Here is a 52,277-nt window from a genome sequence, read left to right on the forward strand (position 1 = left end):
GATTCTCATAATGGACTTTCTCTGAAACAATGCAGAAAGAAAAAGTGGGGGGGAGGGGGATATTTTCAGTCAAATGCTACATATGAATTTTAAAAGCAAATAATTATATGGGAAAATTAGGTTCATCCTCCAAACGGGAGAATGAATTTCAACAGAAGGGCAATTCCATGGAAAATGGTCATTTTGCCCCTCGCGTGACGCCTCATATATGCCATTAAAAATAATAATTTAAAATATTATTGAACTAATTTTTCTGCTTAACAAACTACAAACTTATGCATGATATCTTGGGCAGAATATTTCGTTATTACCCTTTGAAATAATTACCTTTTAATGAAATATTAGAAACGTCACATGCAGGACAAAGGACTGACTTTTTCGTAGAATGGCTCAGAATAGAAAACTGGTGCCGACATAGCAAAAATTCAGGGACTTTCGTAATTTTAAATTGTAAAATAAATTATTTCTTTCAAATATCAGGATAACTATGCTCTCTGTATACTTAAAAGTATCAAAAAATCAACACAAGTATAAAACTAAAATGTCTTTATTTTGATGTCAGCAGAGCAACAATAACAGTACATAATTAACAATCATTCAAATGTTCATTGTACAACAATATGGTACAAAAATAAATTTATGTACATAAATGTAATCAATTTCATGCCCCAAAATATAGCAAGTTCTTGAAACAGAACTTATGTGTGAAAATCATATGCATAGTTCCCATACTTACAACTGTAAGCAGAAACAACACATGGAAAATATTAAATCACATCAAGTAATCTCTCACTCTTCATTCAATAATTAAACTTTATAAAAAAAACTTTGGACCATTATTAAATTTCTTAATAAAAAACAATGAATCTAATAAAAATAATTTGGATACCTAAGCATCAGTTTAGTAATACAGGAATGGAGGTAGAGATTCCTTTCTTAAATTAATGACTAAATTTTTTCATAATTTCACTTGACTCACTATTCATAGTATTTTTTTATGCCTAATTTTTATTTAAAGTGCTAAACTATTTGAATTTATTTTCATGAAGTTGGAAAAATGCTAGCAGCAGCAATATATTTTTAATATTCGGTTGTTACACATTTATTTACAGGACAAATTTTTTTGTGAAGTAACATAATGCTAGGAATGTAAAACTTCTCAACAGTGGTCCATTAATTTCCAACATACATTGATTTTTTCCACCTAAAACATAAATTACTGATGATTTTTTTAAAAAATTGCGTGGTACACAATAAATGCCTAACATATCTAACAGTTGCAAAATTTTCTTAACATAAGGAAAGAAAATGGGCAAGTCAATCATTTTAAAATCAAAATTGCACATTACAATTAATTACATACTCTGGATCTGGGGTCAAGCCAAAAAGCATTGCACCTTTAGTCACAAATTTCAGACAAATTATTGTCTATGGTAATCAAACATGAAAAAAATATAGCGTATACAAACTAAAATTATTTCAGGGTTAATTGAAAATACAGTGAAATCCTGTTACAATGAACTTCAAGGGACCACAAATTTATTTGTTGTATCGGGAATTTCGTGGTGTTGGTATTTGTTGCAACAGGATTTTACTGTAAATGTAAAAAATTAATGGTACAGTAAAAATTGCAAAGTGTCTTATAATTCAGATCATGCAAATATACATATTGATGATAACTCTGAAAACAAAATTTATACAAATAATGAGTGAAATGAATATTTATGGAGAAAAAAAAACTCTCTTGTGGAATGGAGATTGAAAATATTTGTAAAATATCAATTACATTTTGTAGCTAAATAACAGTAGTATTTTAAGCATACTAATGAAAAACTCATGTCCAAGAAATTGTCAATTCATCAAGGAGAGAGAAGCCTGTGGCATTTACGATCCAATAATTCTGAAAGGTTCAAAGAAAATTTTTAATTAGATAAACTAACAGAAATTATTGAAACCATAAAAGAAAATTAATTTTAACTTTAGATGAGTTACATGCACAAATAATTCCATTTTTCAATATTGACAGCATTGCTTACATTTTTCTGAATTTGTATATTTTGTTGCAAGTTTTAGGTAGAAAAACTTGTGCAGAATGCATTAAAATTTTTTAAACATTAACTCTTAATCCTTTCGAGGTTTTTTACCCCTTTAAATAATGTTGTCTCAGAGCAACAGTAAGACATCTAATCCCAATTATAACACTTAAAATATCTTACTATTGCTCTGAGCCAACGATATATTGATTGGTTGAATCACCAACGATATATTGATTGGTAGAATCGCGTTCAAAAAACAATTTTAAAAAAGTATTTTAATCACATCACACGAAAAAGAGAAAAATATGTAAGCAGCAGTTTAGGGTGATCAAGATGTTATACCTGGTTAGTTTAAATCCCTATTCATTTTATTTGCAATTCAATCAAGAATATACAGGGTGAGGCAGAGAAACTTGTTGGTTTGAAAAGTCAATAAAAGAAAAAGTACTTCATGTATCAATTTATTTCTTTTTATAAAATATTGCATACATTCTGAATTTTTATTTCAACTAGATTTTAAAACTACATCGAGCAAATAGCTGCCCCCATTAAAGATGCACTAATCTAGATTTGAAGTTTTGTTCCACTCTTTCAAGCATATCGACAGGAATGTTGGCGATGGCTAGCCGGATGTTATCTTCGAGGTGTTGCGGGGTTCGGGGCTTGTCGTTGTAAATGATCGATTTGAGATACCCCATAAAAAAGAGCTGATGTGTGCATCACATGACTTCCTTTTACTCTAATTTAATGTCATTTTCCCATTATTGGCAATTTTAATGTGATTCAATAGTTTACTCTCTAAATATCACCAACAGTGGCCAAATTGGCTGTGGAGACCAAAAGTTGGCCGCCAAATTGTAACGCCACTCGAATTTACACCGAAATTAATGACTTCCCCCCAAAAAGGGGCAAAAGACCCCATTAGAAACACCCGAATACAACCAAAAGAGGAGGTGCACAACTAGACCCCAATAGGAGTCTACGTACCAAAATTCAATTTTCTAGGACTATTCAATTTTCTTCAGTTCTTGAGTTATGTGACATACACATACGCACACACAGAAGTCACGAGAAAACTCGTTGTAATTAACTGGGGAATTGTCAAAATGGATATTTCGTGTGTCTATACCTTCTTAGGCACTTATCCACGTGTGGTCGAGTCGAAAAAAACTCAACATTCATTCCGGGGTGAGCAAAATGGAAATTAAGGTTGATTTTTGAGTGAAATTTTTTTTGTGAATACAATATTTCCTTTTTTGTAAAAGGAAGTAAAAAGTCACAGGGTGCCTGCAGCTTGAACCAGTTTGGAAAGCAAGTTGGGTGGCGACCACCGAATGATTATTAGAAAAGTAAGCCTTGAGGGCTAACACACGTTGTTCCTTTGTCCAACGGATGACGACAACAGGCTTGTGAGGTAACAAAACTTCAGGACCCCCTATTTAAAATGACTCTCCCCAATCCTTTCTGACCATGCCTCACTAATTAGCATCCAATTCAAATCAGCAAGTTTCCCTGCTGCACCTTGTACTATAAAGTACAGTAAACTCCTGATTATCCATGGAATAGGGTGTCACAGTAAACGAAGACAAGCAAAAACTCCGGATAATCCAAATAATAGGTAAAAATTGATACTTAATGCACATAATAGCTAAAAAATATTAACACACACATACATTTAAATTATAGCAAAAAATATTGCTACATTGCACCTACTAACATTAAATATGAAAAATATTTGTAAAATCTAAAGGCAAACAATGCCACAATCGTAAGTTTAAAAAAAAAATTGTGAAAAGACCCACTGATAATCCAACCGCCAATAATCAGAAGTTTACTATAGTTCATTTTATATTTTTTGATCATGGCAAAGATTAGCGATCAAGTAATTAAATTTTAAAGAGAAGGCGTTATATATTGCGTTTTATCAATGTCTGTTTCACATAATCTTAAGAAAATTCTACCTTTACACAAAAGTTTAATAAGGCTTTAACATTTGGAGAATGCTCTTCAGTTTTAATCTCCTTATCTTGAGAAATGTATTTATTAACTTATTGGAAGAGATTCAAAGGAGGTTAACCCTTACATGTATGCTCTGATAGTAAATGAATTTTCAGAATATAGATAATTCCAGGCTTAGAATGATTAATGTGTAGGGTCTGGTGGGAAGAAGCGGTCAATGGAGTAAAATGGTCATATATCAAATAAAAGGCTATATATTTGAAACGAATGAATGAATGAGGTTTTTTTTTATTTTAACAGTTATGAATTAAATTTTGAACTACAAATTTTAATTCTTGCAATACTTTAGTTTGTGAAAAAAGTCCCATGAAACATTTTAAAATCTGAATGCCTCTTTTAACTTCTTTGTAAAATTTTGTTCATTACAATTTTTATCAGATTGGTTATGCAGGCAGCTTCCCTAATGTCTTGAGAACACGTCTGCATAAACAGCTAAGCAGGATTCATTTTGTACACGATTTTAGAACAACTTAAGTAAGATGGGGTAAAGTGGTCATAAGTTAGGCTTAACATGTTTCCCTCATCTAAAATCATTCAATCTTCAATTATCAAGAAGATATCATTTAAATATTAACTTTACTAAACATTTACTGTTTGTAATGTAAAATACTGAGCTTAAATTTGATATAGCACATCAATTGCATTGAAGCAAGATTGTAATCCTATAATATTTGAAAAAAAGAAATCATAGCATTTATCGGCAACCACAGTTTTCAATTTATTCAAGTAGAATAATTTATGTCCACTCCCCAAAAGAAGCTCGGTAAATTTCGGTACAAAGTAGAAGATTGGAACTAGAAGCGTTTTGCAGGCTCTGAATAATTAGATAAAGATTAACTATTATTTCACTTTTGTTTTTTAATAAAATAACATTTTCACGGAACTCTCTTTGGATGCAATATTTTATTATGTAATTGAGGTAATTTAGACATTATTTAAAAGCTATCTTCAATATATTCCTAATTAATAAAACATCAAACTATCACACCTTTCCCGATGATATTGATAAAATCCGGGAGTGAAACAATTAAAATTCTTGATGAACCAACTTCTGATCAAAGTTGACCATCAGCAATTTATAATTTATCTAAACAAAGTTTATTTCTTCAAAAGACTTTGGTGTGCTGGGCATTTAAATAGTTACTCTTACTTAGAATGGTTTTTCATGTAATTTTTCTAACTACTATAACCACTTTACCCCACCTCAGGTCATTGAAATCTATGAAAAAAAAGTGCCATTAAGATATTTAAATTAATTTTTTCTTCCAAAAATTCAGTGGTAATGTATTCTTTATCAATGTAACGTAAAATGACAAAAAAAAAAAACAAGTTTTAAAAGTAATTTTTACATTTATTATTTACTTAAGTTGAAAAAACTGGGTTTTATGACCACTTCACCCCATCAGTCCCTATAGTCTTGAGCAAAGAACAAGAAGAAGGGATATGATCCATCTATTTAAATTTATTGAAATGGAATATATTCATGGGCTAAAATTTTGGACAGATATCAAAAACAAGGATCATTGTAATGAACTTATTGAGTCTCAAGTTAAACCTGAGAACAGGAAAAATTACAACTTCAACAGGTTTGTAGGTATTCAGAATTGTTTACCTAGGGTGCCGACCTAAGGGGGATCATTAACCCCCCTTAGGTCGGCACCCTGGGTAGCCCCGCACTCTGAGCCATTGAAATTTTAGGGAGGGGATGTTCTGAAGGGTATTTTTCCTTCTTTGGGGGGTCTTTGCAACATTTAAGGGGAGTTGCACCCTTGTTTTCAGGGGGATAGGCAACACTGGTTAACAAAAGCAGAGGCTATCTGCAATGGGATGAATAGTTCCAAGAGGACTCTTGATCTTCATTGGGAAAAGATAACTTGACTAGGATCAGTCCAGATGGGTTCATATCCTGTTGCTGTTCATCATTTTTGTATTTGTTTTGAAGTATTTTCCAGCGATAAAAATTAGAGGCTGAGATGGCCTGATCGGTAAAGCGTCAGACTTGTAACCAAAGGGGTTCAATGCCAGTTTATAAGATCCCCCAAGTTCATTAATGGTGACTGGGGGGACGTTTAACATGTGGTCACAAAGTCCTCCAAGTTCTCAATCCAAATCAATGCCTCTAGAGGTTTTGGACCAGGGATTGTTCGGTTTCTGATAGAGATAAAAAAAAAGAGAGCTATATCTTTAGGGCCGCACCCAACTGGTTAAACCACACATAGTGGTAGGTACAAGGGAACCTAGGGTGTAGAGTAGTGTCCAAAACCAAGAAGAGAATTAATGAAATTTTCAAAGAGCATAGGAACTGTATTTAAATTACACCTTCAACTTAGGAAATAAATTTCTGTTAATTATGAATACATCTCTTTCTTTTATTTGGAATCAGACTGACTCTCCCCTTCCCACAAAGAGAGAGATATTTTATTAGAATAAATAAATGAACTTACCGAATTTGAATAGGACGGCACACTTTCATTGTTAATTGTTGCAGATTTAATAGTATCAATTCCAAATATTTTAACTTCATTCAGATCCATAATTGAGATGTACTTGTTCTTCAGGACTTTGGTTGTTGTAACATTCTGAAATGTTTTTTAAAAGATTGTAAAATTTTTCTTTCTGAAGAAATTTAGTTAACAAAATTAGTCAATAACTCATGACTTTAATGTCGAACATCACTGCTTAGATGTTACAGAAAAGGACAAAACCAGATTTGATCAAATTATTTTGTCAATAATTCTAAAATTAGGGAATGAATGTTTGTTTATCAAAACACAGCTTGAATCTTAGCTCCAACTTTACAACACTGATAATAATTTAAATTTTCAAGTAATTGAGAGTTCAATATTCAAAAAACAGTATTTTTGCAGATAGGATTGTTCGACATTAAAAACAACAAATAAATTAAGGACATTTGAAATTAGATTCAATTCCGTTTCTCTTTTTAAAGATGCTCCCATTTTGCCGGTAGGAGAAAATTGGGAGGAATGGGCCAGCGCTGCATTTATGTTGAACTAAAATACGAAACATTATTTCTAGCCCATCCAGTAGCAGCTTTCTTATAGACTCCTGCTCCTACGTCCTACATCTAGAAAGCAAGCAAGAAATAATTTTCCACCCTTTTTTTAAGAAAAAAATAATGTTTTTACCTTGACAGGAATACCTTTCGTACAAATTTTACTCTTGGGTAATAGAATTGGATTTAAAAAGCAAAAAGAGAGATCCACAGATCTACATTTTTAATGATCCGGCACATCACTAGTAAGAACATATCTAAGTTTTGTTTTATCAGGTTTTAGGTTAAAGGGTTTAGCAAAAGTTGATGTTTCATGTGGCAAGTTGGATTTTATAATTAACAATGCAGATGATAAAGTTCAAATATTATGCTATAATTTTGAATAAATATTTTCATAACTTTCAGGCTCTTGAAATAATTAATTGTATCCCACATTTGTGATGAACATCATTTTGTAAGGATTGAAATGAGGACAACACAGTCTTCTAAAGAAGTTCAAAATAATAAAAAATAATTTAGAGTTATTGCTTGAGGTTAAATAGAATCATTAGACATTCTACTAAATTTTGATCATCGGCTCAAATTACAGGAAGGTTTGATTAGAATTTTTATGACTTGCATCAGAAGTAACTGATTTTTTTTAAAGAAAATAATCTACTTTTTAGCACTAGAAACTAAACGTTGATTTTTATGTAGAAACTGCAAAACCTAGCAGAGTTTAAATTATATTTTGGCAGAAGTCATAAAGCTCCAATAATGAATTCTCAAGGAAAACTTTATAAAAAAATGAAAAGGCTATTCAAATGACAGATCTAAAATTAGAATTGTAAATTAACTTTAAAAACACATTCGCTAGCATCTTCTGAAATTTAAAGCTAATCAAAGTCATTTTGTCATTCTAATCTAAAGACTTACTATAATGCAATTATAAATTTCAAAATATATTTCAAGTAACAACAATGGATCAGGTACCTCTAACCCTAAAATGAAAGACTAACTTTCTTTTGCAATACAAAAATTATCATCACAATATTTATCATACAGACCACACTTTTTTATTATCCTCACAGACTTTAATAAAATGAATAGAAATCAAGAATTTGACTAAAAATGAAATTATGATAAATATTCAAGAGAACATAGCTTTTAGAATACATTGGGGGTGAGATGAAATGTTCTAAATTGAAAGTCTCAAGTAGTTAAAAAAATAAACATTTTAGAAATAAATACTACATAAGTTTAATTTTCAAACAGAAATTATATATATATATATATATATATATATATATATATATATATATATATATATCGTCGTCTCAGAGCAACAGTAGGGCATCTTAGTGTTATTTCTGGGATTAGGTGTCTTACCATTGCTCTGAGGCGACGATATTATTGTTTATACACATAAAGCTCTAAAGCTATCAAGTAAAAATAGGAACAGTAGGAGGCTTACATCTTTGGCAGAAAATGAGATCAAGTTGTAGTTTTCGTTTTCATATGTATCTAAAAACAAAAATAAAATATATTAATACAGAATTTCAAATTTGAAACAAACTTATCAAATGCTTTTCTGAGAAATCTGTTGTAAAAGGACCCTCAAATAAATATACATGCTCTGTATAAAAGAGTTTAACAGGTAGGTAGCCAATACATATTAGAGATTCAAAATTGAACGTTTATTAATTTTTATCTACGAAATACATTTAACTACCTGAGCTCATACATATTGTTACATTTACCACACTCTAAGATGTGACGTACATTTGTCACATTTTATCATGCATAGAACCTTTGCAAAGTGTAAAAAATCCAATAAATGGTTGTAAATAGTTTACTCTGGTTCGATAAATCGAGCCTCAAACACCTGTAAAATACCAAGTCTTCCTTCTTCTCCCAGCAGAAGAAATTTGTGACCATCTCACAAATGCTTATGCCTCAAAAATTCAAATAAAGAGATTATTGGCCACTTATGGCAACAGCTCCCATGCATATATTATGTTTCATAAGTGTTCTATTGCGTTTATATTTTAAAAGGTTTGATATCTAAATACTTTCTTCTATAAAGGGATCAAAGAACACTATTCGATTTCTAGTAAAATATCCCGAAAACCAAGATCAGTTAAGAGATAATCGACATTTAAGAAAGTTGAATTCTTAAATTTTAGAAAAAAACAAATTTACAGCACAAAATGAAGTTAATATTAACTGTAAAAAATAGTGAGTATATTATTCTCTAAAACAAAGCTAAAGCCAAATTAAAGCAGAACTTGCATTTTCCATTTTAAATATTTGGAGTAAAATAGTAAAACTGTAGGATAATTAGAAAAAAATAAGACATTTTACGGGTGTTCAAAATTTAGGAATAAAAAGAAAATTAGGAAGCACATTGAATGCTGATGAATATTTATATATATAATAGCCAAAACTTATCGAGTAATGCTCTGACATCACAAACAATGCAAATTATTATCTGCTATGAAATTGTAAAAATAGATTATCAAAAAAAAATAATAAAAAAGAGTGAAGGTTATTTCTCTCGATAAAATATAGTCTGTTTCGTAATCATAGTTATTTGATTATTAATATGGAATGAAAGATTTTTTAAATACAGTAAAACCCCTCTTAACGAACACCCCTCAGATGCAGACACCCTTTATCGCGGACAAGTTTTTGTTCCCCGATTCCAAGGCATATAACATTATTAAACCCCTGTCCAGAGGACACCCCTCAATTGCAGACAAAAAGATTTGTCCCGTTACTGTCTGCATTGGAGGGGTTTTACTGTATATTTTTAGTTTTCATTTTTCTTTTTAAATATCATCTGCTCCCTCTTGCCAGTTTTACTAGCTTTTGTGGAACATGATAGATTGGCAGAATTCTGTTTCGTTGATGTATGTCAGTTCTAAAATTACTTTTAATCTAAGTTTTAAAGTAATTTTCTGAAATTTTCAGAATGAAATTCATTAATACATGCTGTTGTCAACATGGAAAGACCATGCCTGATGCTGGTGTGAATTACAAATTTATCTTCATGCTTGCTGATCATATATATCTCAAATTCCTTTCTATTTTCAGCAAAAAGAGGTAAATTAAATCTGTTGTATATCACACGCAAGCTATTTTTGTTGCAATCGTGACAATACACTTTAACAATACTGGTAATGTTGACGAGCTGCAAACAGATGATTTCGAGAAGGAAATCCTTAGAAAATTTCAAACATTTGACGAGTTGCTAATTTCATGGTTTTATGAACAGAATGGTTATTTAACTTCATATGTAGAATTTTGAAAAGTTTTAAACATTTCGCTCTCATATATATCTACTTTAGAGCCACACCAACAGGTCCAAAAATTGCTATTTTCAGGTTATTACTGCAGTGCACGTAGAAACCTATTTCAGGAGAGATGGAGACCAACTTTTTGAAATAGGAAGTCTTAGAGATTGCAGGAAAAAATGACTTGAATTGCCATTAGGGTTTTTTTTTTTTTTTTTTTTAAATTTCCTTCATCCAAAAAATTACCTGTGCTGATACTATTAAGTCCCCCTCCCCCATGAAATGATATAAGGGGAAGTATGCTAACACATTCCATAGATTTTTGCTGTAGAATATTGCAACAACTACTTTGTCCCTATTCTTTTACAAGAAAAAAGAATGTGTTGACTGCTAGACTATTATTAACTTGCACATTCAAGGGAAAGCCGTAGATTTTAGACACACAAGTTTAGCTTACTGCATATTACATTTACTAACTAATAGTTAAATTCACGCCAATAGAGTGGTGTAGTGGATACGACGCAGGCCTCTCATGCCAAAGGCACAGGGTCAAACCTGGCTCCAGTCGGTGGATTTTCAAGATGCAGAAAATCGACAGCGTCTATGTCGTATGATTGTAAGATATATAAAAGATCTCACGAGTACTCGTTTGGCATGGAGTATCTCTTTGCAAAGTTGAATTCCTAGTGCAGTTTTGCATCGAATAGAGCACAGTTGTCTCCATCTAGTGAGGAAACTGGGCACCAAAATTCTCCTAGCAATGGCATTCGACTCACAACAGTGCTGCATGAAAGAGTGGATGCTATTCCGGGGGATCGCACTAGGTCTGAAAAGGCAGTGCCTCTATAGCAGCCCCATTAGAAAGAAAAAAAAAGGTTAAAATACATTTTAAAAAGAGAGGAAAATATTACCTAAAGAATCACCATCATCCCAATAAAGCTCACCAGTTGCAGCGTTGTTTTCATCTAATGCTATCAGTAAATCAAAAGCATTTGTACGGCTAAAAAAAATTTGACAATCAATCAGTAAATTGCATTTATTCAACTAACAATCATGAGGAATTATGAGAGACATTTTTAATTCTTTAAAATTTAACGAAATAGAGTTTTTATTCCCTTCGATGCAGAAATATGTTAGCATTTCATTAAATTAATTGCAGAATCAATGCTGGATCTACACCCAGGATTTAAAAAAAGGATGAGGGGGGAGGGTATGTTTTTGTCTTGAGTTCTAGTTAAAAAACAGAAAATTATGGTCCAAGTATTGTACAATGCATTTAGATCAGATGAATCACAGTTAATCATTTAATACCGTGGCACCCAACCTTTTCCTGCCTGCAAGCGGGACCTCATATTAAAATCACTCATGGGCCAGAACGCATAAAAAATTACAAACAAATTTTTATTGTAGTATTAGTAACATGGAAAAATATAGAAAAGGAAAGAAAATTAATCAACTACTTGAAACTTATTTTATCAAATGTAGGCTTTTCAGAAACCAATTTCTGAATACCGTCGAATCTCGATAACTCAAAGTTTATAACTTGAATATTCCTTTATCTCTAAGTTTTCATCAGGTTCCAAACTCTTGAGACTGTTGTGGAAACTTCCCATAACTCCAACTACCAATAACTCAAACTACCAATAACTCAAACATTTTAGCGGTCCCTTGGGACTTTGAGTTATCAGGAGTTGACTGTATGTGACTACAAATTTGTGGTATTGTCACTATTTGTGTCTTTCGATTTGTAACATTGAACAAAGCAACGGGCCACACAGATCGGCTTCACGGGTCAGATGTGGCCTCTGGGCCGTAGGTAGGGCACTACTGGTTTAATAAATTCAATTTGTATTAGGATTTTTCTACCTTCCAGTTGACTAACCCTGAAAATTTGTTATTTAATAACTCTTAAAAGAATATACAGATAGCAACCTGAAGCTTTATATAAGCATACATAACTATGGAGGATTACATATTTTAATGTAATTATCTGAATTAGTCAGAGCTGCTTGCTGCTACGAAAAAATCATAGTTTCAAAGAATTACAGCTTTAAACTACGACGCTATGAAAGCGGGTCCAAAAACTATGATTTTCTATTTTTTCCGTTTAATATTTTCTGTATCATATTTGAAATTAGTTAAGTATCTTTGTTTTTGTTCTTTATACTGTTGACAAATCATCAGTGTGTGTTTAAATCTGTGGCAGCAACCCCCCTCCCCCTCCCACTTGCAAAATTCTGCTACGATTTTGGATTTTCAAAATTTGGCAGCTCTGGAATTAGTTCATGAGTAACTTCTTCCAGTATTTCAGACAGTATACGGCTTTAAAGAGTATATTGGGAGGCTAAAAATCCGGCTATCATTATTGCAGTATTAAATACACATCGATAAATGGCGGTATGCTGGTATATCGCCTAGCCCTAATTATTTTATGCATAAAAGATTTTCCTCCCCACATCACTAATCGCAACTATGTAGAAATATTCTTCCCAGAGTTTCATTTTTTACATTCTGAAGAATCTTCCAAGTTTCAAAATTATTATATTAAACCTTGTTGAATTTTAGAAAAAAAAATTTTTGTAGAATTTGGCATTCAAACAAAGATGAAATTCTTAAGCACCATTTTTATGTTCTGTATTCTTTGTCTTGTAAATAAGTTGCAAAAGCAACTTAACCTTAAAATGATGCAGACAATACTATAATAGACTGTTTTCTTTCAGAACAAATGCAATTTAATAAAAAATTACCTTTCCACAGTAGTTTTTCCAGGTAACTGAAGAGGCAAAATTGCACCGCCTCGAACAGCAACATTAATGTGAGTAATGTTTGCTTCCAGAGTAAATTTTTCTCCTTTACTTTTCATTGACTTTCCAGAATAAAAATCATACCAGACACCTTTTGGAAAATATGCATCAACTTTTACAGCATTCTGAAAATGTAAAGTTAAAAATGAGCAATTATAGAAATTAATAAAAGAAAAAAAACTTTTAAAAATTAAATCAATGGTTACTTCATAAAGAATAGGCAGTATCATCAATGATGGACCCCAAAGAAATTCTTCGTCAATACTATAGGTATTAGCATCGTCAGGAAATCTAAATATCAATGAAATAAGTACTTAAATGCAAACACATACATTAGATGCAAATAGATAAAGCATCAATAATAACCATCAATATTCTATGAGTGCATGATTTATATCAAAGCAACTGAATAATAATTCAAATTTATCGGACAAGAATACAATTTGCAATGCCTAATAAAGTAATTAGGATAAGAATAATTGTAGGATTATTATTAGTAGTACTGATAAATTATTAAAGTAACATATTAAGTACAGTAGACGCTTGTTTTACGCGGGGATTACGTTCCCAGAAATGCCGCGTAAATCGAAACTGCGTAAATTGAGCCCTAATACTAATGTTAAAATAGGAGTTTGGTTCCGTAGATAACAAAATACTTCATTCTAGTGATGACTAATTGTATAGTAAGTTTAATGTGTACTTATATCATTTTTTATGGATAACATGCATAAAGAAAACAAACTAATTTCATGTCCTGTTTATAAAGAAGAGCTGGCTATGATAGTTGATTTACTATTTGATGTTGCTTCACCTTAAATCACTCAGGAAACTGAGCCAAGCAGTATGATATGATACTGAGCCTGATATTACTATCCAATCAAAGGGTCTATTTGGACAAGTCTGGCTTCCATTTTACCGAGCACCACTAAGATGAAAGTTAGCTGAGATGACATGATGCTAGATGGAAGCACCATCTATGAACATTTCACTAGATTTGATCCACACTAGGAACTAAACAACACTTGCTCCAGTGCCTAAGAGGCAATTATTTGTGATGAGAACGTGAAGAATTGACCAATACATATTTAGCTGGCATGAGTCATTTTTCACATACATAGAGGGTCTTTGACTCATAAGTATCAAACCTAAAACCCTTTGGTCACAAGCTGGCTGCCTAGACTATCTGGCTTAACCTAGGCCCATTTTAACCCCTTCCTGCTCGCTCCCGTGAAAATGCCGTGCTCATTTATTTGGCCCGGAATACATTTTATTTCTTTCTTTATACACTAGATGGCAGCACCAGTCCATTTTAAATGTAATTGTAGATTTTAAATGTAATTGAAAAGATGAAGAAAGGAAATTTGGTACTAACTTACCAGATTGTGAAATTGGCCTCTGTATCTCAAGTTTTTAAATTTACCACACAAGAAAAATTTACCTATCTTTACTTATGTTACACAAAAGATTAATAAAATTCTTTTTTAATGCTTAAAAGACGTATTTCTTAAATTTTTGCTGCTGGCTTGGGTATGCTTGTTGACTTTTCATAAAATTTTAAATTTTTTAAAAATTTCAATCTAAAAAATATTAAAAATGAAAAATTGAATGCACATGTTGTTCATACACTTATTTTTATATCATTTTCTTAAATAAAAAAAATAGAAACTTTATGACCATTTTCTTGAAAATTATCCTATTGTTAAGGGGTTAATAAGTCTGTAATCAAGTAATTAAGTAACCCATGTAAAATTACTCAGATTAAGAAATGCTTAATATTTACAAGAAAATCTTTTGAGGGAAAAAAGGGATCTCAATATGGAAAAGGGGGAACATTGGTATAAAAAAACAGAAGATTTCAAAAGCACTGACAATGTTTCTTCAACTAAAATGCAAAACAGAAAAAAAAATTTAATAAAATTTTAAACTATTCTTTCAAAGTACCAATCTAAAAAAAACCATATCTAGACATAGAAAAAGGAAATTTTTCAATTCAATCAAAAGGTTCTGTACATACAGGGTGTGGCAGCTATTTGAGGACACATTTTATAATAGCCCCATTTTTCTGTGTTTTATAAAAACCAATATTTTTTCGTTTGAGAGACATGGCAGACCCTATTCTTACTCAGGAAATGAAGAGGCATGCAGTTATTATCTCCTTGGCTTCAGGGCAGACTGATTCAGAAATTGCTAAATTCTTGAAGGTCGCCCAATCATTTGTTTCAAAGTTCGTAGAGAATTTCGAGCTGCAAAGGGGGATGTGGTAGCAGTTTCGCGAAGTAGACGACATTGTCGACATTCTTACAGTGTCAAGACACCAGTATTCATCAGCTGGTTCAAGCTGCTAACGATGAGGGCTCTAGGAAATCGATGAGTGCACTCTCTAATGAGCAGCAGGTTGAAGAGGCTACTATCCATTGTGTGGTTCATGAGGACCTCCGTTTAAAATCATTTGATGCGGAGAGAACAATTCATGTCCTACAGGACCAAGATTAACCACTTGACTAGAGCCAAGAGCCTTCTGAACAATCTCAAACATCCCGAGGATCCAAGACTGCTCTGGTTTTTCTCGGTTGAGAAAAACTTTGTTCAGGACCAAAAGGTGAACAGCAAAAAAAGGTCGTTGGCTGCGTAAAAGCACAGATAAGGTACCAGCTGTTATGCATACAGAATTTCCAGCATCAGGGATGGTTCTTGATGTGGTGAAAGACATGTGATGCCACCTCATTCTTTTTTTTTGTCAAGGTGCCAGAGTTTATGCCGTCGCTTACACTGAGGTATTAGACAGATTTGTCACGCCCTGGATCACTACTGTTGAAACTGGGAGACCGTATATTTTTCAACAAGGCCCCCGCACCTTTCTCTACCACCAGGATTTATCAAGATTGGTTACGCAAAAATGTTCACGATTTTGTCATGCCCCCTATCATTTGACCCCCCAGCTCCCCAGATCTCAATCCAATCGCCTACAATGTGTGGGGAGGTAGTTGAGAGGGACTCCAATTGTCACACTGTTGCAGCTCTCAGAACTGTTATTTTGGAAATAATAACAAAAATTCCGAAGACTCATCTCATTTTTGCCTGCAGTCGGTTTGGATAGGGAATAGAAGCTGTCATTGCCGCTGATGGTGGTTTTTTTAAATGATGTCGTTCTTTATGTATCTGACCATCTGAACGAAAACTCTAATTTGTAATAAATACTCTGTTTCCTCAATTTGTTCCCTTTTTTTCCATTCTCAAATACCTCACGCACCCTGTATATCTGAGAAGCTACAATAAGAGTAATTAAAAGCTCTTTTTCTTTCATATTAGTAACAAAAGCACTAGTAAAAGAAGTTAAAATACAAAACAACAAAACACACATCGTTTGAGAATCAGGATGCAAATTGAGATTGCTGAGATGATAACAATTAAGATGATCAATAAAGAAATTATGTAAACAGGAAGGAGAGGGCAAGAAATTAAAAGGGGGGGGGAGAAAAAAAAAGGAGCATCTCTTGAACAAAAAAAAAAGAGTGCTTCAACCTTTACAAATATAAATGACATACAAAACAATAACTTACTCAAAAAATAATGGACGAATGACAGTTTCACCGAAAATATGACTTTTATAGAAGAGAGTGTAAAGATAAGGAAGTAAATAGTATCGAGTGCGTAAAGAATTTTTCGTGGCATCAATAACATCAGGACCCCATGCAGCAGGATCTTGTTCCTGAAAAAGAAGTTTTTTTTTCACTTTTATTAATGCACTTTTATTTTGTTCCTTTAGTATTTCTTTATTTATTTACCTATTAAATACCACTTTAATAAAATTCAATGAATTAATAACAGAATAAGATTAGTAATTGAAAACAGCAAATAAAATTTTATTTCACCAATTCAGGATCTACATATTTCCTTTTTATTAAATTAGAGAGGAAAAGAAATATTTTATACCTTTCAATTTATCTATAATAAAGGAACAATAAAACCAGCTATTAAGAACCTGAGAATAATCATACTATTCTTTAATGAGGGGAAAACTAAGTTTGTAGGTAAGTGCGTCAGATCCTTTTCTCACCAGAGGGTAAGAAAAGGACAAAAAGAGAATCAAATTTTTAGTTAGGCTAGTTTGAATAATATGAATAAATACAATACATTGATGACCATCAACAGACTCTGGACCCAGCTACGCTAGTCCTAGTCAAATTAATAGTCCCCAGTGAAGATCAAGGGCTCTCTAAGTTATTTACCCCCTTGCTCGTTACAGCCCATTCATGTAAGCTGTTCCAAGTGCCAACAACCTTACTGAAGTAGTTAATTTTTCCAAACTTCCAAGTGAATCCAAGTTGAAAACAATGAGCTCCTGTTCTGCTTTCCATGAAAAAATGTGATTAACATCCTTCATTTTGGTAAATTTAAGCAAGTGATTCAGGTTCCCTCTGATTTGCCTTGATATATCTTTTAGCAAGACCAATTGCTTTTCAATTGATAAAAGGTGCTACAATTTCAGATGGTAAAGCGAAAAAGAAATATAATTTCTTTTTTTTTCCTCCAACCTGAAATAATAATAATAAGCAGCTTTTGTCATGTGAAATTGCTAACTATCAGTGTTAAACCCTTTCTCCCTCTCAAACAATTTGAGCTATTCATAAAGTCGCTATTTGCTAACTGATCCATTGAAGCTTGTGACATCATTATTTTCTCTGTTCTCTAATCTTGTGTTTTTGTTACATGCTATACATTTGCTATATCAGAGAATAAAAACGAAAATTGAAAGCCCACCTTTGTAGCATTTATATTCACAAAAATACCTGAAAATTATTTTAGTTCCCTTAAGCAGCATCAAGCCATATTTAAAGAATCGTTAGAGCTCAGTGAGTTCAGTATATAAGTTATAAACAGTATTCAAGGGCGCCCATATGCAAAATTGTAAGGGGGGGGGGCTCAGATATTTTCCCCATAGTTTAGCAGGATATTTTCCCCATGGAAACTGATTTTAGTGCAGATTAGAGTTATTAAAATTTGATGTTTTTAATAACTTATTCATTAACGACTGGAGAAGAAATGTTTTCACATTTTTGCAAAGAAAAAAGTACTAAAAGCAAGGAAGTTCTAATTTCAAAGGGGGGGGGGGGGCTTGAGCCTCCAACTTGTCCCCCCCCCTATATGGACGCCCTTGACAGTATTCAGATAGGGGCTGTCCATAAATAATATCACACTTTTTTTCAATTTTTTTTGATCTGTTCTCCCCCTCCCCTCTGTCATATGTCATGTTATTTTTATTAACCTATGAAAAAATGCACGATGTCACATTTCTTGTTACCTCCTCCCTACTCCTTGTCACAATTTCATGAGCCCCCTCCCCCCCCCCCCCCCTCCTCAAAGCAAGACATCATTTGCAGACAGCCCTTAAGAAAATTTCAACAATTTAAATAAAATCATTATTACTGAAAAGCATCTTTTCAATTGTACTTCAGCCTCAAGGTGAGTTTCATTTTATCAAGAAAAAAATGCAGTTGAACTGATTTTTTTTTTTTTTTTTTGAGTTCCTTTTTTCCTCTCAAAGATCGTATTTGATAGTGCATTTTTTTGAGGGGGGGGGGACCTAACTTGGCAGCATTGTGAAGGCTACACAGATCCTAATCACAATATTATTATGCTGCCATGATAGATTTTACCCAACTATAGATTAGTTTTTTTTAATTAGTTTTTTGATAAAGCAAAGTGGTCTGGTTTTTGCAGTCATAAATTGTATTTTATCTTATTTATTCCAAATAAATATCATTAACTTCGAATTTTTAGTGTGAGAAAAATAATTGTAGGTCATTTATTTATTTTTCTAAACGTAACCAACGCCTTTTTTTATATTTACCATAACCATGTATTTTCTGATAGTGAGAAATGCATAAAACAGCAATCCTTAAAACACAGGTTGCCTCGATTTTGCTGGGATCACGCTTAAATAAAGTGGAACATAGTAACTTGCTTTTAAAACATAGGAAATTCTTTCTCTGCAAAGTTTCACTAACCAGGGTTCGTACTCAATTTCAGAAATAAAATGAAGGAGTTTTGGAGGAGTTTTGAAGGAGTAAAATGAGATTTTGAAGGAGTACTAACGGGCTATCCTTAAACGATGTCACACTTTTTTTCAACATACTTGACCCCTTCACCCTTGTCACATGTCATTTTTTATAAACATATTGTTATAATAACGGTGTGATGTCAATTTTTGCCACCCTCTCTCTTCCCCTTGTCACAATTTCATGAACATGGCCTCCCCTCAAGGCATGACATCACTTGTGGATGACCCTTTTTACAATACCATAACAACGATTTACTAAACAATTATTTTTTTTAGCACAATCACTTAACATAGTACACCTACTCAAGTATTTTTAAATAGTTAAAATATAATTAGACAAACTGACTTTTGCTGCTGAGAGTATGGTGGAGGAAAAAACAATCATCATAAAACTTGAAAAAATAGCCAAGAACCATTTATGCATGTTTTACTTCACCTATAAAATGTCTTAGTCATCTAATAATGTTTCACTTTCAAATTTTATGACTTCTATGATCAATTTGTAAATCACATCTTTATGAAAAAAAATAAATATACAAAATTACTGCATTGAAATTGCCTTTATTTCTTTGCTCTTGTGGCGAAGCTAAGTTATCGAGCGAAGTATTTTAAGTTACTGTCATAAAGGAAGATTATTTAGCCTTGAACCAAAAAAGAAGGAATTTTGAAGGAGTTAAAACCAAAATGAAGTAGTTTGAAGGGCCCTTCAAAAAAATTTCCTAAATGAAGGAGTATTGGAGGAGTTTTGAAGGAGCGTACGAACCCTGCTAACAATAGGTTGCTATTCAATTTTTTAAAAACTTTGCAATGCATTTCAAGCAGTGAATTTTTATGCATGGCAATTAAATATGCTGTAAAACGTTTTTATTAACTGTACATTTGGTACTAAAAACAACAAAAATAAAAGAAAGTAACAAAAAAAAACTCATAGCTTATTTGTTTTAATTTCAGTAACTTCTGGTTTGTCTGCCAATGTTACGAACAATGAATGTTAAGTAGCCACTAAGAGGGTGATCCTCTTTCAGCAGTTTCTCTGGCATCATGCTTTAGGAGTTAGATGAGTCATATGAAATTTTTGAATTGCACTGTGTAACAAGCTCCCCCCCCCCCCCGCCCCATAACATTTATTATAAACAAAAAAACTTATGAAGAAACATTAAATTGCACAATAAAACATCACTTACAAAAGTATCAAAATCATTATGATTTCTAGAGAAAGGATAAAAAGCACCAAGAGATTGCCATCTTGCACAAAGGTCTTCAGTAACATTCAGCCTAAATCCACAGATATCAGAGCCAATCATTGACATCCCATAAAAATTAAACATAAGCATTGCTAAAAAGAAGCATGCAGGTTCAAGTTAAAATGAAAGATATAGAAATAAATTTTTCAGCAATTTTGAGCAAAGAAAGAAAGCATTTATTTTTATTGTTATCATTTATTGTTACTATAAATTAGTAAATAACTTTTAAGCACATATAAGAACATGCATACTTTACTAAAACACAATCACAAAACTGGTACAGAAATAGTGGTGGCAATAATCATCCAATAACATCTATAGTGAGATACAGTGGATTTGCTCAGGGCTTCCTAAACTTTATAGCCCCTTTAATGGATCAGCGTTCAGTATATAAGTGCAGACTCCTTTTTTGCGCAGACCCCTTGTCATAAGAGCAGGATTGGTATTTTGTCCACTTTATCTTCCACTTTCGTCCATTTCAACATCGGAAGAAATTGGATCAATTTTGGACATACGTTTTCATACTCATCTTCATATATTAATTTAGTAATTAATTAGAAATAAAATTGCTGCCCTCTATGGATGACTTCCTTTTATTTTCATCAACCTTGTATAGTTTCACCCACATATATTTCTTCTCTTGGAACAGCAAAAATTAACAAACATTTAAACAAATTCAGTTAAAATTCTCTAAATGGATTTTTTTATTTATGAATTAGCATTCATTAACTTTAAACTATGGTTTTTAAAAAAGCAATCATATTTGCTAATCCACTTACATGGTATTGTGTATCTCATGTCCTCCCAGTTAGAAGTTATATCACCACTCCAGTGACCACTCCACTGTCCCTGTCCAGAAAAAGTTGCTCTAGAAATTATGAAAGGTCTTTTCTTTCGAACATCTCTTATAGCACTAAAGAAAGAGAAAAGATGATGTGATAGATTCTGTCCAACATGCTAATTACTAATCATTTTCATATGCTTTTTCAATACACAATTAATTACTTAAAACATGAAAAAAAATTTTGGTGCTTAAAACTTCAAGCAACTATAGAAAATAAATTCAATTATATTAAAGAGCTTGCTAGTATTTTTGATAATTTGAGATATGAATTGATCTGAATTGAATTGTTTAGTTTAAAAACCAGTCAAGGGACAAAACTGCTAATTTTAGGAAAACATCTATTTCACCATATTAAATTATTCAATGATAATTGAAACATTGTTTATCGAAAGAAATATACCTAAATAAGTATCCTTTTTAGTTTAAAACATTGTAATCCTAAAAAAAACATTTTAGTACAGAGGTAAAAATGCTTTTTCGAAGTTTAAGATTATTGTTTGACTGGTTTTTGAAATAAATGATTCAGTTGTACAACATGCAAAAATTCACATAAAATTGGAAGAAAAAAACTTTTAAAGCTGATCTCCCAGTCGAAATAAGCCTGGTCATGCTTTCTGTTATTCAAAGAAATACTTTTTTTTTTTTTTTTGAGAAATATACTTAAAAACCTATTTTCTTTCATGCGAGTACTTTATAGAAGGAATTAATTATCAATTCATAAATTCTCAAAAGTTTTTCTATTTCATAATTTGACGCTTCTTTGTTGTTACTATCACTCAATGAAGCAATTTGAAATGAAATGTTTATATTTGCAGTTGAGATCTACACAAGAAATTTCCCTCTGTAAGTACTACACCAGTTATAATTTTTTTGAGAAAAGGAATAAATGTTTTTTGACAAATTTATTCAGAAAACAAAAATATATTTACTTGTATGTAGCATGAGCTTCTCGATAAGCTAAAAGATTGTGTTCATTGTAATGTTCCGTTTTCAGGTGCTTTGCCGTCATGCACAAAGTTAGTGTCCGCAAGGGATATGGCCTGCCAGGTAAATACTGAGGATCTTCCAAGGGAGAATCGGGACATCCTACATCTGAACCATTAAGAAAATTAAGAGGCTCGTTCATATCCTGAATAGAATTTAAAAAATGTCAGAAAATTTTAAAACTTCTTTTCATTGAAAAGTTGTACCATAAGTTAAAAAGAAACTTGAAATAAATGACATACTATCCATATCCCATCATAATGCAATTTTAAATGATAAACATCAAATTGTTTTGCCCAGTAAGGAGGAGTCTTAGGATTACTAAAGTCGGGAAAGACAGTATAATTTGTGTTCCACACCTAAAACAAAAAAAGAATTCCAATTAAACATCATCATTTCGAGTAAATTTTAAGAATTTGGCTGCAACAATAATGGCAACTGTTTGCTAATGAAGTCAAAATAGATCAAGATATAAAACAAGACTCATTCGGGAGATGAAATAAAATTGCATAAAATACATTTACTACAATACAAAAATATTACTCTATAACTACAAGAAGATAATCTTAAAGTTAAAACTTTCTTTTTCAGATTTAAAATATTCAATGACTTAATCATCTTGTCTATGATTAAAGCATTGAATATTTCAAATCTGAAAAAGAAATTTCTTTAACCAATTACACTGCTGGATTGTGATACTTTTATCTTTACCACTGTGGCTATACTTAAAATTTTTGTTGCTGTTGTAATGTTGTATTTCTGATATTGAGTTTTTCTAATTAAATCTGTGTATAAAAACATGCATCTGTTTCTCCAACTTTCATCAAGCAGCCTGACAAAGCAACAGAGTTTACTAAACATGTACAAAGGGTTTTTTAAGTGTGTGTGTGCATGCGTGAAGTGAAGGAGAGGGATATTTAAGTGCAATTCATTTTTAGCAGCATGGACAGAAACTTTCCGAACTCAATATTACTAAAGTTTGGGTAGTACTAAATCCGATTTCCAATAATACAAGTTCCCAGGTCAAAAAGAGTCTGAGATTTTGAATCACAAGCTAGTTCATTTGCAAAATTGAGCGCAACTAAATCTAATAAATAGCAGGCTATGCAGAAAAATATATATAACTTACAGGTATCTTTACTTTTACAGAATGATTCAAAGTTTTAAAAAAATGATTCAGCAGGACATGCAAATTGAGATTTTTGTAACTGACATAACCTCAAACAAATATTCACAATCCAAAAACATTGAAAATTATATAATTTAATGATTGAAATGCAGAATTTTCCCAAGAAAAACAAAATTATGCACCTTCATGCCAGCACAAGAGCAGATTGACAAGCTTCAATCTACCAGTTTCACAATACAGGGAGAAATTTTTTAGACTTGAGAAGATTTTTTCAACAGATTTTTGCTTTTGTTTCTATTTCCAAACTTCCATTCCTTTTTGCGACAAAAGTCAAGTTTATTAATTTTGTAACTTTTTTTCATAATTATAAATATTTTTAACTTTTTGTGGCACTTGAAGATACCTGTATACTTAGGAATTAAAGTATATTTTGAAAGGTACATTTAAAATGGGAATGTTCAAATATACTAGAATCTCTTCGCACAATATAACTGTGCCAGAAAATAAATTGCACTCTGAACTTTTAAAATTATATTTGTGACTTCTAAACTTTAAAACTTCTAACTGAACTTCTAAAATTATACTTTGGACAATCAATGATAGGATGCAGCCAGTACATACTGGTTTACGCCAACCATTTTTGAAAAATTCTCAAAACTCTGAATACTGTTTCTTAAAATTTCTACTCTTTACATAGAGATTAATTACATTGCTGGCACAGTCTTTTTAAGTGGAGAAAATTTAGAAAATTATAGTCACCACACAATTAGTTTTTTTTTTTTTAAACAATACTTGTGACTTTTTATTTATAATCAAATACTGAAAACCAAGAAAAAAAATTTTGTTTTGAAACAAATACCTTTCCATGAATGTATGAACCATTAACATCTTTAACGAAGAGATCCAATTTCTTGCCCTCATCATAAGGAGCATATGTGTTAGGTTCTTCAACATCTGATACTCCAGGCGACTATACGGGGAAGAAAGTGGTTAGTACATTGAAAAACAAATAAATATTTATAGCAGAAATGCACAATGTTAGAGGAAAAAAAGGAAAATGTGTTAGCATGAATATCCGTTTTAGTTTTATAACTAATAGCACAGAGTAAAGACCAAATTTTTTTCTTTGTACTTTGCCTGACAGTCATAACAACAAAAATATGGTAGGTAGTATGTATGATAAATTCTTTTTCTCATTTTTGAAAGTATTTCCGTTCCTGAGGTATATGGAGAACACTTAATCAATTGAGACAGAAAGTCTAAGTTTATAAATAGGTGGTATTATTTACTTTTGTGTTATCCAAAAAACCATTTCATTAAAATAAAAAAAAACCCTAAAAAACAATTCTTTAGTCACAGATACATTCCCTACAAACTACTGCAATTGTTGTTAATGAGATTGTGAGATAAAAACTTCAGCCTTTTTTGCAAGTCTGACACTCAGAAGAGGAAAGTAAAAATTCTAATTCTTAAACAGGTATTCTCTAGTATAGAAATTTAAAAAAAAAATTGATTTTTTTTTCTTTTCATATTTTCAAAGTTTAGACTTTTAAGAATAAAGCCTCTGAGAGGATTGATGGAAATTCGAAGTGTTTTCGGAGTTATAGTTAATTCTGTTCAGATTCTTTTTTCTCAATATCGTCGCCTCAGAGCAACAGTAAGATATCTAATCCCAGAATTAACACTAAGATATTGTACTGTTGCTCTGAGGCGACAATATATACTTGACAAACAACCATCAAGCCATGTACACCCTTGTGCAAATTAATGGAATCAAGTTGGGAATTTTTAATTTTCGAATTTTTTAGGAAGTTTAATCTTTGTTTATAACAGCTGTTTAGCCTACCAGTTGATTAGGTGCTATAGCCTCACGTTTTTTGTTTTTTTTTTTTTTTTTTTGTCATAAATATTGTGTTTTGTTTTTAAGTAAGTGTTATAAATTTCTACATATTTTTGCTGTTTTTTCTCAATCTGATCACTTTTTATCTTTTTTTAGCCATGTTTATTTCTCCACCGAAGAGGCAAGCCATTAAGACATTCAGAAAAAATCTGATTGCATAACAAAAGAAAAAATGATTTGTGCTTTCCTAAAAACATGGTTTAGAGATCAAGAATTCAAAGAAAAGTGCAAAACTGTAGTTGACTCTATGCTTAGTAGAGTGAAAATGGTGCTGGACAAAAAAGGAGTGTGGGGGGGGGGCATACTAAGTGGTGATTTTGATTTAAAATTAAATAATGTAATTAAAGGTGATTTTGAAAAAAAATTGGCTTGATTTCATTAATTTTCACAAGGGTGCATATGTAGGTTCCACGTGTATTGTGTATTTTTCCGGTGTTAAATTCAAATTTTAAATAGATGAAAAAAAGTCAAAGAGGAAGTAATTTGTATATAGATAGACAATAAAAAGACAGCAAACAAGATTAACAGTGTAACAAACGCTCCGATGTGTAACAAACGCTTCCGAAGCTTTGAAAGGAGGCAGCACTGCTCTTATGGCTGAAAGATCTGCCAAAAATATAACTTTTGAGGTATAGGAAGGAACAATGTATAAGGCAGAGATGGCTCTTCAAAAAAATATAAGTATAGCCATACCATTAAACCACTCAGACTGCCCAAAATGCGACTGCAAAATTTAAATGTGTTTTCTCGAAACTAAATTTTTCAATTCGGTTGACAAGATATCTCAAGTTTTAACACCGATTTACTTGAAATTTGGTACAGACTTTCTTTATACCATCAAAATTGTCTCGACGTAGGGGTTTCCTTATTTTTCTTTTTTACTATTTTTAAAAAATTACCAAAGTTTAAAAATGGAGCCAAAAATGACCTTTTTTTTCAAAAAGAGACTCCATTTTGTGCATCTACCCCCCCCCCCTCCCAATTTGCCTACGTTGAGATAATTCTATATCCTTGTTTAATAAGAATCAACCTTAATTTCATGTTTCAGATTAGCAGGAGAATTGAAATCTTGTCAACCAGTAGACAACTTTTTTTTCTGAGTCCCCACTTTGCCAACCTCTGCTGATTTCAATTCTGATTTTTTTCCCCTCAATCATATTTTTTTATACTTCTCAAGTATCAATAAAAAATTGATGGTAAAAATGGTTACAAGTTTTTTTTATTTTTTTATTTTTTTTTTTTATTACTCCCGCAAAATTGCCTCCAAATCGAGTGTAGATTAGAATACCTCCTTAAGCAGTGATCTATAGTCAAACTTGCATCTCTATGTGGTAATAGGTAATTGTCAATTACTTTATTTCAATTATATTACTCTCTTTACTTTCTTAAGTATACTTTACATAAATTTTACTTCATCAATTTGGCATTTAAAAAAAAACACCTTTAGCTACTAAAACATACTAAGGACCTAAATTTTTTAATTCCATCTACAATTTTCTACTGTTTGGAGGCCTGGAAATCAAAACCTTTTTAGAAAACTTCAATTTTATATAATAACTATATATTTAACTAACGTCATCTACTTTGTCGATCAAGTAAGTTTTTGCTTTATCTTGTAACAAAAACACATTCACTACCATCATTCTATTTAGAAAAATTCGTATATTGCTTTAATTATCTAAGAGTCTGTCTAGTATGTTTTTAGATGCTACTTAGTGAATCTCTAAGTATTTTTCATAAAAAGTATTAAACTTTAACAAAAACAATTTTGGAGGTAAACAAGGAAAAGAGTTCTGTTTTGGAGAATTTATTAACTATAAAATTTTCAAAATAGAAAAAATATCAACCTTCCAACATAAAATTACGAACATAAATGTAACAAAATAAAAGAATGTCCAGTGGTTTTAGGAGAGAAGCTACAAAAGGAATATTGCTTTTTAAACTTTCACAATAAACTTTCAATTAAAAGTTTTATCCTAATATAAGGAATGGAATTAAACTTACAATCATGGCTACGTAATGTCTGCCATCATTATGAAGTTTTTCCACAAATTCTGGAAGTCCTTTAAAGTCTACAGGATCGTAAGTGAAATCTAAATTTCTGTGCATGAAATCGATGTCATGCCACTGAACATCCTGAAAGAAATATTACCTTTTCTAAGAACCGTATTTGAACAAAATAATATGCTTTTCCTCTAAACATTTTATTAACAGATACTACAGCTATAGTCACGAAAGAGACATGGTTAAGACATTGCTCTCAGGTTAACTCAACTTTCTGAGTCTTTTAATGTATTCAGACTTTTTAAGGGGTCTAAGGACCTTTAACCTTCAAAATTTTGACTTCATGAAAAAAATATATGTTACGCATAATTTAATTCTAAACAATTTGATACCTTATTCATTACCATATGACAAAAACTTTTCAAGTTATCTTAAAAATATGTAAATTCTTCCCAGAGATTTATGTTAACAGCAGCTGTTTAAACCTCTTTCCTCACAGACCACCAGTTTCTTGTTTTGCATGCATGATATCTCAGAAAGTTTCTTATATATTTCCGTAAAACTTTTCATGCATGTTTGTCTGTTTTTTTTTTTTTTTTTTTTTTTTTTTTTTATGATCTGAACTTAAATTTTAACTGAAAATAAAAGTTAATATTAAAAAAAAAAGGTTTTTGCCCAAAAGTTTGGAAAATGTTCATATTAACTTTAAAAATTTCAAAGAAATAAATAAATTAATTAAAAAAAATAAATAAATTTAAGTTCAGATCATAAAAATATACCAGGCAAACATGTATCAAAAGTTTTACAGAAATATATAAGAAACTTTCTGAAATATATATCATGCACGCAAAATGAGAAATCGGCGAACAGGCTTAAACAACTGCTGTTAATATAAATCTCTATGGGGAAAGTTTACGCATTTTTACGATAACTTGAAAAGTTTTTGGCGTATGGTAATAAATAAGGTATCAAATTGTTCAGAAATAAATTATGCATGACATATATTTTTTCCAGAAAGTCGAAAATTTTGAAGGTTAAAGGTACTTAGACCCCCCTTAAACTATTTTTCTCTCATGCAACTATATCTCATCAAACGTTTGGCTGCTTTTGGATCCTCTGAATTTGTTTATTCTATTTTTATTTGCTCAATTTCTAAAAAAGGTACGACCCCCAGTAATAGACTGAAAATTTTGATGATACCCAGTAACAGATAGGATGAGGAAAGGATGAGTAATAGATAAAATTCCCTTTTTCTCTTCAAAATGTGCAAAAGTTCTTGATTTTTAGCACTAAAGCCTTCTTAAATTCAAATGAACATGAAACACCACCTGCTGTACATAACCTTCTACCACTGCCTTGTAAATACCAACTGGCTCATAAAATTTACTCTGATAACACTAGATGGTTGCACTGTATTCATGAGCCACAGCAACATCAGTTTTACCCGCCTAAAATTGTTATTATTTATATCCAAACTAATGACTGTCTGTTACTGGTGAAGTCACCCTAAAATATATTTTTTAATTGGCCTTTTTTTAAAAACAAATTCAATTATTATTCAAAACCAAAGCAAATATTAGATTTACCAGACAGTTTTGTCCATTTATATAAAAAAAAATGGTGCAGTTAATATATTTATGAATATTTACTTTTAATTAAAATTTGTATCATCGCCAGAATTCTTGCACAATGGCAATTTGTACAGATGATTTCTGAAGAAGGTTTTAGGAAGCACAGACTCAAGGTTGCATGGTTTTAACATAGTCTTCATTTTTAACTTTTTTTTCCAGCAAAACATTTTGCAAAGACAAGAGTAAACAAAAATTAGAAAGTGCAAGATCTGATCTCTGCAAGGTATCCATATATGATTAACGGCTATTAAAATATACTATTGTTAGGCAGTTAAAGATGCTACTAAGTCTAAACATATGCCTCAGCACTTGCGTCATCATCATTTCTTACGAAAATCAATTTGAAATTTCCATTTCAAAAATAAAACTTTACCATACTAAATAAACCTTCTCATTAAATTTCTAACATGAAATTATCAATTGAAATCCATGACCTATGTGATATAGAAAACTTTATCAAGATTTTTTTTTAAATGAAATTTTTCACATAAAAACAATAAAAGGCATGAACGCACAGTAGCAGATTTACAAGTATGTTTGCGCTCACAATGCATTCTGAGAGAGGGACCTTTGCCTATCACAGAACTACGTAACACATTAATTACATGCATTTTTGAATCTCCCTTGGGGTCCCTTTATGGTCATGAGGCAACTCGCAATAGCAACATTTGGTGGCAACACAGTAAATCTGTCATTGTGAAAGTACAGTAAAAAAAATATATGATGAAATAAGATAACATAAACATACTTACAATAGGAATATCTGCTGCTAAATTACGCTCCAATACTTCTATTGTTTTATTAAGGCTAAAATAACCATATTTACATATATGGAATCCAAGACTCCAATATGGAGGCATGAAAGTTCGACCAACTATGCTCGTATACTGTTTGACAACATCTGTTGGTGTTGGACCGAGCATGATGAATAAATCCAAAATCCCACCAATTGAACGTAACGTAATAGCAGGGGTAGGTTGCAACAAAGCATCTGGAACATTAAAAAGCATTGACATTAGCAAGAGCAGATACAAGGAGAGGGGCATCGGTCATGGGGGTCATGACCTCCCCTGAAACGCTGACAATTTTATCCATGTATCATCATTGTATGTGACCATAATTTAATGATTGCATTCAAGATGGACGTCATGTAGAATATCATGCAAATACATTACATATTATGTTCAAATACTTAATGAATAAAATATAAGTATTTTCCAAAATCTTTTAAATTTATTAATTGTTTGATTTAGTAAATATTTGAAATAATACCTCCTTTTATTGCCTCTGAAATTAACAAATTTTTATACTCTACTAGGCGCCTTATTCCTGGCTGATTTGGTGCTCTTGTTTGACACCCAAATAGTTCCAGAAACTTTTTGTACCCCTAACTCTATTTTTCAGCATGACTCCCACCTCCCTAAAATGCTAGTCTGCATAGGCTCCAGAAAATTAGTCGGTTCATTTTTCAACATATTTTGATGAAAAATAAGGGGGAGTTAAATAGTAATTCAAAGGACTTGTAGACATGCAGTTAATAAGATGAATCAAATGTGTTTGCATATTATTTACAACATAGGATCAATTGAAAGTTTTTTATTCAAGGAATAAAATTGCTAGAATTCAGGTTTTTTTTTTTTTTTTCTTTTTTTTCTTTTAACTTACTTTTTATCACAAAAAGAAATAAACTATTTTGAAAAAAGAAAAAAAAATCATAATTATTCCCTTTTAGACAAGCTTTACATATTTAACATTTCATTTTGGAAATCATGTCATGTTTCTCAAATGAAAATTATCAGCATGCAGTCTTAAAATTTTGAGTAACAACAAGTTGCATCACTCTAAATATTTAAACAATAAAAAAATGTCAAATTTTTTTACAAAAATTCATAGTATAAAAATATGCTTCTCAAAAAAAGAAAAAAACTAAAGCAGGACAAAATTTACAAGAAAACTTCTTAATAAAATATATTTTGAGTTTTACTTAAAAGCAAAACTTTTATGTCAACATTTCGTACATTCAGTTCAATACCACCATACAAGGAAAATTATAACTTTTTATTTTATGGAGGTATTACAGTGTTAACATTTTAAACTTCGAAATGAAAGATAGTTATGAGTGATTTATTATAGCATATTTGCAGATATGGTTGATGAATTAGATGAACAATTAAAGTACACCATTGTTTTAGTTCCTTCTACTATAAAATATTACAGTTAGCATTTTTGGAAATAGAACATTTAAATTCAGTTTTGACATTTCAAACACTTCATGATTGAAATGTGCTGAAATAACACAGATCAGGAGATGAAGATAGCTCAAAAAAATTATCATACCCATGGCATTACTATTGAAAAGAAATACACCATTAGTATTTCCACCAGGCTCTACAACTAAATAAAATGGATGAGTACCATAAAGATTCCTGTTGGGCTGAAAAACACAAAAACACATTTGTAAATTTTATATGTTACACATGTTCAAAAAAAAAAAAAAAAAATCAAAATGCCAGTTAAAAAACATCTTACCACTGGTAAATCTCCTTGATTGAACAAAGTTAACCGATTCCAGTTGAAAGATTTAAGGATACCTTCTTTGTGTTCGCCAAATCCATAAAGATACTTTGACGCAGTATACGAGGATATTTGTAAAAATTGATCACTGTAAACTAACCGTGACAGCTCAGTTTGGAACCTACATTCATAGAAGAGTAAAAGAAAATTAAATAACTAAAAACCATAAATTATGCAAATATATTACTTTTTACAATTGTAACATGAAAAGCATACATTGATATCACAATATGTAGAAAACATTATAACATGTGTATAACTTTAAAAATTAAATGTAAATATTTTTAAAAGTCAAATACTGAAAGCTTACAACTACTAGGTCATTTTTATCTAATCTTGTCTGTTAACATTTTAGAGAGAGAGAACCTTAAACGATTTACTATGAGTGAAAAATATAAGAAGCAAAAATGTTTTGCAAATAAATGGATCTATAAACTGTAGCAAGAACCTCTGATTTTCAGTGGAATGGTCCACTATTTGCTCCTTTTTGAAACCAACACTAAAAAAAAATATTTAGTAAGAAAACAAAATATATATTTTAAACAAGCCCAGATCTATGTACCCGCAGGTAGACCCAGCAGTGCGGTAGTAAGGGGGGGGGGGGCACGCTCATTAAAGGCCTGTAGACCAAGAAACCAAAAAAAATTATAAACTACTATATGCTCAAGTTCAAACAAGTGAATATATTTTTATAATGTTTTGGGGAAAATGTGAGGAAAAATTTAAACTCAACGCATATTATTTAAGGTATTTTATTAGACAATTTTATGGGTAAAGTATAAGATTTCAGGTACATTTACTTGAAATACATTGGAAACAATTTGCACTGGCACAATCTAGAGGTTAAGCTATACTTGTATCTATCTGGTGTACAAATAAGTTTTAAAGGATTTTTTTTCAAGTTTGATGCTTTATTGTGAAAAAATGGTTTCATGTTCATTTTTCAAAGTATTGTCCATCGTTGGTCACTACCTTTTCCCATCTTTCTGGCAATTTTAGAAGGCCATCTCGAAAAAAACGATGCGTCTTTTAATACGATCCAAGAATCAATCCAATTTTGGACTTCTTTAAAAGAGAGGAAGTGCTGATCCTCAAGAGCTTGCGCCATCGACGAAAACAGATAGTAGTCTGAAGGGGCAATATCTAGGCTATATGGCGGGTGGGGTAGGACTTCTCTTTTCAGCGTATCAAGGTACGTTTTGACCGGGCTACACAACATGCGACCGAGCGTCATCATGTAGCAAAATTATCTTGTCGTGCAAAACCTTATACTGTAGCCGTTTTTCCAGTAGAGCTCAGGTCAAATGCATTGATTTAGTTTGGTTAAGTTGTTTTGTACTCGTCTTTGTCCAATATAGCTTCCAATTCAGCATCCTCAAACTGTTGTGGTCTTCCATCACGCTTTTTGTCATTGGTGTTAAAATCACCAATTCTAAAACATCTATGCCAAAACTCACATGTGGAAATCAATGTTCCTGTAAGCTTCTTGCAGCATTTGATGGATTTCAGCTGCATTTTTCTTCAAACGGAAGCAGAAAAGTAAACTTTCCTCGCAAAGTGTGTTTTGTTGGCACAAAAGTTGACATATTCAGAACACACACAAACTATATTGTTTCCACTTCAGCGAAATGTCATACTGAAAATGAAAGCCTAACAATGAGGTTTTAAAATGAAGTTAGTTGCAACATTGTCCGTTTCGATTTAACACTTGTGACGCCATCTCTTTGAAATCCTTTAAAACTTATTTGTACACAAGGTAGTTGTCATGAATTAGAACATGTTTAAAGGTAAAACTGATTAAAACCCAAAAACCCTGCAAAGTTCTACAAGCAAATAGAGCATGGACAGAGAAGGTGTGTCATGTAAAGGTAACCACAAAATAACATAGCCATTTTGGATGGAAGTCCATTAACAAATTAGATAAACTATCCAATAATGTTTGTTAAAACTAAAATATTTCCAATAAAATTTATTAAAATATTCAGATGGTGAATTTTCTGTCTACTATTAAAACTACCCTGCAGAGGTACAGTTTTTTCACATGTATCTTTGGCTACAGAAAGTGATGAAGAATATTACTTCATTTTTTCATTGCTCTCTCAATCACCATTGTTGTTGTTTCCTGCATTTTAAAAAGGCCGAATCTACGTACCCATGGACCCCGCAGTGCATTTGGGAGGGGGGCACAGCACTGAGAGGCTCGAGGCTCAATTCAGTGTGAGTAATCCAGTGAGTGGTAAGTGGCCCTGGAGATTTTTGCAGCAGTCCCAACATTTAAATCTGGGCCTGGTTTGAAACCATAGGCTATAGTCTGAACATCAGCTTCACTTCTTTCTTATTGAAAGTCTGGCATTAAATTAAGCAAGAGTGTTTCATAAACAATTCAACGTGGATATTTATATTCATTTAAAATCATAACAGTTTTCTCTTAATCACGTTATTGCGAGATTCGTCAACTAAAAAACCAGGAATTCCAGGGAAGTAGAAGAAAAGTTTCTCTATCTACATAATTAATCAAATTTTTAATTTTAGAACCACCCAATGGTGCACCCACTGGGGGACAAGCACCCTCACATTTATTTTCAAGTATTAAACAATACAAATCACTCTTTCGCAAAACAAAATTTTAGAATAAAATTTTCCAAAGAAACATTGAAAAGCTTAGTATTCAGCTAGAAATGCAAGCTAATAAATAAATAATATTATAGACAAACTTTTAAAGACTAACACTATTGCACCAGAAGATTTTCTAGTGATAAGCAAAGAACCATCAGAAGTCAAATTTACAAGATAAAGCTCATTTTTTTCTTTCTTTGATTTCATAGTTTAATCCAATATCAGGAACAAATCGGGCAGCCTTTGGATTTGCATCATTTATCTAAAACAAAATTAATCCATTATATGTAAGAAAAGTATAAAAATAAAAAGAATCAAGTTTCACTTAAAAAAACAAACAAATTAGAAATACAAAAATAAATCTATTTATTTAAAAAGCCTTCAAATTTTAACAAAATAATTATTTTGTAACATTGAGTGATACTCTAAAATTTAATATGAAATCAATTTTACAATGAAATGAATGTAACACATTGAATTAATGATTGGTTAGTATTAAGAGTCAAGTCTTAAGAAAAATAGATGCTTGTGACAATTGTTTTATCATATTTATTTCATTAACACAGATGCAGCTGATATTAAACTCAGTTTTAATAAAAAATAGAAGTTTAACTGTCATCATTACCACGTCTTTAAGAAAACATATAACAGTTGATCTCCATTTTGTTTTGTTTTTACTGGCACAATTGATGCAAAATCGACATTTATTCAAAATTATTTTGTGTTTTGTATTTCTATCTCTGAAGCCATGGAGTCACATGTAACAAGTAGCGCTAAAAATGATGGTTTTAAGTTGCATTTTGGGATCAAACAATCAATTTTTCCATCAAGATTTCTAAACATAGGAGCAAAAATCAACACCTAAAAAAAGAATCTCATCAAGCCTTTGTAATTCACCCCAAACGCAATACCTGAAGACTAACAGGATTTTGACCCAATTTTTTTAAAAAAATACATGAGTGTATCAAATATTGTAGGAAGATTAATTGCAGAAAATGTTTTTTAAATACCTTTGTCTTCAGCAAATGTTATTTTCTGTGCGTACATGGAGCAGTTCTGTGCGTACATGGAGCAGAATTTCTTGAATAGATATTCATCATGTCTTAATTTTGCCTAAGTATTATTTATAGCTTAAGGAACTTTTTGAAAACTTCTTTCATTTCTTAACAAGAAGTTCCGTCTAGAACTATACGAACCTACTTTCCCGTATACCCATACTACTTTCTAGTACCTGATCAATATTCTCAAAAATAGCTAAAATCGCAAATTATTTCAAACATATTTTTTCTAATTTCTAGGAATAAAGTATTCCTCACACATCTAAAAAAATTAGAAGCATAAAAAAAAAGCAGCACCTTTTAAACAAAGCAGCTAATACACTTTTTTTCCCTTAAAAAAATTCTTTAACAGCTTTCAAAACGAAAAAATGATAATTAAAATTAATAAGCTTTTTAAAATAAATACATCATATCAAAAAAAAAAAATCGTTTCTTTTTCCCCTGTTGCCAAAAATAATTTTTTAAATGAATTAATGCACTTACCAAAATAAATAAAAACAATAAAATGTCAACTTAAAAAATAACTTTTCATTGTCAAAAAAACAAAAAAAAATCGTCTGCGCAAATCGTTATGTAGAAACATAAATGACTTCGAGTTTATTCGCCGAAAACTGAATACCTAAATTAAAACTTTAGCGTGAAAATAAAAACAAATCATATCAACAATAATTATTTCACATTTAAAACCATAGCTTCGGAGTCGGAGTTAATCTCATTTCGGGATAAAGGAGTCGGAGACGAATATCCAGAATATCCAAGAATCGGAGTCAGTCATTTGTTCTCCATGTATAAATTTTTGCCAAAGCTACAAAGTTGGAGTCGAAGTTGGGGAGTCGGAGTCCAATTATTTATCGGGCACAGGAGTCGGAGTCAGGTGCTTCTAAATTCTCGGAGTCGGAGTCTAGAGTTTGGCGTCAAGAGCTATTTCCAACAAAATTTGTTTGAAATAAATCCGCCTTCAAGTACGGAATCTACATTGACTTTCAGTTTCCCCGTAGGCGATAATGTTAAGTTTTTTTGAACTGTTCAAAATTGAACAAAAAATAGTTCAAATCAAAAAGTGAAATATGGGAATGAGGTGTGTTCTCGCCGAGATCTTTCGAACAAAAAAAAGTTTTTTCTAATCGGACTATTCATTCAAAAGTTATTAGGGACAGACAGACCGACGGACAGACTGACAGACATTTTTCCCCATTTTAATACCCTACTTTCCAATTTTTAATTTTTCGATATTTATTTAATTATTTTATTTATTTTTGATTTTTTTTTGTTTTTCGCAACATTTTTTAAGATGCATTAAGCCTTCTTTCATGCTTTTTTCTCCTTTTTCTGACTTTTACTGGGAAAGTAGGCTAAAAATAGCACCCAAGTTTTCCAATTTGATGCCCAAGGTGTAAATTCTGTTTTCTAACACTGGGAGTAAGCAATGTCATGTTAAAAAGATCATATTATTAGACTTATTTCAAAATGATTATGCATCAGGGAAGCCTCTAAGGGCCACTGCAACCATAGACGGATTTACTAGAGTGTCAAGGGATATACACAATTTGTCAATGTAAGAGAAATATGACTCTGCTAAGTAGTAAGAAAAAGAGTAATTTTATCCATTTGAAAAAAAAAATTATAATAACAATAACAAATTACACATGTATCAAATACAAGCATACTTCTTAAATTGTTATAATGTATTGTATTATAGAATAATTCTACTCTGTAATTAGGCATTTACTGATATATGATTAAATTTCCTTTACTTAAAAAAAGTCATAGAAAATGAGATCAAAAAAACATGACTATCAAGAACCATAATGTTTATACAAGTTATTGCACATCATTCCAGTAAACAGTGCTATAAAATCTGTTCAGAAACAAATTAAAAACCAGCAATTTTAACGTCAATTTTCAAAAATTTTTGAAGAGGGTACCCGGATCCATGTCTGTCCAGGGTAATATAACTCTCCAAACTCTCGGTATAGTTGCAGCTCCGAATTCAGAGCCTAGATCTTCCTATGACTGTGATCTGCCAAAACATTTTTCTTTTTTGGCAAATTTTGACTGATAATTTAGAGACAGCATTGAAATATTGTAATTTTTTAAAAATTAATTTATTACTTTTTTGTGAACAATGTATAGTATTTCTCCTCATCAGACATAGGTGTGTATGAAAGCACAAGAAGGTTTTCTTTTTTTTAAAAAAATCATTTGGCAAAATTTCAAGTTTTTTTTGATAAATTTAGAATCTCCCCCCCCCCCCCTCCTCTTTCCCCAATATAATTTCTGGATGCTCCTGCTTGTACTTATTGCTCAATTAATCTGGAAGAAGCTTTGTTAAAAAATTTTAGGGACACAATTGTTGGAGCAACGCAGAATGTCTAAACATCTTAAGCATTGCAAATATTGCTTTTTAAAATGAGTTGTTACTTTGACATTAGCCAGTAAAGTTGTTTCAGATAAATTCTTAGTAGTCTTGTTTTTGATAAATAAGTAACACAAAAAGACTTTGAAAGATTAAATTGTATGTGAGGGGCTGTCCTTGCCCATAAATGAAGTCATACAATTTTTCATCATATTTGCCCCCCCCCCCCCTTCATTTCAGGAATAAAGTGTCCCACTTCCTCTCTCGTTGCGTGTTATGCTATATCACATAAACATAATATTGTCAACTCAGAGCAACAGTAAGACATCTGATCCCAGAAAGTAATATATCCTATTGTTGCAAAGCAACAATATGTTTCAATATAGCATGATAACATAGCTAAAATATTGTCGCCACTTCTTGTGATCCGATTCCTTTCCCTTGCTATAAAGGCTCACAATTTCAGGAACTGCCCACCTCCTCAAAGCGTGACATCATTTGTAGACAACCTCTAAGTTATTTTTCTTCAAGGTTCGTGATTTTTTTTTTTTTTAAATCAAAAAAGTCGGATTTATTTTATTTAAATCGGATTTTTTATTTTCTTTTAAATGTTCAAAGATTTGTAGATATTAATTACTTTACATTTATAAACATAATATATATTTCATACAATAGATGAATCCATTCAACTTACTTTTAAAATTAAGATAAGTTCTCTAACTATTCATTGATATTTTAAGATTTATAAATATGTTATAATGCTTAGATAAGATGTGATTTTTTATGCTTTGCTTAAAGATAAGGTTTCCATATCATGTACATTTTTAGTGTAAAATAATATGTTGAACAATTATTTTGCTGAACTATATTTTACTCATGGTGTGTAAGAAAAACTCAAAATTTTTATTTTGCTCTAAACTAATTTTGGAGTAAAAGCAATAGAGTGAAAATCTGTTATACACACAGAAAGAGGGATCTATGTAGTTTTGCCTGTGGAAGTAAAGATAGTATAATGCAATGTAGTTCAATTTAAAGCAATAAATCCTAAAAATGCAGAATTAATTTATAAAAGTAAAATCAACTGATTTTAATTAATGATTTTGTTAAAAAAAATCACTTAATTCAAATCAACTGATTTAAATCAACAAACCATGCTTTTTTTTCATTAATTGTTTTTTCTTAGCAGCTTGAACTTGCGTCATAACTGTTATGGATATTCTGTACCTATCATGGGTGCTCATATAGGAGGGTAAATGAAGGCTCAAGCCCCGCCCCCCCCCCCCCTCAAAAGTTAGAACTTCCTTGCTTTTAGTACTTTTTTCTTTGTAAAAATGTAGAAACATTTCTTCTCCAGCCATTACTGAATAAGTTACTAAAAATGTCCAACTTTAATAACTCTAATCTGTACTAAAATCAGTTTCCATGGGGAAAATATCTAATCCCCCCCCCCCCTATTTAAAATTTTGCACATGTGCGTCCATGGTACCTATCCAAGATATCAGTGGTATTTGAAAATTCAAATGCTGCTTAATTATAATTTTTAATGACAGTAAGCTTGGCTCCTCATTGTTGGGAGTAACAGATAATTTCCAGTTTATGATTTATGAAACAGATGCTTGCAGACTGATACAGAAAATTCTACTACTGGGCACTGGTACACTAATTTACAATTCCCTCTGTAAATTAGGGTACAATTAATTTAGAGTGAACACAGTACATACAGTAAAGCCCCTCCTAATGGACACCCCTCAAGTGCAGACACCCCTCTTATGGAGACAATTTTCAATTCCCCAATTCCAATGCAAATAACAATATTAAAGCCCTTACCTGCAGACACCCCTCTATTGTGGACAAAAAAATTTGTCCCGTTAGTGTCCACATTAAAAGGGTTTTACTGGACTTAAGTATTCTTCATATAACTTATAAAATTTTACACAAATCATCAACTTCCTTTCATTTTATAATAATTACAAGAATGAGGAAAAAAATTATTTTTTTAAAAAAACATTTATTTACACATAAAAAAATGGTGATTTTTTAAGATAAATAACTTTTATAAGAATAACTAAGCAGCATTTAAAAGTTAATAGTAAAAAATAAAAGTCAAAATCTATTACTAGTCTACAATTATTCTGAAACTCGAAACGATTAAAGTGGGAGCAACCATCCAACATAGTTACGAAAAATTGATTGCAAAAAAGGACATTTTTTCTGAAATCTAACTTTTTGAACTATTCTTCAACTTCAATGAGACGACACCTGCCACCAGCTCGGTTATTCACTAATCCATACCAGGGGCGGATCCAGACTATGGATTTGGGAGGGGAACTTTTCTAGCAAATATGATTATGGGGACGGGGGGTATATAAAATTACTCATTAAAAAATAACCATAGATATTGAGTTTTACAACGTATCTACTGCTTCTTAATGCTTTATATCAAAGAATTTTATTCATTACAAATTCTAAAAGTACAATTCTTAAATAATTATTTTTAAAAGTTAGTTCATTCTTCTATATTTAAGTGCTTAAAAGAAGTAATATTTGCAGTAGTGGCTCAACCAGAAAAAGTTAGGGGGCACTTTTAAAATTTTCACTAGCTGATAGGGGGTCCAGGGGCCGTCCCCCAGAAAAATATGTTGAAATTTTAGTCTCAAGAACGCAGTTTTAGACGGTCTCTGGTGATGTTACGAAAAAGAAAGGTCTGCGGAAATTAAAGTTTTAAAACCGCGATTATAGGCAATATTTTTTGACGGTAGGGTAGGAGATAGGATTTTTTGGAGGGCTGCCTCCAATCGATTTTTTGTAAAATAGATTTAAATCGATAATCCCTCCGCTAAATTTTTCGAAATTGAATTTCCAAAAACGCAGTTGCAGACTAACTTTGACAATGCTTCGAGTAGTAGGGTTCTGGAGCTTTCCCAAATAAAATATTTCGAGATTGAAGTCCTAGAAAACGAAGTTTTTAAGCGATATTCGGTGATAAAGGATTTAAACGCTCTCCCCATTTATTTTTTCAAAATTGTAATTTTTATTTTTTATTCAGATTTTCTACAGTAGCATTCGGATCCTTGTCCGGAAATTTTTCGTTATTGACGTCTTAAAAACATGACTGTGGACCATATTTGGTAACGTCAGGGGTTTGGCAGTTTTTCAAAATTGAAGCTCAAAAAAAACAATCTTAAACGATTCTCGATGTTATTAGAATGCGAGGTGTTAGGTAGTTTTCCCCTTTAAAATTTTCAAAATTGAAGTCCTGAAAACAAGATTTGAGACACGCTTTAAAGGTATTCGTGGAGGAAGCGGACTTCCGAAGCGTAGCATTATGAAGACTTTATTTTTAGACCTACTAAAAAAGGGGGACTGTTCCCAAGGTTTGTTCTATTTTTCTCTTTAATTGTAAGAAATGTTTTACAAAAACATTCTACTCGGCCTTCTGGGAGGATCACGGATCCTGCCGCCCTGTGCCCCCCCTCCCGCCTCCACCTCTGATAGCGCCACTGAATTTCAGAAGCACTAAATACAATAATCAACCCTTCACCAAAAAAATGCAAAATACAGTTTAAACAGGTTTGTGTTCAAAGAGGCTTATTTTGAAAGATTACTGGAAAACAGATACAAAAAGCAAGTACAGAAATTTGGGAGACTTAAAATGGCCTTAAAGTGACTGAACTACGACTGGAAAGCTGTATTGTACCATATTGATGAGTCTTAAAAAATAAGTACGATGAAAAATATTTACTCTCAGTCCCCGCGCGAACTCGAATTTTTATGTAGTTAACTTTCCGTAGTCTTATAACTTAGCATAGCTTATAAAGTGTGACGAAAGCATTTAATTTCTGTATTTTTCTATAATATAACTATCTTTACATTCCTGCAGTGCCGGATTTTCGATTTTTTAGAACTGGAGCAAATTGCATTAAAATAGGGGACTAGTCGGTGCAGTTATAACTTATTAAAAGTTTCCCTTAGGATGAGTTCTCTCTAAGCTATGTTAACTAAACACCAAAAAATTAATCCTTTAAGTGTCAACTACAGGTGGTTTTTTCTTACTCTGTTTTCTGCAGTTTTAGGTTTACTTAAGATTTTTCTTGTTTTGGCGAAGGACGTTCCCCAGTTCCTTTCTTTGAACCCGCTTTTGCAATTCTCCCCTCGCTTTTCCCTGCTCCTTTCTTCAAGTTCAATTTTTATAAAACAGAAGAATTTTCCTGCACTCTGTTCTAAAAAATTTTAGGAACACGTAGGATTTTTGGTGAGAGAACATTGCCCCAGTTCCCCTCCTAGGATCCACTTTTACTCTTATCTAATCGCTTTTCCTGGAGTCTTTTGTAAAGTTCTAACAAACGGAACATTTTTCCTGTACTCTGTTTTCTGAAGTTTTAGGATCACTTGCTTTTTTTTATGCAAGGAAGAAGGGAACATTCCCCAGTTCTCCTCTTTAGATCCGCTTTTGCAATTCTCTCCTCGCTTTTTCTTGCGCCTTTCTTCAAGCTCAAGTTCTACATAACAGGAGAATTTCGCTGTACTATGTTGTGAAATTTTTTTAAAAGTATATATGAGACTTTAGAGGAAGGGGAACGTTCCTCCAGTTGCCCTCCAGTGATCGGCATCTGCTATTGTTTGATCGAATTTTCTGGAGCTTTTTCTCAAGTTGAAGTTCCATGAAACAGAAGAATTTTCCTACACTCTGTTGTGAAAATTTTTAGATATATATGGGGGTTTTTTTTGGGGGGGGGAGAGGAGAACGTTCTCCTAGTTCCCCTCCGTGGATCCGCTTCTGTTGCTGTCTAATTGCTTTTCCTGGTGCCTTAGTTCACGTTCTAAAAAACTTATAAACATTTTCCTGTACTCTGTTTTTTGAACAGCTTTAGGCACACTTGTTTTTTCCCCCGAGGTGTGTGTGTGGGGGGCGGCATTCCAGCAGTTTCTCTTCTTAGATCCGCTTTTGAAATTCTCTCCTCACTTTTTCTTGCGCCTTTCTTAGAGTTAAAGTTTTGGAAAACGGAATTAATTTCCCGTACTCTCTTTTGAAAATTTTTAGGTACACTTGGGATTTTGGAGGGGGAACGTTCCCCCAGTTCCCCTCCCGTGGATCCGCACCTGATCCATACTGATGAGTTCTAATAAGAATGAAACTGAAGTCTTTGGATGTGATAACCAGGCTGTCTGGTAGGATTTTAGCAGATTTTTTTTTAACCCTTTCTCTGCCTCCCCCCCCCCCTTCCCCAAGCCTAGAAAATGTGATAAAAACACAGCAGAGGATCATTGATCTAGGGGATGTGGGCTGTTATGAATCTTTGCAATTTATGGTTTTCCTAATGCAAAAAAAGATATTTAACTTTATATATATATATATATATAAACTACTTACCACAAGTCTTAGGCTATTGTCATCGATGAAAGAAAGAGTTAATTTTAAATTCTCGATATCATCACGGAATCCAGATGCTCTAAGTCTTGTCAAACCTGCTGAAATTTTGTTACTGTTTACGGTTATATCACTTACATTGTATCCCGCATAGTTTGATGGGTAAAAACACGAAGGAACACCTAAATAAGATGAATGTATTAAATCCGAATCTGAAACCTTTAAATCGGACGCAGCACGATAACAACAGCCTCGTTCATGGCACTCCTCTTTTGAAATCGGCCAGTCGGGATGACAGTTAAATTTCTCTTCGTCTTTGATGATCGCACACGAAGAATCTGGATCTGGAAAATCTTTGCCAGAGTTTTTTGAAGATCCAAAAGAATTTCCGTTTATTAAATAAAATAACAGAGTTCCAACACAGGCGCCTAGCAAGAGGGCAAGCACACCAATTCCAACCTGCATCTTAAAAGACATTTTCTTCCTTTTATTCTCATCTTCGCTCGTAAAAGCATAATTACGAGAATCCATGGCGAAATCATCAGGCATGTTCAAAGAGTTAAAATCTGTAAGAGAAAGTCAGCTCAATTCCCTACTGCGGTGTAGAAATACAAATTGTTTCCCATTGTTTTTAATCTAGTAAGCAGCAGCACCGCAGCACTCATTCCAAAGTCCCGGCGATGTAAATAAGTTGCATCAGCGCATGCGCTGGATGGCTGAGCATCCCCTCTTCCCTCCTTCCCATTGGAATGTTTCTCTTCCGGTTTTCACTCTGATGAGGCTACGGTAGAGTAAACAATGGCATTTGACACACGTTTCAGGGGGGCCCACAGGGGGATGGGGGGGGGGGGACAGGGAGCAAGTCGCACCATCAAAATTTAGGGGGGGGGACAGGGAGCAAGTCGCACCATCAAAATTTAGGGGGGGGGGGATTTTTAATTTTTTTAATTTGTTCATTTTTACTTATTTGTTGATTTCTTTTCAATTCAACTTCTTCATTATCTTTTATTTTATTCTGTTTATATTTTATTTTAAGTATTTATTTAGTTTGTGCGTGTGTGTGTCATTGGCATAGCACAGAATTTTTCTAATAAAATAATAACAATAATGGAAAAAAAAAGTTATCGTTTTGACGCTATTCATGAAGCTACATTTAAGTTTTTTAATTAATGATGTTTTAATTTAATTAATTAAGTAAGTAATTTTTATTCCTTAACACTATTCATAAGAATGTCAAACTTTAACAATGACAGAAGTTGCTGAAATTTCAGATATTTCTAAATTTAACGTAATAATAGTAATAATGTACTGTTATACAGTTAGCAAATTACTATTTAAAATTGATTTGAAATGCAAAGAGGTAATTATATGTGCAATTAGTATGTAAATACAAAATTGGTTGGGACCAATTAGTAAAAATTGGTTGTCAGCAAATCTCATCTTACACTTTTAAAAACTTATTCTTACATTATAATAAATCGATATTTTTCTAACAAATTAAAAACAATTTTTTGCAATTTAAAGCAGTTTTTGAAATGAGTAATCTTAGCATATTTGTTTCAAAAATGACTTTAAAGATTTCGAAAACATATTCAAAGATTTAAATGAAAAAAAAAAGTTTTGAGGCCTTATCAACGTTATTGCAATTCAAAATAAAGTAAAATAAATAATAATAATAATAACAACAAAACAATCTGTTCTAATCCAACAGATGCAGCAATTGCACTTAGTGGTGCCGCAGCGATGTCGATGATTTCAAAACATCAATGTGTCAGTAAAACATCGATGTTTTTATCATCATGTTAGAGGATCGATGTTTTTTCGATGTTGATGTTTTATATTTGAACCTAAAATATCCTTAATAAGCGGAGCATGTTTACAGTATGATCAAAACATTATTAATGAGTTATTGCCACATCTGTCACAGACTGGAAAGATATCTATCTGGAAGGAGTTTTCTCTTTGTTTTCTTTAGAAGTAGACTTATATTGCGTGTTATTAACTTAAAAATGTTTTACAAATTTCTTTAATTGATTTGTTATAATTATTAAGTAACTTACATTCAGTGTTCGTATTATTCAGGTGGAAAATTAAAAGGTTGGAGATTTATTCCATTGTTTGTTTGTACAACATTTCAATTACTCTTTGCATTACTAGCCCTATAGTCATCTCGTATACTAAATATTTATTTGTTAGTAATTCACAAAATAAAGGACATAAAATTTCATTTTGGGGAAAGAACTCATAAGGAAAAAAAAAAAGACTATACGGACCCCCCGTTCGGCGGGTCCGTTTAGTACTAATTAAAAAAAAAAAACAATATGGTGTACTAGGAGCGTTGGTTCCACACCACATCCAGAAGTGCCCCCCCCCCCCTCCCTCCAAGTTGGAAGCCCTCCGTAAAAAAAAGGAGAAAATATCTCGTAAAACATTTATTTCCCTAATAACTTCAATGGCACAGTCTGCGCCAAGACCCCTCCCGCCTCACCCCCTAGGTGGTCACCCCTGACCATTATAGTTTAATTATAAATGATAAAAAAATATTTGCAAGAAACGGTACTATGTTCATGAAATACACCGCCAGCTCACGAAACTGCAGTCCTCGGCTGGAATGACTGAGCTGGCGGTGTATTTCATGTATTTCTGCCTTAAGCCCTGGCTATAGGGCAGTAACTTACTGAAAATACTATGCCTTGCCTTCAATCTTTGAGTTGAACCAAACCATTGCTTCGGTCACTCGTCTGGTCAGTGCTAATTCTGTATTAGCATCCAGTTTGTTTGGCACTCTTGGCTTCCTTAAGAAGTTTTCCACCTCCAACTCAGTCACTTCCGATGCCGGGCTGATGAGTGCTAATAAGCATGAAAATGCAGTCCTCGGCTGGAATGACTGAGCTGGCGGTGTATTTCATGTATTTCTGCCTTAGCCCTGGCTATAAGGCGGTAACATACTGAACGGTACTATGTTGTTTTGTCGCAAAGCATTGTTTCTTGCTTTATGTCTGACTATTTAAGAATGTGTTAGACTTCTTCCCCATATTATCCAGATTTTTGGACTGCCTTTGGTCCCAGTTAGTCCAGACAAAAGAGGTAGTGGAGTAAGAAATAAACAACGTCAGAAAAGCACAAATTCGCAGATTACTGCAGACACGTGTTTCTTGGCTTTTGTCGGAGTCTTTTCATCCATAAGCTCATTATTTTTTGCATTGAAAAAGGCGTTCCCTGTAACGCCGAGACACGAGTCTGCAGTAATCTGCGAATTTGTGCTTTTCTCTGACGTTGTTTATTTCTTACTCTACTGTTCAGCACAAAGGTATTTATTTATCTTAAAAGAGACAGTACTGTACAGTGTACAGATTCTTAGCGCATTAGTGTGATCACTGTTGATGAAGCAGATATTGGAAGTGCTTTTACCAAAAGTGAAATCTTTTCCGTGAACTTTGATTTTAGTAAAATTATTGTACCCTTCGGAAAGTTATTTTATCAGGTGTCAGCTGTGCACACCGAAGAAGAATACCAAACTACAGAAATACAATGTATTTGACGAGGTACATGTTTGCAATTTCAACAGCTGCTTCTTTCATTTATGCTGTATGTAGAACAACAGGAACTTTAGAAATAAGGACTAACTGGAGTGCATTTCCACATAGAAATAAATATCGGAGATCTAATGAGCAGAATTTCAATAATTCTAGAATAGACGACGAATCTTAAGGGTCGTTCGCAAATTTGTAACCCTTACCTGCAATCCTTCAATGAGATTCCTGATAAAAACAGATTTTTTTGCGAACGATCCCTCTCACGATTCGTCACCTATCCAAGAATCATTAAAATTCGGCTCATTACATCGCTGATATCTTTCTAAGTTTTAAAGATGGTGAACTGGAATTTTATTATGAGTTGGAGGATCTACTTAAGCTTTAAATTATGAAGGTTATAAACTGCTATCTTTCGCACTTACGAAGTGAAAAATTAATTGCTTTAAGCGCTCATATTTAATCAAATTTTCAATGTTTTGATTTCAAATTTTAGTATAGTAGATCCTCGTTTTACGCGGGGGTTACGTTCCACGGAAATGCCGCGTAAATTGAGACCTAATAATTGTGTTTTAAAATAGGGGTTTGGTTCCGTAGATAACAAAATAATTCATTCTAGTGATGACTAATTGTATAATAAATTTAATGTGCACTTATATCGACTTTTATGCACAACATGCATAAAGAAAACATACATTAATTGAGTTTTCTGTTTATAAAGAGGAGCTGGCTACGATAGTCTTTTGGCAGTCATTAAGAATTTTTCTCTGTAATTCTTTGCAGAGCATTAACGCATCCATGATCACTTGCGTCATTTCCATCATGATGGAATCTTCCTTCACCAACAAATCAGAAAAACCATTTCTATTGTCTAGGAACGGCTCAAACTTTTCAATGAGAACGTTTTTGGTTGTGTGTCACTGACGTCGATATCCTCGTTGGTTTTGGCCTCCTTTGTCACTCCTAAAAGCTCTTCTTCCAGTGAGTTCTGAACTGTGTAATAACTTTACTTCTGGAAAGAGCTCTGGAACCAATCGCATAAAATGTCTCCAGTGGCCCAAGCTCGATTATTAGCATGCCAAAATGCAGTTGATTACGCGTAATCTGCAATCTTTAGAAGTTTGGATTTTGAAAGAGGGGAAAATTTTATCTGTTCATCATTGCCGCATCCGCCTAAAACCGAAACTCATCCGCGTAAAATAAAATAAAGGTGTCAATTCTTAAACCGCGTATAATCGAAACCGCGTAAAACGAGGGTCTACTACACGTCTTTTGTATGCTGTCCACTTTTCTGAACGTTTGTTAAAATTTTATGGAAAACTGCGTGTTATGAGCAAAACCTGCGTGCGGAATTGGTATTTTAAAAAGAAATGATTAAAATACGCAGAGAGAGATATCCGGATCTGCGTGCCCGCAGACCCGCAATACGGAGTGGGGAGGGGGGGGCAAAGCCTTAAAGAGTCCAACATCCCAAGAAATTGAAAAAAAAACTAGCACTGAGACACACTGCTGGCCTCTGGGGGAGTGGGAGTGGCCTTACAGATTTAGTTGCACGGGGGGGGGGGGCAACATTTTTTCATCCGGGCCTGCTCACGAAAATATAAAAATAAAGTCTACATAGTTCTTAGACTTTTATTTTTGGACTTTATAATATCTTGTTCTCAGCTATCTACAATGAAGGATGATCAAAAACCTTTTCTTTTATTTTCTCAGTTTGTTGCTGGTCCCCTAAATGCATGGGTGATATTTTTATTGGAAAATGACAGCTGGAGCATGACTTTTATATGATGAAAATTACAAAACAATTCGTCTCTTTTTCTAGATAAATCCGTAAAAAAGTGAATTTTTGAAAGTGCTCCAATATTTTTAGCAATATAGTCAATACATAGTGTCATCTTCCCAGCTTTAAATATGTCGCGAAAGGGTCAAAAAGCAATAAATCAACGATAAGATCTAAAAAATTTATATTTAGAATGAATTGCAACGTATTTCATGCAATTCAAACAAAAAATGTGATTGCAATTCAGAATCAAATGTTTTGTGTTCAAAAATAAATTTGATGATTTTTGATATTCAATCATAACTTTATTGCAAAAAAGTGAAATAGAAAGTGCTTCAAATGAAACAGATTTTGAGCTGAGAATTGTTTATGTTGTTATTATGATGATTATGTGACGTAAACGTAATGTCATAGAAATAAATTTAAACGTTAAAAGCTCTATTTCACTCTGGAATCAAGTAGATGCATAAAAGTTTTTCCTCTCTGTAATTCCTTGGAGGTTTTCAATTCCGTAATTGAAAACCTTAAAAGCGATTCCTGCTTTCCTTTCTTTTTTTCTTGAAAAAACCTATCAAACTTCAAAGATTTTTTTTTTTTTTAAGGGGCTCTCCAAAAATGTTCTACTTTTCCCAACATTTTTGAACCCCCTTGTTGCATGTCACGTTATTTTTCATAAACATATTCTTGTAAAAAATGCGTGATGCCGCACTCTTTGATATATCCCCCCCCCCCTTGTCACAAACTTTCAATTTAATGGACCACGCCCCTCAAAGTATGATATCATTTGTAGACAACAAGACAACCTCAAAGGTCTTAACCTTTTTTTTTTAATATTCTCAATTTCGTTTTCCTTAAAATGACCGCGTAACTGCGTTTTCAATAATTGTTTGTGTTACAAACAATGCGATGTTCAAAAAACAGCTAGATTTTTCTTGAGCGCCACAGATACGATGAGAAACTAATTTGACATTTTACTCCAAATTTAGAAACAATCGAGTTCAAACGTAAGAATCATTCGATCACTTCAATACTGCAACAAAACACCTTTATCGAGATTTTTTTTCTCTTTTTAAATTGAAAAGCAGCTATACTACAGACTACAGAAATAACCAAACCTATTAATCGAATGTGATTAGAGAAAAAGAGATAATAAACAAAAGCAATTGAAATCAACAGCAACATGTCGTTCTATCAAGGATAAATTCCGATTTTGATAACATAAGAGAACAATAAAAATTTTATATCAATTATTTTTTTTTTCATTACTCTGTAAGTTTTCATAGCACGAAAATGAACGAAATATTAACAACATCATAGATTATTCCACAAAATTTATATCAACAATGATCAGTACTTCATGTTATCTGATTTGATTACGTCACTGAACAGATGATATCCTCCGTATATATATATAGATAGATATATATATATCGTACAATACGTTAAAAAATCAAAAATAATGTAAAAATACAAATATCAAGCAATATTAATTGTAGACAAGTGTTTTGAAGTTACAAGAAATCTTTTTTCATTACAAAATAATTAAGTTTATGAATGAAAAGACATCGGATCAAAGACCAGTTGTAAAAGCCGCCAGCTTTTGCGACTGGGGAATGGTAAATGCGTGCACAACGAAGCTTTTAAGTTTTAAACAAGTTCTCCCAGATTAAAGCGAATCTATTGTCCTACACAGTGCACCCCCTCCGTAACCGTCATTTTCTGAAAACAATAAAATGAAATTGAAGAAATTACTGGCAGTAGCTACTATTATAATTAAGTAAACTCTATAAATTTGCTCTAAGTAGTTTTAGACAGAATATAGTCGAGGATGGGCGGCGTTACCCACTTTTCATTTTCAACCCAAGCTTGCCCCCCCTTAACTCTTTTTCAAACTTTAATAACACTGCATGGCAAAAAAAAAAAAAAAACCCTCAAAATGCTTTTGACATAATTCTAGCCGATTCTTATGTAAAAAGACCCCCTGAATCCAAATATTACTGCCGTCTATGGGGGGAGAGGGAGTAATTGACTCCTTAACACTCCCCCCTACGTGACGGGTCTGGGGGGTGGCTTTTCCGGTTTTCAACCGCCACCTCCTTGAATAGACTATAAATCCACTCCTGATTGTAACGCATTTATAAATTTCTAAAAATGTATTAAATAGTTAGAGAACTGATCTTAATTTTGAAAGTAAGCTATTGTATGAAATATATTATGTTTATTAAATGTAAAGTTATTAATATCTACAATTTTTTCAAGATTAAAAAAAATTAAAAAATCTAATTTAAATGAAAAAAATCTGATTTAAATCAAAAAATCCGATTTAAATTTTAAAAAATCCAACTTCTTTGATTTTAAAAAAAAAAAAATCACGAACCCTGCTGCTAAACCACTTGACTGCGCGATTTCTAATGTAAAATATCGACTTGGAAAAGGGGCGTGTACAGAAATTTTGGGGCCCGTCCCAATTGATTCCTACGCCCCCCCCTCCATATTGTTTACCCCCTCTACGTCCCTACATACATTTCACCCCTTCACTTTAAAAAATATCGGGTCCCCGTCAGGCTCGGGCCAAAAGGTGTCTTTTCTCCCCCACTGCTTGGAAAATAAAACGTAAGAACAGGTTTTACCCCATCTCCCAAAAGAAGGGTATGTAGAGATTTTTTTCACCCCCTTCCCCTCGGGACCCTTACGTAATTAATGAATGGCCCCTAATATTTTTAGAATAAAATTTTAGGAGGAGCGCATATTGCCGGATCTTCAATTTTTTTGAAACGAGGCAAAAACTAGATACTGCCGCCCTTTTGTACCCCCCCCCCCCCTTATGACCTTTTAACTTTTTATTCTTTGTATTCAAAGCACCAGTAGCATTCAATTAAACTCTTTTAATCACAAATATTATTGAAAACGAAAACAACAATTTTTTAAGACATGCAATTTAAAAATGAGTTAAAAGATACAATTTTTTTTTTTAAAGTTAAATACGAGTTTGAAGTTTCTCAAATGCTCGTTTATGAGCACACGCACCCATTTCTTGTGGCTTGCGTTCGACGAGCTCGACCGGTCGGTTGATCACGTGACAGCTAATGTCGTCAGCCCATGCTAAAGCATCGGAACTGACGTCATTATTTGTCATGTGATCAATTGACCGGGGAGCTACCGGTAGATCAACGAAATCAACATTGAGTTTAAAAAAACGTAGTTTATTAAATACGTATACAAGGTAGTCGTGTGAAGTTCATAAAAGATGTTTTTCCCTCATAATCAAAATCAAGATATTTTTTGTAATAATTTTGTTTGAACATTAGACAGTTTTCCATGTTTTATGTTTCATGACTAATAATAATAAAAATAAAAAAACTAACTCTTCCCACCAAATTCATTTTCCGAAAAATTATGAGGTTTTTTTTTGGTTGAACTTGAAAGGCACTTTTTTACAATAATTTTAAGTACACTTATTCTTCGTATCTTTAGTGCAAAAACTATTTTTATACATAACGCTATTGTTCATTTTAATCATTTTTTTTTCTTGGATAAAGCTGATCTAGGTTTTAAAGCCTTGAAAAGTGCTACATGCACCTCGAATTCGAACATAGCAAAGCCATAATCAAAAGAAGTTTCGGAAAATTGTTACTCTCATTTCACTTACAAAATTAGAGCTTATGGTTCTTACTTATTTTCCTCCACTTAAAATTATTTTGCTGCATAAATAAATGCTAATTACATTTCTAATAACAGTCACTTTGTGTAGGTATGCAATGGGTGAATATCAGGAAAAGTGCCAATTTGATAATGGAAATTTTCGGTTTTTAAAGGTACTTAGAAATTAAAATTAATAGGGTAGTTTAACTACACATCTGCAACAGATTGATTTTAAAATTTAGGGCAAAGTCAAAGTGAACATTTAACCCCATTTCGGGGGGGGGGGGAGAGGTATTTGACTGTTACAGATCTGACAAATATTACAAACTTGTATACTTAATGGGCCTGATACATTACCTGTATTATTTATATGAGTAATATAAAATAAATACGTAATAAATATATG

At 32.3% G+C, this 52,277-nt stretch overlaps 1 protein-coding gene across 1 annotated transcript; it reads right to left on the bottom strand.

Moving 5' to 3' along the window:
• Positions 1-531: 531 nt before the first annotated feature.
• Positions 532-43,050, bottom strand: LOC129225672 (lysosomal alpha-glucosidase-like). Its single transcript, XM_054860146.1, has 18 exons — positions 42,920-43,050; positions 34,247-34,396; positions 31,474-31,639; positions 31,282-31,378; positions 29,697-29,935; positions 27,314-27,445; positions 24,269-24,379; positions 22,523-22,639; positions 22,226-22,425; positions 21,232-21,365; positions 20,393-20,544; positions 16,708-16,856; positions 13,354-13,438; positions 13,091-13,272; positions 11,255-11,343; positions 8,522-8,571; positions 6,500-6,634; positions 532-1,900 (listed from the first exon to the last, which is right to left on the bottom strand). The coding sequence occupies exons 2-18, from the start codon at positions 34,339-34,341 to the stop codon at positions 1,835-1,837; spliced, it is 2,199 nt and encodes a 732-aa protein (XP_054716121.1). The 5' UTR covers positions 34,342-34,396; positions 42,920-43,050; the 3' UTR covers positions 532-1,834.
• Between the last annotated feature and the right edge of the window lie 9,227 nt (positions 43,051-52,277).

The sequence above is a fragment of the Uloborus diversus genome, chromosome 7, assembly GCF_026930045.1.
Source record: "Uloborus diversus isolate 005 chromosome 7, Udiv.v.3.1, whole genome shotgun sequence".
Classification (NCBI taxonomy): Eukaryota; Metazoa; Arthropoda; class Arachnida; order Araneae; family Uloboridae; genus Uloborus; species Uloborus diversus.

What these genes read in the sequence shown, in the direction of transcription:
- LOC129225672 (XM_054860146.1), bottom strand. Translation starts at nt 34,341, where the DNA reads ATGAAATCAAAGAAAGAAAAAAATGAGCTTTATCTTGTAAATTTGACT. An exon ending in ATTATGATGGGATATGGATA is followed by an intron (nt 22,426 to 22,522) that starts GTATGTCATTTA and finishes AATTCTATTCAG; the next exon opens with GATATGAACGAGCCTCTTAA. An exon ending in CATGAGATACACAATACCAT is followed by an intron (nt 20,545 to 21,231) that starts GTAAGTGGATTA and finishes GCTTCTTTTTAG; the next exon opens with CAATGCTTATGTTTAATTTT.